This window comes from Quercus lobata, chromosome 11, assembly GCF_001633185.2.
Source record: "Quercus lobata isolate SW786 chromosome 11, ValleyOak3.0 Primary Assembly, whole genome shotgun sequence".
Classification (NCBI taxonomy): domain Eukaryota; kingdom Viridiplantae; phylum Streptophyta; class Magnoliopsida; order Fagales; family Fagaceae; genus Quercus; species Quercus lobata.
In genome coordinates this window covers 25,732,085-25,804,173 of record NC_044914.1, presented here as the reverse complement: position 1 = coordinate 25,804,173, position 72,089 = coordinate 25,732,085, and the positions used below count along the sequence as shown (strand labels likewise).

General features: G+C 32.5%; 4 protein-coding genes, 1 long non-coding RNA gene and 1 pseudogene across 5 annotated transcripts in view; 3 read left to right on the top strand and 3 right to left on the bottom strand.

Annotated features, from left to right (window-relative positions):
- Window positions 1–1,327, bottom strand: part of LOC115968792 — a 2,735-nt pseudogene extending 1,408 nt beyond the window's left edge.
- A 14,582-nt stretch (window positions 1,328–15,909) lies between these two features.
- LOC115966621 (probable stress-associated endoplasmic reticulum protein) lies at window positions 15,910–16,834 on the top strand (the record flags this gene model as incomplete). The annotated part of the gene is made up of 2 exons (XM_031085821.1): window positions 15,910–16,066; window positions 16,774–16,834. Coding segments are annotated over 2 exons (204 nt in total), but the record flags the coding sequence as incomplete, so codon positions are not given.
- Window positions 16,835–17,235: 401 nt separating this feature from the next.
- On the top strand, window positions 17,236–17,509 carry LOC115967810. Its single transcript, XR_004086555.1, has 2 exons — window positions 17,236–17,305; window positions 17,413–17,509. It is a non-coding gene; the product is annotated as an uncharacterized LOC115967810 (long non-coding RNA).
- Window positions 17,510–21,139: 3,630 nt separating this feature from the next.
- On the bottom strand, window positions 21,140–22,759 carry LOC115969491 (anthocyanidin 3-O-glucosyltransferase 7-like). Its single transcript, XM_031089151.1, has one exon. The coding sequence runs from the start codon at window positions 22,578–22,580 to the stop codon at window positions 21,219–21,221; it is 1,362 nt and encodes a 453-aa protein (XP_030945011.1). The 5' UTR covers window positions 22,581–22,759; the 3' UTR covers window positions 21,140–21,218.
- Window positions 22,760–45,575: 22,816 nt separating this feature from the next.
- On the bottom strand, window positions 45,576–46,943 carry LOC115966620 (anthocyanidin 3-O-glucosyltransferase 7-like). Its single transcript, XM_031085820.1, has one exon. The coding sequence runs from the start codon at window positions 46,941–46,943 to the stop codon at window positions 45,576–45,578; it is 1,368 nt and encodes a 455-aa protein (XP_030941680.1).
- A 22,619-nt stretch (window positions 46,944–69,562) lies between these two features.
- LOC115967436 (gamma-glutamyl peptidase 5-like) overlaps window positions 69,563–72,089 on the top strand; it is a 5,126-nt gene continuing 2,599 nt past the window's right edge. Inside the window, exon 1 of the mRNA XM_031086528.1 lies at window positions 69,563–70,108. Within this exon, the coding sequence (XP_030942388.1) occupies window positions 69,794–70,108 (315 nt within the window). The 5' untranslated portion in view covers window positions 69,563–69,793. The remainder of the gene's footprint in view (window positions 70,109–72,089) is intronic.

Genomic DNA, 72,089 nt, shown 5'->3' with positions numbered 1-72,089 from the left:
TTCTTCCCATTTTCAAGTCCCAAAATGAGTTCCAAGCTCTTGAGCAATCCACTCTTAGTGAGAATTCCACCCTCAACTTTGACACCAATTCCCCATACTTCCTCTACCATTCTTCCAGTCATGTGATGATCACCAAAGAACGGCCTGCAGATCAGTGGCACACCATATGCAACACTCTCCGACACAGAGTTGCTACCACAGTGAGTCATAAACACAGCTATTGAAGAATGAGCTAGAACTTTTACCTGCGGTGTCCATGGCACTATTTTCCCTTGCATTCCAGTTCTCTCAACAAACCCTTTGGGCAAGAGGCTCTTTATCTTGTCCTTGAGAGACCACAGAAATGGAATTCCACTCTCTTCCAGTGCCTCAGCCAATGCTATTAACTCATTTTGAGGTGGTGAAGCCACAGTTCCAAAGCTTACATACGCAACCGACCTTTCCTTCTGCTCATCTAACCAAGATATGCACCCTGTTAAATCCGAACCCGACTGTGATGGCAGCGATAGTGTGAAAAGACCCACATTAAGCACATTTCGAAACTTCGTTTTGAAATCACGATTGAGAAGAGGTGGGTTTAGTTCTTCATAAAAGTTCAGCACTACAGCACTAGCTCGTGGTAACACCAACCCAACTTGACTCAGCATGTGTGAGAAAGTTGACTTTTCCAACTTCTCCGATAGCACCTCCTCAGGTAAGTCCGAAACACGCATTTGAGACAATCATGGAATGAATTCCAAGGTTGCATCTTTAACTTTATTACTGGCAAAACGTTGGCGTATAAGGTCAGTATAAACATGAGCCGAAAGAGAGCAAGGGAAAGGCAACCAAATTGGGATCCATGGAACATGCAAATCCTCAGCAACCTCCAAAGCAAATGTCAAGAATGCATCGGAGATCAAGCAGGAGATTTTCTTACCAGTCTCTGCTACGGCCACTTCTAAGCCTCTTTTGAAGTTCTGTGGCGAGACCTTAATGAAAAGTTCCACAGCCTCAGTAGGGTTTGGGGAAAGAACATGACCGGCAGGAACTCCATCGGCCACATCATAGGCTTTTATGTTGGGCAAGATCTCGCCTGGTTTTGCTGTGGAGAAGATTGAATGGTTGGACTTTTGTGTGTTTAAGAATGAGAAGTGAACGTTTGGAGCAGCTTTTGCTAATTTGCGAACCAGAGTCAAGAGAGACAAGGCATGGCTGCCGAATGAGAATGCCAACACAGCCACATGTTTATGAGGAGAGCTTTTGGTCATCGACATGATGTTGGGTTAGACAGTTGAATCAAGAAGAGAGAGAGAGAAAGAGACAGAGAGAGAGATGTTACTATGTATGGGACAGGACGGGATATTTGCTCTATTCCTCAGTCTTATCTTTTATAGGAAATTAAAGAAGCTCAAAATTAGTAGTTGTTCTATACAAACATCAAGACCAACTAGTGTGATGTTACATGTTGTCAGATACTTAGATGTGAACGACAATCTAAAGTCGAATATACTTTGACAATCTAGGAAGAAATCCATAGTTAATCGAAAAGGAGACACGAATATTGGTGGTCATAGAAGCAACACGCTCATTGTACGAAAGTCATGAGTTGCATACCTACCCTTGGGAATTCAATTCATGTGAAATTCACCTACTCCTACCCTGTTATTAATTAGATTTTATCGATGCGTGTTTTAGGATATACAATAGTAAATAATTTTAGAAGATTTTTTTATGAAGAAAAATGAAAAAATTACTGACTTTTTAGATAATTTTTTTAACTTTTTATAAAATATTTTTCAAAATAAATGATTAATGTGTGTCTAAGAGCAATTGCATCAGTGGGTGTAAATTTTTTGTCTATTTTACAAAAAAAAAAATATATATATATATATATATATATTTTTTTTCTATTTTACACACCAACTCTTACAAAACACCGACATCAATCTATTTATCCTAAACATTTATTCAATAAAATATTCATTCTTTTATACTATTATCTCTTTCTCATGGACCTAACACAACCCACCCAGCCACCATCATCAACCCATCCAACCACCACCCAGCCACCATTATCAACACCCCCCCCCCCCCCCGCCGCCGCCGCCGCCAATATCAATGAAATCCAAATACCCCTTCAACCTAGCCATATGAAATCCCAAAATAATCCATCAATCAAACAAAGAATAAAAAAGGATCAAAACCCACTTATCAAGATTGACGCCTCTCATTGTGTAACGAGATTGACGCCTCCGACCTCCAACTGTCCGACCATGGAAGCTCTAATAAGCCAACAATATACGCACTTCAACATTGCAGCCCAGGTGCATCAAAGCCCACGATGCATAACCCCCACTGATCTATGGGTCTAGCCATGGAAGAGGAAGATTATGAGATGAGAGAAAGAGAGAGCTGAGAGGGTTGATGCGGAGAGGAAAAAAAAAGTGTGTGAGGTGAGAGTGAGAGGGACCAGAGAGAAGGAGAGAAGAAAAAAAAAACTAAAATATTAAATGCAAAGCTACAATAACCATACATATATGCACGGTTACTGTAGCACATGTGAATATATGCCAATTTGGAGTAAAATGTGTAAATTCAGATACTTTTTCTAAGGGCACACATTAATTTCACTTACTTTTGCTATTGTACTAGATATCCAAGATGCAAGCCCAACGTACGTATTACTCTAATCAAAATTCAAGTTTATTGCATGTTTTGTGCCACATGGCACATTCCCATTTACCAATCCAAGCCAACTCAAATACTATGCCATATTCTTTACGCAAAATAATAATAATAATAATAATAATAATAATAATAATAATAATAATAATAATAATAATATGCCATATCGGCATATCCTATATATCATTCATAAATAGGCGAAAAAAAAAAACAATATTATAGCCATTGTTTGCACAAAATGAGTTTTGTGTGAGAAATGCCCAAGTTGAAGTGCTTCACCAACAAGAAAACCGTTTTGGCTTAGGTTTAATGGGTAACAAATCTACAAAGCTCATTAGTATACTTGCAAGTATATGATTTGCCATTCATACTAGTAACTCCCCTGGACTTATGGTTAATGTCTGAAGGAATTTTTCTGAAACCTTACTATCATCAACGATCAATCTATATATACGGTTCCCACAAAATTTAGAAGCTTTAGATATGTATTTACAATAAACAAATGCATACAACATTAGTATTAGTGGTGCTAAAAAGTCATAGTGCTATTTTTTGCACTGTCAATACTAAAAAGCATGTAGCAATGGTGGAGGGAAAACCAAAAATTTTGGCTTATTAAAAATTATTTTATTTTATTGTGTTGGTGGTGGTAGTTGTTGTTTATTATAGTAGATATATTATTTTATTGTGTTGAAAGCTAAAATAAAACCACTGACGTTGGGTGTTTTGTAAACTGAAGTAGTAAAATAGATAAAATAACTTTTTATGATGTCAAATTACTAAATTTGTGACTCCACCAATGTGATGCCTTATAGGAGCAAGGCAATAAAGCAACCAAACAAAGACATATAATGGAGGGTAACAAAATTATCATTCAAGAAGCTTCACGAAAGCATGCTCAAAGAGTGAAATAAACAATAGAAAACCCAATAAGCGACGAACTTCCGAGTGTCTAAAATCGAGTTACTCCCAATAGCACAAATCGAAGCGCATCTATTAAGAATACAATCATCATCACCACCCCTTCCACCTATAATAATAATAATAATAATAATAATAACTAATAGCCAAAACGTTTGACTTTTCATTGACCACTCCTCATTCCGCCACATGGCTACATAAATTGTTGACACATTCACTTTAAAACACTAAACAATTGTATCTTTTTGGTGGTTTGCTTATTTAGTTTCAATGGGTAACTACTTATTATTGTTTATATAAGATGTTTACTTTTTGTTTTCTTCTTTCTGTTTTTTCATTTTCTATTTTTTTCCCCCTTTGCGAGAACAAACCCAGCAAAGGTTGTGGACAAAAAATAGAGCACCCTTGATGCTACTGCTATTGATAATTCTTTTCTTCACAATCATGCTATTGTTTTTTGTTTTTAATTTTTAATTTTTATAATAACAAACATTTATAACTAAGGTATTGAAATATTTTGTGCACACCATGTGTTTGAGAAAATTTTGCGCAGAGTAAACCAATTGCCGATAAAGTGTTTTGCCTTTGTCATATTTGTTGTGTTTGCTCTATGTCTGAGATATTTTTCAACCATTGTATAAAGTTGTTTTGATGCTGGACAGTAGTGTTGGGATTAATTAAATTATATTATATTAAGATATTTGTCTTCTTGAATCTTTGTTTGACTGAGCATTGGTCTATGTATTTGCTGGTCTGTGCGTATTGTGCCTGCGCTGCATTGTTTGGTTTTGAAATATAGTTGGCTTATATTATATTATATGATATTAAGCCTTTTTGTCTCTTACGGTTTATTGCTTGGCATGGGCATTATTTAGATTCTGTAGTGTGTTCGTACTATGCTGCTCTTTTTCTGCAATTCGGTGATGAAGTCAAAGCAAATGTTTTATTTGCATCTCTTGGTAAGTGGTGATTGGTCATTGTAGTACATACATGACAGCATATGGTAAGGCAATGAATAACTGCTTTAAGATTTTATGTTTCATTCCTTTTATGGATAGTTGAGGATATTTAACATTTAATTCTTCATTTTATTTTAAACTTAAGTTTGATTTCTATTTTTCATTAAGTAATATATTGTTTTATCTTTATTCAAAATAGTTTTCCTGTACATCACACGGGTTAGCGACTTATATATATATATAACAAAATGAGTGAAAGAAACAACACAAGTTAGAGAGAGATACAGGGGATACCCCAAAGAGAAGAGAGACCTACAAGTACGTGACAAGAAAAGAAGAAAGGATAAATGTGCGAAATTAAACAGAGAAAAGCAGAGAGTCAACTTCCCTTTAATCATAAATTAGAAAACAGTAATTCTGAAAGCTTGAGAGAAATAAGAGATAGCCCATGAAACCCATTTTAGTTTGAAAAAAAACAAGAGAAAAAAAAAAAAAAAAAGCAAAGATATACCATGCAAATAGGTCAAAGCATTTCAATGCAAATAAGAGATAGCCCGTGAAACCCCTCTCTAATTAAACTCCACTTTCTAGTGTGGTCTTTGATAGTTTTTAGACCCCTTAAAACAATTGATTTAACCTAGGTAATTAGCCAAGTTGTTACTTAGTCCAATTAAACAAGTCTAGGTTATCACAATAACAAATATCAAATCATGCAAAACAGCAGAAAATAAATAACACAAGATATGATCACCCAGGAAACCAAACCAGTAAAAACCTGGGGAGGATTTGACCTAATTATCCTCAAGGTAAACTTGAATCTACTATCTTGAAAGAATCGAAGTTCATACAATAAGACTTACAAGCCCCCACACTCGACTTCTTATTGCTACCAACCAGTAGAACTTACTGATACGACCACGTGCAAGCTCCGAATCCACGGACTCCTTCTTTCTTGGATTCATCACCAGATACAAGCACACCCGCTTGTGTTTTCTTTAAGCTTCAATGGCAGCAACTGAATTGATCATCAAGGTGTAGATAAATCTTCTCCTTGAAAACTTTAAGTTTGTGTAAAGGAAAACTCCTCTAAATCTCACAAGAGATTTACACAAACCGCAATTATAAGCAACACTAAAACGTGGCTAGGGTTTGCTTTTTATACTTAGGACAAATAAGAAACCCTAAAAACGTTTTAAAACAACTAGGGTTGAGCCTGTCTTTTGATCGATCGAGCCAGGCCGAAAGGCACAATGCTTTCCTGCTTTAACTCGATTCCAACTTTACATAAAAGCACAACTTTGAGCTAGACTAAAACACTTCTAAACACATTTTTTTGATCATGATTTGCCAACAATACAAAATAGAGTTCTAAATACATAAAATCCTAAGACTTTAGAACCTAATAGTCTTTCTCTTGAATCTCCAACTCCAAGCAAAAGATGATAGTAATTACGAAGGGATGGAGCCAGAAATTAGAATTAAGGGAAAGGAAGTATTAAAAAAATCATTAGGAAATTCTAAATAAAAATATATAATTATTTTAATGTTTTTAAAATTTAGTCTATAAAAATAAGAGTTGGCTCCCCCAAATATTTGAATTAGTCCAATGATCCTCTTAAAAAAAATAATTGGTCTAATAGTAATAAAGATATAACTTTATTTTTCGCAATTTTATTTTTTATTGTAAAATGTACTCTAATATCTGTTAAATATTTGATAAAGTTTGGCATCAAACATGTTTGAATCTATCTTTTTTAACCTGTTATGTGGCGATTAACAAGTCATTGACTCATTAAAAAAATCTTATCATTAAAATTATACATGAAATATGTCTTTAGTTGCTACATAATAGGTTAGAGCAAAATAGCTTTAAATATATTTGGAGACTAATTTATTCCTCCAAGTTTTGGATCATTCATATTTTTGAAAATTTCATTAGTTCAATTGAAATATTTTTTACTTACTTTAGTATAAAATTTGATAATTTCTATCTAAAATGAAATTTTCTAAGAATTTCACTATGAAAATGGAAAAAATGAATTTTATTTTATGAAAGATCACCATCAAACATAATTTTGATTGAAAATACTATACTATACTCTATTTTATTTTATTTTTGCTAGGTGTGTGTATATATATATATATAACTTATCAAATAAAAAAGTGTGTGTGTGTGTATATATATATATATATGTGGGGGGGGGGTTGTCTTGATAAATATATTAGTGCAGCAACTTGACCCTTCAAACAAAAATTCCTGCCTCCGCCCCTGATCTAAGTGTAATTTTATTAAACCAAATTGCTAAAGTTAATTCATAAATATATATACTATATTTAAAAAAAAAAAAAAAAAGATTGAGAGATGGCCCCAAGCCAAAAAATAGCTCCATCTATTTTTATTTTATTTTATTTAAATACTAAGTATTTTTACCACACACAAACAAGAAGATGGAGAGAAGGTTAATAGCTCCACCCATGATTATGATGATGATGCCATTCTTGCATCATAGTACGTCATAGTCATATACTCATATATCTGAGAAAGGAGAACCAATTATGACTTTTCCTATCATCAGGAGAAGACGCCATAAGTTGAAAATCTCTAAAAAAAACAAAAAATTATGACTTTTGCTACTCGCTCGTGTAGTCGAGTATGCCGTTTCAGAACAAATTAGGTTTGCATGAATGACACGTGTGCTGGATAAAGTAATTATAAAGCGGAGTATGAGAGAATTGTGATGCACATGCACAAGTGGTTAATGTGCTAATTAAAAGGGGTTTTGATTCTTTTCAACTCTCTATTATTGAATATGGAGCAACAAATTACGATTGAAAAGAAGTGTTTTTTTTTTTTTTTTTTTCCTTTTCTTTTCATGCAAACCTCTGTAACACTAACAAACCAAATAAAAAAGAGAAATAATACACGAAAAATATTTCTATCACACTTTTACAATAAATTATAAGTGACAGGTCGTTACGAATTGTTATTGGTAGATAAAAAAACAATTTCAAGGGCAAGTTTAAATTAAAACCAATAATATCTTACTACTTATGATTTTGTTGTGAAAATTTAATATTGTAAAAATGTTGCGGACGTAATACTTCTTAATAAAAAAAATAGAGGAAAAAAAGCCATCTATATTACCATCTGAACAAAAATAAATAAATAAATAAATAAAGAGATGGGAATTCTTCCCTGTACATAGAAACAAAGACTCAACATCATGAGCCAAAGCAGTACCAATTCAATATTGTCTTGCACAAAACCCAACAAATAGGTTAGGCATGACACAACAGTCACACGCTTCACCTTACAAGTGTGCAATGCCTTCTTACACACTAATAGATATTCTCAAAAAAAATTATATCAAATAAATCCAAAACTAAGCTTCAACCATTCAATTTCCAAAATATCCCCAAGTATAAATAGAAACAAAAATCAAATCCTCATGTGTGTAAAGTACTAGACAACAAAAATATACTAATTATTACAAGTCCAATCTTATCCCAAATTACTAAGCTCCTCTCAAGCGCACAATCTTAGTGAAAAGCCTAAAACTTGTTATCTTTATAATCTGAAATGTGAAAATATCTACCTCCTCTCTTTGGAATCTTTAGATGTCACTAACCTAGCGTATATGTATTACTAACTCAGCCAATATCAAAATTACTAATTAGGTTGCCCTTAAAAAATGTCACTCTTTTTTTGTGCCTTTCACTACAAAAAATCTGAGTTTAGGCGGCATTTGTAAAACATCGCAAAAAACCCAAAAAAGGTCATTGTAGACACAAATGGTCTATCATGGCTTCTTTTTTTGCGATGTTCAAAAACGTCGCTATAGCGCCATCACTATAGGTCTATTGCGATGTTTCTAAAAATGTTGTCATATATAACTCTTTAATGGCAAAAAGGCACTAAATAATATAATAAGTTACTAAATAATATAACATTTTCAAATATTATGTAGGAAAATGCATTTAGCGACATTTCTAAAGTGCCGCAAATAATCAATCCTATAGCTACGTTTTGGAAACATCACTAAAACCTACTCATTAGATTTTTTTTTTTTTTTTTTTTTTTTCATATTAAAAATTCTATACAAACCTACTTAAAATTCAACAATAAGTAACATAAGCTTGTAATAGATCAAATAGACCTATTGATCATCAATATTCCACAATAACAAATGTCCAAACTAACACATTAACCATAGATTCAAATAGACATATATATTTAATACCAATACATAACATATGTCTAAAGTATGATCATCTTGAATTTAACAAAACACTTGTCTACCTATACCCAAAAAAAAAAAAAAAAAACCACCCAAACTATGACAATATTATAAATAAAGTACAATACTTCCAAAATAAATGTGGTTGTTCAAAATAATTATGTAATAGTCCAGGGAGTCCTTAAAACACTGCGTTTACCATGATAAGCTAGTTTTTTTTTAATGGGATGAAGCCTGCAATGTATGAGGAGTTGGAGATTGTTGATCTAAACTGAAACCAAGTTGAATACAAATTAAGAGTATCTAATAAGTTCATAATGAAATCATTTTGAGTTACAAAATAATAGTAGCTATAGTTAAAAAATTTAAACACTAAATACATTCTTAAAACATTAAAAAAAAAAAAAAAGTAATCAACAAACATAACTGTATAATATCCATCAAAATTTACAAAATTTAATAAACACTCCTAATAGCAATTGAAACTACCTTATAACACCATGCAAGTCACCCGCTTGCTCCAACACAACAATCCACCCCAACACAATTATCATAAATACTGATATAAAATGTTTACAAGTATTGAAAAAAAAAAAAATCAACAAACATAACTAAAAAATATCTATCAAAATTTACAAAATTTAATAAACACTCTCAATATTAATTGAAACTACCTTATAACACTATGCAAGCCATCCGCTTGCTCTAACACAACAATCCTCCCCAACACAATTACATTAATCACAAGTACAAGGTTTAATAAGTATTTAAGCAAGTATTACTTACTATACTCAAGCCAAGCATGCACCTTTTAAAAAAAAAAATCAAAATTTATCATAATAAATGAGTGTTTAACCTGCAAAATAAGAGACTAATTAATAAGAACGTTATCAACGCACTTACTAACTATATCACTGTTAATAGCAAGAGCATATGCTAATCTATATTCTCTTTTAATACTCAATCAAAAAAAAAAATATTCAAAATATAAGAAATTAGTAAATAAAGTTTTTGATTTATAGAGATGATATACAAAGAAAACAAAAAGCCAAGAAATTAGCATCAAAAGGACATATCATCTAGGAAGTCCAAAATACAAAAATGAGATTACTGAGATGTCAATTCATATAAGGTATTGAGATATGCAACCAAGATATCCCTTAGAAGTACATAAGTTCCTTCCCTCCAAATACACCACATTAAACTCAAAAGGAACTACCATCCAAATTTTCCATTATTGAATTTGTCAACATTCCCTTTCCAGCATCAAAAGAATAAAGCCATAAATGGAAGTCATTACCCAACTACAAAAATGAGATTAACTGAGATGTCAATTCATATAAGGTATTGAGATATTAATGAAATAGAAGAAGATGATCCCTTAGAAGTACCCCATTCACCTATAGTACACCACATTAAACTCAAAAGGAACTACCATCCAAATTTTCCATTATTGAATTTGTCAACATTCCCTTTCCAGGAAGGGAATAAAGCCATAAATGCTTTTGGCATTACCCAACTAACCCCAAAATAACAGAGAACTAAAGCCCATAACTCCCAAGTAATATTAATGAAATAGAAGATGATCCAAAAACTCCCCATTTAATTCACATATAGTACTAATCCACAACTATTATCCCTCTTTTTCTCAAGTTATTTGGTGTCAAAACTTTCCCCAAACAACTATCCATGTGAAAAATGAACTCTAGGTGGAGCTCTTACTTTCATATGCTCCTCTTGGGGAAAATTTTAGCCCCCTTGAGCTCAGTTTTTTACACCCTATAGTAAAATGGTCTTAATGATTAAAAGAGGATATTCATAACACAACAATTAATCTTTGTATGGTTCAACCCTACAGAAGATTTTTTAACAAAAAACATAAATACACCATCACAAATCATGGTTATAATGATACTTAAGCCATAATGCAACCAATTCCCATTGAGCTCCATTTCCAGAAAGCAGCCAAATTATAAACTGATCATCTGAGTAGGTAAAGTTAGTAGGCAAACTAGAGAACCCTTAAAGGGCTGACAACTATTCACTTTTTTTTTTTTTTTTTGTCTAAATCACACCGTTTACCTCTAGCATCTACTAAAATAAACATTATCATAACTAAAATTTCAAAGTTATACACTGCCATCAATTGATAATTCTTATAGAGCTTATGTACGCACAGGTGTGTGATTGTCATGACATCACCTTTCTTCTTTTGTATCTAATGATAAAATCTAAACCTAGCTAACATCTATCATGATCCTTGGTCAAAGGAAAATGATGAAATCTTAACTTTCCATGCTATAACATTAAAAGTCTTGTTTTGTAAGAGTGCCAAAGGAATTTTATAATTACCTTTTTTTTTTTTTTTTTTATAAGTATTTCAGTGCTTTACAAATCAACAACCAAACATTAAAATTCACAATATGTGAAGAACTTCTTCAATGAAGTACTAATTTAGTGCAATAGAGTTTGTTGTTTTTTTCCACCAAAAACCCCCTTAATACAAAAAAAAAAAAAAAAAAAACACACACACACACACACACACACACAAATTAAAATATGCATCACCTAAGCAAGTGTTAGAATTAGAGAATCCATTGCAAACCACCCATCATCATCATCATCCAAACCTAACAAAACCAACTGTAAAGAACTTAAAATAATTAAATTGAAAAAATACCTTTAAATTCAAATAAAAACTCATTACAATTCACTAAATATGATAAACCCATGTTTAATAATGTCTTAAAACCCATATCACTTCACCAAATCCAAACCCAAATTTAACAAAAATCATAACCAAAAAAAATAAATAAACATTACATGTTACACCACAAAATCCAAACCAAAATTTCACAAAAATCAAAATTGAAAATTAAATAAATAACCTAAATGTTAAGTATCCAAATCCAAACCAAAATTTCACAATAATAAAAACAAAAAATCAAATAAAATACTTACCAAGCAAAAATAGGAATAGGTATGGGTATGGTGAGGAAAAATGAGTGGGTATGGGAATGGGTATGGTGGTAGAGAGTGGTAGTGAGGGGAGAAAGGGAGAGAGAGTTTTGTGAGAGGGTGAGGGAGAGAAAAAGTGAGAGGGAGAAAGAGGGTTGACGATGGCGGTGGCAGTGGCGGTGCTGGCAATAGGTGGAGGCAGAAGCTTTCTAGAGAGAGAGAGAGAGAGAGAGCTAAAATTTGGGGGAAAATCCCTAAAAAAGTGAGAGGGAAGCTGAAAATTTTGAGAGGGAAGGGAAAAAAATTTAGAGCAAGGGTGAATCGAGGGAAATTTTGGGAGAAAATGAATTGGAGAGTGAAAGGGACATGAATGGGAAAGTTGGGGGAAAAAAAGTTAGTATGGGAAGGACAAAAAAAAAATTGGGGAAAATTTGACTTACTAATGGCATTGACACTCTTTCAAAAAAATATATATATAACGACGTTTTAAAAATGTTGCTATAATGTTTTGTTTAATAACTATAGCGACGGGTTATAAAAATGTTGCTATAGTCCAGGAAAATATTTTTGAAAATACAATAGTTGCGACGTTTTAAGAAAATGCTGCTATTGTGTTGCTATAAACCCACTCTTTAGTGACGCTAGGAAAAAATGTCTCAATATGCATCTTTTAGCGGCAGATTTGAAAACGTCGCAAAAACAAACACCCCCTAAACCTAAATTTTTTGTAGTGTTAATTTTGTGATTATTTTTATTTGTTTTGGAACTAGGTATTACAATTTGCAAATATATTTTAAGGTCTTAGGAAATTAATTTGAGAGGGTATTTTTTTAATATTTGTATATCTATTAAATATTTTATAATATACTTTCTATATTATATTTGTTTTGGTTTAAAACACTACAAACAACATAAGCTTTTTCAACTTGTTTTTATCTACAGTTACTAAAAACTGTTGATAGAAACCTTAATTTTCTACAGTTATATGCAACTGTGGAGTAAAAGCAAGACAATTAGCATATTTATTTCCACGGTTGACATAATTGTTGAAATAAGAGTTAGAAAATAAATAAATAAAAATTCAGCTTTTTCTTCAGGCTTCAGCACCGTGGAAAAGAAGGGGTCAAAAAAATTATATAGATAAAAAGTTTTTATCCATAGTCATTTACCACTGTTGAAAATAAGTAACAACATATTATATAGAAGCTACAGTATCTCACAAGCCAAAATACGATACATGCTATCTTTCTCACTCTCGCTCTCACTTTAGCTCTCGTTCTTGCTGTACCTCACGTCAGAAACCCAATCGGCTTGGTGGTCGCATTCTCTCTCTCTCTCTCTCTCTCCCTCTCTCCATTCCTTATTCAGTTGCTACTGAGAAAACTTTCTATTTCTCTATTATTTTCTTAGCAACCAAACAAAGTTCTTGGTTTCAGTTAATTTCTCTTTCCTTTGCATCACCATGCTAGTACTATTAGGTCTAGATCTTCTATATATTCACACTTTCCCCAATCCAATCCCTCCGATTAGGTATCTTCTATATGTTCATTGATTAATCCAATTGCTTAGTCTCCATAAAAACCTAACCTTCAATCTTTGTATTTTTTTTTTCAATTCTTAAATTCAATTTTATACAGCTTGTATAATTAAACTGCAAATCTAGAATTATTGTTTAATTACTCTTAATTATCACAAAAATGGCTGAATTGCTTTTTACCCCCATTGAAGTTTACTTTTTTTTGATAGGTAATAACAGCTTTATTGATAATAAAAGCACAATGAATTTACGATAGTAAACTCACTTCATTGAAAAGAAAACAAACCAATCAAAAAGAAAGACTAACAAAATTAAGAAGTCAAACAAATAATGACAATGCGTAAACCCCCAAATCCGGGACCACTCAAACATAGTCCTAAGTAGCAAAGACTTCACACAGTCTACAAGTCTCTCAGTTAACTCAAAAGTACGGGCATTGCGCTCCTTCCAAATTAACCACATAAGACACGCTGGAACCATATTCCACACTTTTGAAGTGTGACTCCCCAACCAATTCCACCCTGCAGTAAGAAGAGAAACAACATTCTTCAACATCACCCATTGAACCCCAAACAAACGAAGGACTTCACTCCACAAGGTATAAGCATACTTACAATGGATCAATAAATGATCCACAGTTTCCTCTTCACATCGACAAAGGTAGCAGCAATTCACAAGAGGTAACTTCTTAACAAGGTTGTCCAGAGTAAGAAGCCAACCCCTAGCAGCTGCCCAAAGCCACCCTTTTAGATACCTTGACACACCAAATGCTCAATCTTCCAAGGAAAAGACACCAACGGGGCTGCTAGCAATGAAGTATGAAAAGAGCGCACATCAAAAACACCACTACGATTCAATTGCCATATCATGGTATCATCCCCCCCCCCCCCCCAGGTAACTTGGAGGAGATATACGCAAAGAAATTATAAAAGATCTCTGTCTCCCAGTCTTGAAATGCATGACGGAAACGTAAGTTCCAACTTCTACCACCCCCATCCGGAGCATAATCAACAATTTCAGAAATCATAGCTTCCTTATTCACAGTAATAGCAAATAGTGCCAAATATAAAACTTTCAAGGTAGAAGGGCTACTCCAAGGGTCATGCCAGAATCTGATACAAAAACCCTCACTTGCTGCATACAACACATGACGAAAGAAACTCTCAGCCCTCTTCCTAATGTTCTTCCACATACCACATCCATGTGTCCCTCTAACAACTCTAGTACACCATCCCCCATTGTCCTCCCCATATTTGGAAGCTATAACTTGCCTCCATAAACGTGTGACCTCATTCTCAAATCTCCAGTTAAAATTGAAGTTTACTTTCTTGACCAATGATAATGAAAATGCTAGTTAAAATTGAAATTGAGTCTTGATCATTAGGTAATGCTTGATTTTGCTTTGTTAGTACCTTGATTTGGGAACAAGACTTGAACAAAGATATAGAAGTTATTCGTTTATTGTTTTTGCTGTCAATGTAATTTGGAAATTTAGAATTTGATGGAATAAAAAAAAAAATTATATAAAAATCATGATGCCAATCCATTTTGCAGTTTAGAATTTGAATCTTTCATCGTTTATGTAAATTTTTTTTTAAATTTTAAATCAAATTCTCCTTGGTTCCATTCAGTCTGTAAAGGTTTTTTATTTTTTATTTTTTTTATTTTTTGCCAATTTCTCAAAATTTATGTTCTATTTTTTTCCCTTCTTGCTTTTCTGGTTTGTGATTTTAGTATATTACTACTGACCTTAATTTTAAAGAAAAATCACAGTTGCATGTTAATTTTGTTTTTTCTTTTCTATTTTTTTTTTTAAATTTCTAGGATGAATAAGCTTAAAAGGAAATAGCTTTGCATACAAATTTTATTTTTGGGATGAACATGCTTAAATTAAAGTCTCCTTTGCATGTTAATTTTGCTACTTCTGCTCAATTGTCTCTTATTATTGCTTTTTTTTTTAACCCCATTTGAGCTCTAGTGCTCAAATTTTATGGCAAAAAGCTCAGCTATAGGTATAAATTTGGGTTTGTAAAGCTTTTACATTTTCTGGGTAAAGTAGAAATCACTATCAAATGCTTTGTAATTTGATTAAAATAAAGTGTGTTTATGTGATTTTTTAATGTTAGTTTGGTCCTGGATGGATGGATGGATAGGATTAGTGAAAGAAACAAGTTAGCCCCTTTCTATTTGAATGCTTGAACTTAAATATATGATTGAATCCTAGTACTATCTAAGTTGTTGTAGAGTGTGGTTTGGTCTTTGGTGTTGAGAAAGTCCTCTTTTTAATTAAAGTTGAAGATTATGAAATTTATTTTATGTTCTTAGGAACAACAGTTGGTGCTTTCAATGATTTTTCATATATGGGTTGATGCCAAATAGAATACTGTGACTAGCCCTGATTAGTTTGCAGAGGATTCAGTGCTGACCTCAAATTTTTGGTAGTAAGGTTTGGCTGTTTGGTTGAATGCCAAATGATTGTTTCTTTGTTTAATGTTATTTGCTTTTCATTTTTGGAGGTAATTTTCATTTTGGTATAAGCAGAAAATTAACAGGAGTTTAGATGTTTGTTAATTTCAGTGGTTCATAGTTTTTATGGAAACGTGTGTTGGTTGTTTTATGGATTTGACAAACTACTTCAAAGCGCCCTTCTAAGAGGAAAGTGGAAAAGTTTCAGAAGAACATCACAAAGACGGGATTAGTGCCTGAAACCACTTCAAAGAAAGGATATGACTACCTAGTTGGGCCTATCGTTCTTGGTTTCTTTGTCTTTGTAGTCATTGGATCATGTATGGCCTTTCTAACTTCTTATTGTTGACATACTATTAATGCTCTTTAATAGCCTTTTGGGGGGATTAGGGGTGAAGGGGCTTTTATTCAATTTTCCACATGTTTTATATTTGCTATACGTTGGCAGACTCTTTTACTCTTTTTTAAGTCTACTGTGACATAAAGTTGTTGCATGAACTTGCTAAAAAGATGAAAATATGTGTCCAATAAACATGCTATTGGGTAACATTGTGGACTTCATCTAGTGGTTACTTCTTTTCTCTTGTAATTCTGAATCTAGTGGTTACTGCTTTTCTCTTGTAATTTTGACAGGGATGTGGGCTATAGAACTAATTTATGTTGTGTGGGTTTGAGAAACTTTAATGTAGCTCTAGGAGCATGCTAAAAATATGTGCATTTTAATGTTTTATCATTCACATTAATATTATTTGCTTGTTGCAACTTTACAGGTCAAGAACATAATATTTGGTAGCATATAGGGGTGTCAGTTTCTAATTTTGCTTATTCTAAATTCCTTGATGCATGCCGGTGGGATAAGACTACAAAATTGATTGGGGGGTATTTATTTTTGGACCTGTAGTTGCTGAACTGGTGAATAGTATCATTGTTAATATACATAGACATTAGGTTTTCTTAGGTGATTAAGTTGCCTTTTTTTTTAACATGCTATTGATCACTTGATTTCCCTTGATCTTTTTGTTGGCAGCCCTCTTTCAAATAATAAGGACAGCTACAAGCGGTGGGATGGCCTGAGCAAGAGCAGAAGGAAGTTTCAATGTACCATGTAGTGAAGTTAGAACATCTTTGCTTCCTACTTTGCAATAATAAAGTAGTATAGTTGTCCAGTTCATTTTATATTGTTTCCATTCCAGGGGTTTTTTTTTTTTTTTTTTTTTTTTTTTTTTAATTTTGATAAAGGATGATAAACAGAACAAGAAGCAGCAAACACCCAATCTTCTCTATCCTCACCATCAATTTGCACTTCACAAAGTTTATATTGATTTGTTCAAAGCTTTCTGACTTGTCAGTAGACCACATCCAAAGACCATTAACTATAAACTTAGACAAACTGTCAATGCAGCAACTTGTGTCATGCATCACCCTATTACCATATATATATATATATATATATATATATATATTTTATATTTTAATTTCATCATTTGTGGTTGAGAGAGGCAGCATTGGAAGCACAAGCATGTCCAGGGATGACTTAAACAAGCTTCCTTGCAAAACATGTGGGTATTCCTATAATTTTTTTACGTATATTAATTTTCGTTGTTGTCTGTGAAACTTACAAGAAATTTGTAGTTGTTGAAATGTCTGTGAATGTGACTTGGTGCAGGTGGCAACCACAATCTCGATCTGAATTAGGGGATGTCTCCTCCTTCACTTGGTAATGGTTCCAAGGAGAATGAGGGATGCCTTCAGTTCCACTTTGACTCATACAATGTGCAAAATGGAAGGGGTTCTAAGGTAAATTTTTTAGCTTAGCTTATTTTTTTTTTAATTTGCTTGTTTTTTGTAGCATGTGAGAAAGCCAAATTTTGTGATGTACTTAATGATTTCAAGTCAGCTTAAATACTAAATTCGGTTATCCTAGTTGAAGGACTTAACAGTCACCCTTAGGCCTTTGCTCGTTGTAGCAAATATAGCTGGCCAGTTTTAATCTTCACCACATATGCTAAATAACATACATTGCATCAGCATTAAAGTTTTAAAACTACCAACAATTTATCATTTATGTTCACTATGCTCTGCTTTGCAGATGGGGAACCATGCACATGCAGCATTATCTAATTCACCTTTCAAAGGACTAGTAATGACGTCAGAGCGCCCCCCTTATGGAATGGTGTCTATCCTAATTTCATTCCCAATGAGGTGAATTGTTTTATTTTGTTTCTTAACTTCATAATTTGAAACCAATTACACATTAGACTAAGTACCTGAATTTCACATATAGAGTTCAATCTCAATTGTTGGACTCTGTCCTAGGGCAGATCAAAGATATGTTTATTTGAAGAGACTGCCAAATAGGGAAAGATTATTCCACTGATGGAGTTATATACAATCTATGATTTTGGGTTGCTTGGGTGGGACCTTAGGGCGATCAAACATTATTCTTTGGAGACTAGCTTCTATCTATTAGTGTTCTCTTTAAATAGATCACATTGGGAAGGGGGAGGGGGTTCAGACTCTTTAAACCATCCATGTTTCTGTGACCAAGTGAACCCAATTCTTGGTGCAAAACTAAAAGGATGGAAATACTATAGTGAACTATTTCTCTTTTTCATGGAATCAAAAGTAATAACTTATGCTCTAAGATAGCTAAGATCAGCCAAAGAAAAGTGGAAAATAATTTTTCCAATATTAATTTTATGGCCATCGAACTAAACAAAAGGTATTGACTTTCAAAACAATTTTGCTTCCAAATTTTTCTTATTAGAACTTAAAAAAAAAAAAAAAAAAAAAAAATCAATGGCTATGTCCTTGTCATTTCATGCTATAGGTCAATCTATGTTCTCTTTTTCGTGTACCTTTTTCTTGAATATTTAGTAATTCCACTGCTTATTATCTCTATTTGATGCTTAATGTTATAAAAGTGCCCAAACTGGTTCTATGCTATTTCCCTTTTGATACCTATTAAAAATAAAGCAACTTTGATGTTGATCCATGTTGTATACCAATGCAATAATTTGCTTCTATGGGTACTTAATTTGGCCCCAATTTTGTCCACTATTACCTCATATTGCTAATCTAATAGGTGCAGAGGATCTTACCCATCTACTTTTGACTTCTAGCCATCTATTATTTAGTGTTACCTGTTCTATATAAAATAGCAAGAGAAGTTACTAAGTGGTAATGCACTTTGTATGACTGTTTTCATACAGCTTTAAATGAAGCACTGAAGAAGGAAGATGAGAGGCTCAAGATTGCAACCGGAGAAGTAATGACACGTGCTGGGGAAAAGCTCTAAAAAAGTGCGAAAAAAGGCCAGGGCTTCTGCGTGTAAATTTTGCTGTAAAGGAGAGGAGAGAATTTCTTATCAAATACAATGGATAAGGTAATTAAATGAATGTACATGTGGCTGGTGTGCGGTGCCCCAGCTCTTGTTCTACTAGTTTGGTTGGGGAGTAATTTTGGCTTTAGGCCTAGGATCTATTGGGAGTAGTTTGTACAGTTTGCTTCATTGTGTTATAAATGTAGTTGATAGGCTGTTGAAATTCAATTTGGAATTGCACAATTGTGTTTGCATTTATATTTTAAATCAGGTTATTAAATTTTGATTAAAGTGAAAGAGTGCATCCATTTTTTTTTTAAAAAAGAAAATACTTATTTCGATGTTTATTGACTGTTAATAAATGTGTAATACTTTTTTCAACGGTTGTACAGGCTATAGAAAAATGTTCTCGACACAGTTTTTAATAACGGTTCTCTTCGGTCATTTTAACCGTTCAAAATACTTTTTTCAATGGGTTTTAGTACTTTTTTCGACGATTTCAACCGTTGAAAATAGTTAAATTTCTTGTAGTGAAAATAATTCTTCTAATTTTTTAAAATGCCAAATTGCTAATTAGATTTTTGTATTTAAGTTTTATTAACATCTCTTTTATAAGTTGTTAGGAAAAGTGATTGTTAGTGATTATTCAGCATACTCATAAAAATTTATTTTTTGGTGAAACAATTTACGATTTCAATTAGGTTGGATTTATATTAGTTCAATGTTATGGGGGTCTTTTTGAAGGCAACAAAAACAAATGTAAGACCCACGTTATTATTTTCTATTAAAAAAATTCAATTACATCATTACAATTTTGGGACTGTTTTATACAATTTTGGGGGGGTTTTTTGTTTACATAATGGGGGACTTGGGACTAGAATGGGGGACTTTGCACACAGTATGTTTTACACACTCTGGTAAAATACACTAAAAATATAACTTAAAGTCAAGTTTTTAGTGTATTGTTACATGTGTAAATCACATTGTGTGAATAGATTTTTCTCTATAACATTATGTGATTCAATTTTACTAGCTGTACACGTACTTGCATGTGACTCAAGATTCAACCCATAACGGACAGCTTGTAGTAACTTGGTTGTCCATGTGTTCCTAGCTTGATATTAATTCTGCCTTTTAAAGTTTCTTAAAAAAGTCGCGATATATGATACATCGCGTGTGGACTGGATATATACTTCCCTTTTAGTTCAAATGAAATTTCTTAATGTTTAAAATTGAAACATCCAGATTTTAATCCCCTTTTCACTTAAAATATATTTTTTAAATTGACAAAGATAAAAACAAAACACAAGTCAGGGGAAGAAAAAAAAAAAAGTCATTTTCGTGGAGTCTTATTATTGTTGAAAGGGAGATATGAAAATTTGGGGGTCATAGAGGCAAACACATTGTACGAAAGTCGTGAGTTGCACACCTACTGGCTACTCGTGGTCCTGATTTTTAATTTCACAGGAAAGAGAATCATTGATAGCATGGGAAGTGTCATAGATATTTAATAAACTAATTAAACTTGATGATAAAGATTGGTATTTTTTTTATAAAAAAAAGAAAAAAAAATTATAGTCTGAAAGCTTCACAATAGTATAGTGTGCGCTACACAATTAAAATTTCTCCTAACCTATCTAAACTTAGGCATGATAAAAATACTTACTAATTAAGTTTATAATATTACAAATAATAGTATAGATTGAGATTGTCAACACAAGCTTTAGCAACTTAAACACAAATTTAAACCAAACTTGAATAACTTAATTTTTGACTTATAATTAGCTCAACTCTACTCATTGCAATCTTACTCATATAATTACTAAATTATTAAATTGCATACTTTTATTATTCCAATGCATAAGTGCCTCATAGTCTTGATCGGCAGGAATACAAATTCTCAATTTTGCTTTTTGTATCCTACTTTATGTTTCATTAATCATAACTTGATATGTATTAAAATAAAAAAAAATAAATAAAATAAACCCTGGTTTTTTTTTTCTAAGGAAAGATAAATGAATAAATTACAAGTTATTATAAGTTGTGATTGATGAACATAAATTAAAATACAAAAAGTGAAATGAGGAATTTGCATTAGATCAACAAAACCAATCACCATACAAGTTGTAGGTGTCAGCCAGTGCTAAAGTTTAAGATATTAGCTCCACCAAATGACTGAAATCTTTTGCAGCAGTACCATTTGGGCTAGCAGCCACTTGTACAGTACGTTTGAGAGCTTGGGCCTTATCTCTCATCTCCTTCCCTTTTTCATGCCCCAAAATGAGTTCCAAGCTCTTAAGCAATCCACTCTTAGTGAGAATTCCACCCTCGACTTTCACACCAACCCCCCATACTTCCTCTACCATTCTTCCAGTCATGTGATGATCACCAAAGAACGGCCTACAGATCAGTGGCACACCATATGCAACACTCTCGGACACAGAATTGTTACCACAGTGAGTTATAAACACAGCTATTGAAGAATTAGCTAGAACTTTTACCTGCGGTGTCCATGGCACTATTTTCCCTTGCAATCTAGTTCTCTCAACAAACCCTTTGGGCAAGAGGCTTTTTATGTTGTCCTTGAGAGACCACAGAAATGGAATTCCACTCTCTTCCAGTGCCTCAGCCAATGCTATTAACTCATTTTGAGGTGGTGAAGCCACAGTTCCAAAGCTTACATACGCAACCGACCTTTCCTTCTGTTCATCTAACCAAGATATGCACCCAGTTAAATCCGAACCCGACTGTGATGGCGGCGATAGTGTGAAAAAACCCACATTAAGCACATTTCGAAACTTTGTTTTGAAATCATGATTGATAAGAGGTGGGTTTAGTTCTTCATAAGAGGTCAACACCACAGCACTAGCTCGCGGTAATACCAACCCAACTTGACTCAGCATGTGTGAGAAAGTTGTCTCTTCCAACTTCTCCGATATCACCTCTTCAGATAAGTCCGAAACACGCATTTGAGACAATCCTGGAATGAATTCCAAGGTTGCATCTTTAACTTTATTACTGGCAAAACGTTGGCGTATAAGGTCAGTATAAACATGAGCTGAAAGAGAGCAAGGCAAAGAAAACCAAATTGGGATCCATGGAACATGCAAATCCTCGGCAACCTCCACAGCAAATGTCAAGAATGCATCGGAGATCAAGCAAGAGAATTTCATACCAGTCTCTGCCACAGCCACTTCTAAGCCTCTTTTATAGTTCTGTGGCGAGACCTTAATGAAAAATTCCACAGCCTCAATAGGATTTGGGGAAAGAACATGGCCAACAGGAACTCCATCGGCCACATCATAGGGTTTTATGTTGGGCAAGGTCTCGTCTGGTTTTGCTGCGGAGAAGAGTGAATGGTTGCACTTTTGTGTGTTTAAGAATGAGAAGTGAACGTTTGGAGCAGCTTTTGCTAATCTGCGAACCAGAGTCAAGAGAGACAAGGCATGGCTGCCGAATGGGAATGGCAACACAGCCACATGTTTCTGAGGAGAGCTTTTGGTCACTGACATGTTGATGGGTTAGACTGTTGAATCAAGTGAAGAGAGAGTGAGAGTGAGTGATGTTCCAATGAATGGCACCGGGATACTTGCTCTACTTCTCAGTCTTATGTTTTATAGGTAAGAAGCTCATAATTATTAGTTGTCCTATATATACAAGTATCATGAGTGGAGTGATGTTACAATGAAGGAAAAAAACGAGTGGAATGAGAATATTGCTTTGTCGGAAGAAGTTTATAGTTAATCCAGAAGGAGACACGAAAAATTGGTGGTCATAGAAGCAACGCGTTCATTGTATCAAAGTCTTGAGTTGCATACCTACCCTTGGGAATTCAATTAATGTGACACGCCTACTCCACCAGATTTTTAATTTCACCACCGCTATTGTCCTAGATATCTTTCGGCGTTTCACCCAAAAAAAAAAAATTTGATATCTGTCGTCGGTGTTCTATGCAACGTACTGATACAGTATCTTACCAAACTATACATTCAAAATTCAAGCTTTCAATTTTTAGTTTGAGTGGCGGTGATGGACATATATTATGATTCAAGTAGTCCAAATTAATTGTAAGATTATATATTTATAAGTAAACATATTAATTTTGTGTGAGTTTATGATTAGTCTAGATTTAGTCAAATATTCTTTAGTACTTAAACTTTACATTGGGTTTATTATAACGCAAGTGCTTAATATAATGTGTGCATTTGGTTCCATTTTAAGGAGCCAAAACACACTATTTGAAGCTGGAAATTTAAAAATTGCATTTGGTAAGGTATTGAAAAAGTGCATTGAAGGAAAAGCAGCGGTTTGAAATACGGGAAATTATTGTGTACTCCCGGAGTACTATAAATGCGTACTCCCTCCTCTCACATAAATGGTAGGTTCCACTAATTAAATTCATGGTGGAACCCACCATTTATGTGAGATGAGGGAGTATGTATTTATGGTACTCCGAAAGTACGTAATAATTTTCCTTAAAATACACAAGGGCTGGCTTTAACATGTTTACAGCTGGGTCTGGCTTTTGCAACAGCCACAACCACTTTCATTAATATTATCGTTGGATATGCGAGTTAATTACCAAATTGCCCACATATTTTATTAAAAACCTAATTTTTATCACCATTTTACATTTTTATGTAGTACAATTTAAACTTGGATTATTAGTATGTATTTTATCATCTCTTTACGTTATCATTTTGTGATGAAAGTTTTTTAGATTTAATTAATATTGATAAGAAGTCATTAATAGTAATAACAAATAATTATGATGCTAAAAAAAAACTAAACACAAACATTATTATTATTATTATTATTATTAATAAGTAGTTTTTTTTAGCAAGTATTTTTAAGTAGTTGATTTAAGTATGAAAAAAACTCTCTTATATATAAATTGTCATTTTTGGTAATTTACAATTCAAACAGCCACTTTTATAAGTGTTAGTCAAACACAGTTTTTACAAAAAAACACTTTTTAACAGTTTTTACTAATCTCTCAATTTTTTTTAAAAAAAAATCTAGTTTCATACCACACTTTCTCAAAAAGCACATCTCCTTAAAGCTGAACCAAACTCACCCAATATATAGCTGTCAAAGACTTTATCATGTGGACATAGATCATTAGACCAAACCACATAAACCTTTTTGTGTGCTCTCTTTTTTATACTTCTGCTCATCATTTAATAATTACACGCAATCACACAACAACTTTCACAATGTCCAAGATGCAAGCTCAATGTACTAATAATCTAATCAAAATTCAAGTTTATTGCATGTATTGTTGTAAGGCCACATGGCACATTCCCATTTACCAATCTATGCCAACTCAAATACTATGATATATTCTATGACTCAAAATAATAATATGCCATATCGGCATATCCTATATATCGTTCATATTAGGGGGTCAAAGACTTTATCATGTGGACATAGATCATTAGACCAAACCACATAAACCTTTTTGTGTGCTCTCTTTTTTATACTTCTGCTCATCATTTAATAATTACACGCAATCACACAACAACTTTCACAATGTCCAAGATGCAAGCTCAATGTACTAATAATCTAATCAAAATTCAAGTTTATTGCATGTATTGTTGTAAGGCCACATGGCACATTCCCATTTACCAATCTATGCCAACTCAAATACTATGATATATTCTATGACTCAAAATAATAATATGCCATATCGGCATATCCTATATATCGTTCATATTAGGGGGAAAAACAATATTGTAGCCATTGTTTACATAAAATGAGTTTTGTGTGAGAAATGCTCAAAAGCTCAAGTGCTTCACCAACAAGAAAACCGTTTTGGCTTAGGTTTTTGCTGGCCAGTGGGTAACAAATCTACAATTAAAGCTCATTAGTATTCTTGCAAGTATATGATTTGCCATTCATGCTAGTGACTCCTGGACTATTGTTAATGTCATCAAAAGGAATTATCTTCTCTACTATATGACTTTTGACTTTAGTAATTTATATTTCTTTTCTTTTTTTCTAATAATAGGAAAAAAAAAGTTTTTCTTAATGAATAGTACTATAGTAGCCATCATTTTGATAATTAAGTTGCATTTTCAAAATTTGGAAAGTTGCATAGCTATCCTTAGAGCATTCAGTCTGTCTATTTTAGTATTAGAATTAGGGATGGCAATTTTTCCCCGCTTCGCCTAACCTGCCCCTCCCCGCTTTTCCCCGCGCAGGTTTTCCCCACCCCCCAAAGGTGGTGGGGCGGGGATAGAGCAAGATTTTAGCCCTGCACCACAGGGCGAGGCGAAGATGGGTTTAGACTTTTTAGACCCGTCCCACCCCGCGTTGCTAAGGATTATAATTATAAATTTTTATACTCTAAAACCTTACTATTTAAACAAACATATCAATATTAGCTTATTTTATTTTACCTAATGTGGTTCTCGGCTTTTATTTTGTTATGTGTTATACTATGAGATATTTTTTTATAATTGTCTTGTTAAACATTTGGATACAGTGGCGGAGCCACGTGAGGACCGAGGGGGGCCTTGGCCCTTCCAAAATTTTTCCGCTTAGCCCCCCTAAATTTTTTTTTTTTTTAAATATCTTAAATAATTTGAAGACTCTTAAATAATTTTCATTTTGGCCCCCCCATCCCTGATAATATACCTATATAAAGTCTAAAAATAAATACAATTTTCAGTACAATAAAATATAATCCACAAACACATGTAAACAAATTACAATAATTACATATTTAGCATCTTTAAAACGAATACAGATATATTAACAATTACCACAACATATTAGGCCAAAAAAACAATTATCTCAACAAATAAAAGTGAAAAAAAATTCTAATTTTCATCCCAATGTATCTAGGTCTTACTTGTACACAGCAAAAAAAATTGAAAAGTCTGAAACTTTGTCTCTCGCACACGCCGCCACACAGTTGCAGCAGTCTTGCAGTTGCAGAACAGAAAAAATCTTTCAACAGGTGACTCTCTCTCTCTCTCTCGCTCTCTCTGTCTCCGTTGAGGACTTGGGCTTTGCATTCTTCTTCTTTTTCTTCTTTCAGTTCTTTCTCTTTTCCTTCAGCGGTTCAGCCTCCTTTAGTCCTTCTCGCCACAGCCACTGCACTGTCTTTGCCCCCTTCTTCTTTCTTTTTTTAATCTTTTCAGATTTTAGATATTTCCTTCTCATCCCTTTGTTTAAAAGTAAAATTTTTGTCTCTTTGTTTAAAGGTAAAGGTTTTGTCTCTTTATTCTGCACTTTCTAGAATTGTAGTAGTTAAATATATATGTACTGTGTTCAATTTTTGTTGGGTAAACGTGATATGTGTTGAATTGAGGCCATAAAAAGTGACTAATTTTGTACCATTCTTATTACAATTGTCAGTAGGCTATAGCTGTGGGCCCCTCAATTTGTGACTCAATTTTGTAAAGCTTCTTGTGCTTGTGCTTGTGCTTGACAGCTTGTGTGCTGTGTCACCGTGCTCCAGGTTTTTTTTTTTTTTTTTTTTTTTTCATTGCTTTCTTTTTTAAATTTCTTATAATATATTATTTATTATAATAATAATAATCAATATATTATAGACAATATATATATATATATATATTTATATATTCATGTATTTAGTTGTTGTTAAAGCAAGACTGCGCAACAAAATGGAGGATGAGTTTCTCTCAGATAACTTAGTTGTCTACATTGAAAAGGAAATTGCTGAAAACTTCACTACTGACTCAATACTTGATGACTTTAGATCTCTTAAAGAGCGTAGGTTACAGTTTTGAACAAAGATGTTTAGCTTTTATGTTATTGTATGTTTTGCGACTTTGCCCATTTTATAGTTGATTAAAGATATTAAATCATTTTTTTAATTTTGTCTCATGATTGCTTAATTTTAATTAAATATACTTTGGTTTATACATACTCAGTTATGAAATATTGTATATTACTATTTGACATTTCATACACACAAAAAAAAAAAAAAAAAAAAAATTATACATGGCCCCCCCAAATATAAATTTCTGGCTCCGCCACTGTTTGGATATACTATTCAATTTTTTCTAAAAATTTATTTGATTCGATAGGATAAATTTAGTTGTAATTTCAAGTATATTTTTATCAATGAAACAGGTTTCATTAAAAAAATTGTACTAATTGTAGGGCAAATTAACAAAAAGTATAGTTTTATGGAGTGGGGCAGGGCTTCGCGGGGTCCTAAGAAGTGAGGATGTGGTGAGAAAGTTTTTCCTGTCATGTGGAGCGGGGCAGGAATGGGGCAAGACAAAAACATGCAGAGCGGGGACGAAGACCCCATTGCCATATCAGATTATCTATTTTTTTTATTTGATTACTTTTAAAATTACTCATATCAGAATATCTATTTAAATTTTTACACTACATTTCATTAAAATATTTTTTTTATCAATTTTTTTTCCTTATGAACAGTAATGTAGCTAGAATCCTATTTTGCATGAGCTTATGTGGGTTTTGTGGGGTTGGTTGGGCAAATTGTGGAACTTATGCTATTTTAGATTGACTGATATGAATGCTCAAGCTTTTCGTATGTTTCCTCGGTAAACCTTGGTAAAGTTGTTGAGTGATTGAAAGAAAACAGGAAAAAGTGGAAGCAAGATTTTAATATGGTTCGCAAGTTTGGCTAATGCCCTATACGTCTACATATATGGAAATAACGTGGATCGCAAGTTTGGCCTAATTGCCCTACACCTACATCTACATATAGAGAGCACTGCTGAAGTGAGGAATCATCAAGCGGTACATGATCATTAGCTTCATGTGAGGCCAGAATGGTAGCCTGATATGGACACAGAAAGTGTTACCCCCAAAACAAACACAAAATAAGGTAAATTATGTAAAAGATATGTTAATCAACTATATCTCTGGATGATGATGAAGCACATTGAAAATTTTGTTACATAATTCTACAATTCTTCATAAAAGAAGCCTACACCCATGACAAAGAAAGTGGAGGAAAAGAGAGAAAATAACCTACGGCCACATCCTGATAACTATAAGTCTATAAATGACTAAACTATCATGATTCTGAAAGTAGTTGTCAATTATTGATTATGAAAATCCAGAACAAATAACATGCCGTATTTAAATTCAATTTTCAATTTTCCATACCATTCACTACATTTTCATGGACTGAAAAGCTAGCTGATTTGGGAAATCTCTTAAGTAACCAAAGTTAAAACAACTTAGTAAAAAATGTGCAAGAGTGAATTTTTCTGAAAACTTACTCTCATCAACAATCAATTTATGGTTCCCACAAAATTTCAAAGATTTAGATACACAATAAGTCACCAAATTAACTACTAAGTTTTGTGAGTTATTGATCTAAATTGCCATAGAAATTTAGGCAAGCTGACATCCTACAAGACTTGCCGATTCCTGAATCCGGGCCAAGTCAACTTTACTACTGCACTTTACGTTGCATATGTTACACAAAAACAACAGAGAATGAGTGTCCTCTGTGAACAACTTTCTTTGAAATTTTTTGCAGGCCATGCACATACCTTTGTTTAAAATTAATTAAGTTTCTCTTTCAATCTATATTGATGGATGCACATTTCTTTTATGTCTCTAGACGTTCATGTTTCTTTTGGTGTTGAAGTAGGGAAACCCTTGTTTTTTGGCTCTGGTAAATTAGGTTTTAGCTCCTCATAATTAGCCTTGTGTTTCTTTCCTTGAAGGTGGGAACTAAAAGTTTTCTCACTTTGGGTTGTGACTTTTTTTTGGGTAAATCTTTGGGTGTTGCCATTTCTTCCATGTTTGTGACAGTCACTTGCTTTTCCGAGTCTGAACAAGCTAGGGTAGACTGTGTTACCACTGTGGCATGCATTCGGGTTAGGTCTGGCTGATGAGTTCATTTTGATGGGTTAGGCATTTGTTGGGTTTAGTAAGCGGGCTTGCCTGATGCGTACTGTAAATAATTCATCAAATATATATATATATATATATATATATATATATATACATTATAAAACCGAAACCTGTTAACTTCGTAAAATTTTGACACCTCACTTCAGAGGTTCCACAATTTTCCACATCAATTTAAAAAAAAAATTAATTAATTAAAAAAAAAAAACCCTAACGCAAGTTAGACTTCTAACCAAATACAATAACACTTTCACATTGTCTCTATACTCTCCTATTTAAGAACTGCTCTCCCCTTTTTCTTAGTCTCTTCAAATGCAGCATATCATCGCTCCAAAATGATCCTACCATCATTAACAAAAATACTGAGACCAAAGGCAGGATGTTTCATGCCATGTTGATTATTGAAGATCAAACTGTTTCTGTAGTATATCATGATAACATAACAAGCAATATATGTAGCAAAAAAATTGACCAAGTTAAATATTCCTAAGCTTTCAAAACTTGGGTTTATTTTGTCAAAAAGGTATGTAAGTTTTCTTATCAGATTTAATGTTAACATATATGGGAGACTATTTGGTTATTTAAAAAAAAAAATTGAGGAAAGATAAAAGGAAAAGAACTAAAGAATGTACAATCTAAAAAAAAAAAAAAAAAAAAAAAGACAATCAGGCAGAGGATTTTGAAGATTGTTGTTTTTGTTTGTTTTTGAATAAAAGTTAAAGTAAAAATTTTTGGAATTGTTTACATTCATGTGCATGTAAGTATTGGGTTTAATTGAATTGGAATTATCTTTGAAACTTTGGTTTTGATTAAATCAGACGAAATGTGTTCCAATATTTAGAGTTTTTTGTATATGTTTTATTGTAGCTTAAACTTGGTATTTGAAGTGTTAATTCACAATTTCATTGTTCATCTATTAATTATGAGTAATAGTATTATTATTTGTGATCAATATGAACTTTCAAACCTACTCACAAGTGAATCGATTCACTTATGAGAAGGTTTGAAAGTTCATATTGGCTTAGTAAATAACCTCAACCATCACCAGACAGCGTTTTAATGTCGTTTGTACAAATTGGGAGAATCGAAGTTGCCTTGAAAGTTCAAATTGTTGCTTTTATAGTTGTGCATAAAATTATAAAAAGAAATCGAGCCCCATTTTTTCCCTTAATTTTTTTATAGATGAAGTTTTCATAGACTAGAGCTCACCCTCACCACTTTGATAGAAATAATAATATTTAAGGACAGTCATGGATCGGGTATGCCGAACTCAACCCGAAAATTTTATCTATTGATATTTGGATTTCAATACCCTTTAAGTATAGTAACCATCTCCTACTTGAAACTTTATCTACCGATACTCATACTCGACCCGAGCCCTATTTTATTGGGTAATTTGGATTTTTTTTTTTATTTAAAAAAAAAAGTTAAAAATGTGATTATAGATGAAATTCAACACATCCTGGCCCAGCAATAGACAACCTTCCGTGATAGATCTATCTTTCTCTCTCTCTCTTTTTGTTTTTTTGCCAAGCAAGTAATTCAATATGAACATTAATTTCTTCTTCTTCTTTTTTCCTTTCTATGTTCAAATAAGACGAATGATGCTACGTTGATGTTTGTTTGGCCATTAATTTTGTCAATTATAAACACTTATGCAGTTAAGAAATACTATTTTTTTGAGCACATCTATTTACTCAAAAAAAAAAAAAAATCTTAGAGAGGAAAGATTCCTTATTATAGAAAGCAGTCTTACACAATAAAGAAATATTTAGAGAGGAAGAAATAGAATTTGGGTTGCTTACAAAAAGCAATAGATACTTAATAAGAAGAAGAGGAAGAATTAAAATAAAATAAAATAAAAAGATAAAATTTGGATTTGACCAAGGAAATCTTGACGTTTGGAAATTGGGATCCAACTTGAATTAGTTTATTGAAAATAGCTACAGCCATTTATAACCAACAAAACAAACGTTCAAATGTTAAATTTAAGGAACATACTGGGAGTGGGATGTTGGACACGAGACTCCAATCTTATATACCATAGAGCATCACCATCAAGTGTGCCAAATGTCAAACATTTGACATTTGGCACACCAAACACCAAAAATAGAGCATCATAAGGTGTGTTAAATATGTCAAAATTTTAAAACATGCTACAGTATCGTCTCAACTTTGGCACGGTACAGAACAAAATGGCATATGGTTTTATTATTTTTTTTTCTCTTTTCTCTCTCCTCTCTCACTACTTTATTCCTTTTTTTTTTCCTCTCCTCTCTCATTCTACCTCAGACATTCGGACTGGACCTATCAACCCATCTCTTCTTTCACTCTTTTTTCTTCTCATTGTTGTTGTTTTTCTCTCTTTTGTTCAGCCTCGTTGCGCCACCTGATGCCGATCAGTGTTGCTGTGGGTTTTTTTTTTTTTTTTTTTTTTTTTTTTTTTTTTTTGCAGTAATTTGATGGGTGGGTTTGGCAGTGGGTGTGTTCAGATGGTGATGGGCAAATCGATTGGGTTCTAGGTGCGAATTAGGTGGTGGGTGGGCTGGCCTGTGGATGGGTTGACAGTGGGTGGGTGCAAATTTGGTTGTGTTTGTTGTTTTTGTTTTTGTTTTTCTGTGGTGGTGGTTTTGATGTTCTGTTGTGGTGGTTCTGGTGTGAGATGGTGGTGGGGTGGGATGTGGGGTGTTGATGGGTGGGTGGGTTGGCGGCGGGTGGGTTAGCGGCGGCAGTGGGTGGGTTGGCCTTGCTGTGGAGTTCAGCTCTTTTCTCTCATTTCTCTTTGTATATTGCCAGCTAATGGATTTTTGTTGGTGGTGGCGGGTTGTACCTATGGGTGGTGTTGGCGGGCTATGCTTGGGTATGGTGGTGGTGGCGGGCTATGCTGTGTATGGTAGTGGGTTTGTCATTGGTTGTGTTTATGTATGTAGGGGGTTTTTATTTTGTATTTTTATATTTATGGTTTTTTTAATGTTATTTTAATAGTGGTATATGTTATTTTAATGAATAGAATTGAAGAATAGAAGATGTAATAAATGGTGTGTTAAAATAATAAAGTAGGTTTTTGGTGTGTCAAAATAGTTTTTTTTTTTTTTTTAAACAGCTGATGGTGATGCTCTTATAAGAGCATCCACATTGGTGGAGCTATTTTTTTAGCTGTTTGGCACAACAAAAAGTTACTTTATCTATTTTACCTACTCACTTTACAAAAAATCCAGCATCAGTGGATCTATTTTAGCTTTCAACACAATAAAATAATATAAATATCACAATAAAATAATATATCTACTACAACAAATAACAATTACTAAAAAAAAAATAAAAAAAAAACACCACACAAGCCAATCAATGACACAAGCAACAACCACTGCCAACTAGGAACAACCACCCACAACCACTACCAAAAATCCAAATTAGCCAAAACCACCACACAAATCACCACCAACACAGCCACACCACCACTGACCCACGAAACCCAGCCACAACGAAACTAAAAAAAAACCCACCAAACCCAGCCAAATCACCACCAAACCCACTCTTCTTCTTCAAGCCACCAAACTCACTACCCCAAATCAATTACCACCACCATCATGGCACCACCAAACCACAACCACCATCACGGCAGCCTCAAGCTCAACCAAAAAACCAACAACCAACAGGGGGGAAAAAAAAACCAGCAGAAAAAATCAACCCACGAATTGGAACAATGGTACAATTGAAACAATCTACAACCCAATCAACAACCCACCACCACCAACACCCACTGCCACCCACAAACCCCACCACCAACACAGCCACGCAGAGAATCCCACGTCAAGAAACCCATGCCGCCTTGTCGAGAAACCCACGCTGCTACACTGAGAAATCCACTCTAAGTTACCTAGCAACCCACGCCGGTATTGGGTAAGGGTAGGGGCTTGGGTCGGCAAGAGTGAGGAAGAGAGGAAAAAAAAAATGGAAATGGGAGAGGGTGAGACTGAATTGAAAGAGAGAGAGCAACGAAAAAAAAAAAAAAAAGGTTGTGCACTGAAGCTAAGAAGCTAAATTTTTTAGCTATACCTCCACTATTGCAGCCTCACTTTTGTGATTGATGGTGCTAAAAATAATAATATAGCATTTTAGCACCTTCAATGCTAGTGCTCTAATATAGTAATGAAGTTTTCCCTGCTAGCTGAACCAGCTGAAGGCCTGAAACTTTTTCTATTTCTTTGTTTTTGTTTTTAAGCACAGGTCGGATTCACGCAAAATCCAATCCAATTATCTTCTACCCATGATGAACAAGGTAATACCTAGAACTTTCAGGTTTGGTTGAATATCCATTACTTAATGGGTTTGAACAATATCTTCTGAAAGGAAAAAAGATTTCAAAGAACCTTTTCTTGGATCCAAAAGAGAGTATTTAGGCTCAACCCGAACAAAGGAATCTCTTAGATATGTATTATATTCTAAATGGGCTAAATAAAATAAATAATACCATTTTGGGGACTCACAAAAATACCTCGGACTCAAATGATATTACAATCTTTTTTACGTACAATGCCTTGTGGAGGTAGAAAGCCTACGGGTTGTGAACTTCTTTATATGCATTATTCATTTAGGGTCTTGTTAACTAGTGCTTTTAGGACATTTATTAATAGATAATTTAAGGAAAATTTTGATATCACTGTCATTGGAAATATACAAAACTATAAAAAATAAAAATAAAAATAAAAGTCGATTACCTTTTTTCTTTTTTCATAAAAAAATTTTTAAAATATTCTTTAAATTAATGACTTGAGAACATCCGTTAACTTTTCTTATCCTTTTTACCAAATAGAAATTTAGGGGTTGACATTCTTAATTCATATTTGTCATTGTGCAAACCAATCATTTTGCCTCATAAATTTAATATGTAAACTGATTTGTCAAATGAGTGAGTATTGCAACTTGTGGTTCTCTATGCGTAAACATCTTAAGATATCAATCCGTCCGTCTAGTATAGTTATGTGGTGGAGGTTAAAGTTCATAAGAGAGCTTGGGGATTAAGGGTAAAATACTACCAACTAAAGACAATCTTCAACAAAGCTTGGGGATAGGTAAAATCAGGGGCGGTGCCACCTTTAGGCCTCCAAAACGCTTGGGCCAGCCCTGTGTGCGTGAGATATTGCTCTGTACTCTTCTCTTACTACCAGTCCTATAGAAAGATCATGGCCAATTGGTGGAGTCATGTTACAATGAATGGCTCATAACTACCTGTCCTATACAAAGATTAAGGGACCATTTTACTGATTATTTTTTTGACTTTATTTAACTGAACTAACTTTATACTATATATTGGTGAAGGAGTAGGTATTACATGTGCACGTTGTGGAATCCACTTGTCAATGAGATAAAGGTTTTATGCGTTTGTGGAATCTACTTGTCAGTGAGATAAAGGTTTTATGCATTCGACGTATACAAGAGTTTTGCATGAATGAAGAGAGACAAAACATAAAAAGTGGCCAGGGACGGTGAATTATCATGTGAAAGCTCAAATCACAATTTACAGTTTTGTTTTTTTTTACCGCAGAAAAAAAAAAATTTGTTTATATATTTTATAACGTGTATGGTTATGAGCCATAAATTGTGGGCTCTCGATGAAAAAATAAAAATAAAAAGTTGAAAAAGTGGGGATGGTGATTAATTGGTAAATTGCTTATATATTTTATGACGTGTATGATTATGAACTGAAGACACTTGCCTTTTTTATTTAAATTTTAAATGTTACTTTGCCTACCCATATACTGATATATATATAGTTGCGTTTTAATTTGAACTTCTTTTATGATTAGTCCTTTTTTTTCCCATTAATTTATAATTGTTCATGTAAGGATAGCCTATAAGCTTTTGGGAGGAGAGTTTGATTAGATTTTTTTTTTTTTTTCCAACTAAATTATAGGATTTTCTATATATATATATATATATATATATATATAAAACTTAAAAGATTTCATCTTTAAATTTTTTTCATTTATTTGTGAAAAAATAAAGAACCTTTTAACTAAGATTTGATTGGCGTTACATATATATGTTTAAATTTAGAGATCTAGTGCAATCAGCATTTGTTGTGAGATGCAAAAGTTAAATACGGCAAAAAAGTAAGATATTAGTTTTTTTTTTTTTTTTTTTTTTTTTAACTTTTATAGCTTACAACTAAATGGTAATTGATGGTGCTTATTCAAAATATATGAATAAATAAATGGATGGGTTTACATACCTAGTCCTTGTTTAAAAAATAAACTTTATAACTTGCAAACAAGAGTTACCATACCTAAATGAGTAAATGACCAATATCAATTTTATTTAAAAACATTGACATGTTTAAAATTTTTATGAATTAGTAATTGAAACTTCTTGTTATAGTTTATTTTACAGGAATGTACATATCCTTTTTTTTTTTTTTTTAATTAAGTAGAAACAAGCTCAAAAAATTAGTTTTTTTAATTAACTAGAAACAAGCTCAAAAATTAGAAGTGTCTTGAATGTAAAAAGTTAACCGTCAAGGTTGATGGCTGAATGCATCAACAAATAATTCTAGTTATGTGGTGATCCTGGTAAAGGGAGATTGAGGACTCACAGATTAATAGTTGTTAAGCAGTAATGAAGCACGATATTGGCAGAGGAAGATTAACCCTCACCAGGCTCTGAAAAAACGAAACTTTGAGGATAATGAGTCTGTTTAGAAAACGTGCGTTAAAAGTAAGTGTATTTAAAAAAAAAAAAATAGCATTTTTAAAACGTGCGCTTTTAAAACACAAATTTTAAAACTACAAATAAGTATTTGATAAAAATATATAAAAAAAAGTGTGTTTTCTATTTTTAAAGTCACAATAAGTGTTTTGATAACGTTAATATAAAATATAGCTGTATTGGGTGTAAATTTCCAAAAATGACTTAACTATTCCTTCTCTGGTTATCATCTTTCAGTCTGTTCTTTTCAAGTCCCTGATGACGATGGCGCTACTCCATGTTGAAGTTTTGCTTCTTTCATTCCAATTTTTTACTGTGCCCACAACTTTTAGGTCATGAAAAAGGTGAGGATAGTGACAAGGAAACAACAAGCTAGAGAGGAGAGACGAAAACTAGAGAGAAGATAGACAACAACAAGGCATGGTGACAAGACAATTCAATTGTAAGAGAATATTTTAAGAATTTCACAGCTAAATGAAACTTTCATCTGGAAACGCAGTTTGGGTTTTACACCAGTGTTTTCTATGGAACTACTTGTTATTGCATTTTGAAACCGTGCCTTTTTGCCGTTTCAAAAACATGATTTTTAGTAAAACACAAAGCCAAACACATGGCTTCTAGTGTTTTCTTCCAATAACGCGCCTTTTAATTTAGAAAACAAGGGGCCAATTGAGAGTGAACAATTGCAAAAAAAAAAAAATCCAAAATCATGAGAGAAAAATGAGCTTTTATCTTTTTAAAATATGGGTAAACTTGTTTGACAAGCAAGTTAACCCTAAACCAAGCCACTTTTTAATGGTTGGATTATGACAAGTTAACATATTTGGGTCAATTTTTTCTAGTTGTACTAGTGATTCATTTACATTAATCCATAATGGATAGCCTTGTTGTAACTTGGTTGTCCAAGCTTTCTTTAACTTGCTATACCTTTGAAGTTTCCAAAAATTATCAGGATAATATGTCACATGTAGATGGTTTATCTCTTAGTTCGAACTATCCTTCTTAGTGTTTTTAATGGGGACGTCTTGTATTTGAATTCTCTCTCCACTTAAAACATATAAAAGGTCACTATGATGACATATAAAGATATCTTGAAATCTCCTGAAATATCTAAGCATTCAAATCCCTCTACTCTTAATTGTCATATTAATGTAAAATTTTTTTTAAATAATTATAAAAGAAAAACCGAAAAAGGGTCAAAGTTCTAGAAAAATTGGTGGCCACAAAGGCAAAACGCTCATTGAATGAAAGCCGTGAGTTGCACACCTACCCTTGGGAATTCATGGGACATTCACCTACTCGTGTGGTGCCCATCATATTTAATTTTATCTATGAAAAGCAAAGAAATTTTACCCTGAGACCCACTATTAATATCCTTTTTTTAATTTAAATAAAAGTTAAAATTATTACAAATTTTACTACATAAAAGGTTTATAAAATACAAATTGACATGACAATTAATGTAATTGGTAGATTTCAAAATATAATAAATGAACGTTTGAATTATTTTTTATGGTTAATGACACATTAATTGGTAATATTCCTAACATCATTGTATAAAGTACGGTTTTAAAAAAAAAAAAAAATTTATTTTAACTTAAAATATGAGAGATTTCTAATTTGTTATAGGGGCAAAAATTTTCTAATATAATAGAGCATTATGAGGTCCAACCAAAGTCTGTCTTTATAATCAAACGTAACACAGTACTTGTGTGTCTATATATATATATATATATATATATATTGAGAAATAATTACAACATGCTGCTAATCCTGCAGTTCGAACTTTTTCCCCACTAGACCCCCAAGCACTTTGTGCATGCGGAGGTTCCAATTCAGTTACAAGGCTCGGAGACACTACCCCACAAAGTGAGCCCTAACGAGGACGTTTGGGATTTAAGTGGGGGAAATTGTGATGCCCCAATTTGATTGATTGTGTGATGTGTGTGGGTGTGTGATGAGTTCCACATCGGGTATTTACTAGGTTGAACTGGGCTTTATTAAATACTGTAAGGAGCCTCAATTGTGACTAGTCCTTTTGAGGTATAGCGCAGATGTGACTAGCGCTTTTCCTTAGGTCGTTACATATGGCTCTGATACCATATGTAACGACCCAAGGAAAAGCGCTAGCCACATCTGCGCTATACCTCCAAAGTACTAGTCACAATTGAGGCTCCTTGCAGTATTTAATAAAACCCAATTCAACCCAGTAAATACTCGATGTGGGACTCATCACACATCCACACACATCATACAATCAATCAAATTGGGGCATCACAATACCAATCCCAAAAATCCCTTATTTTCAAATCTCCACACTTGGACCCAAATATAAAATCCCATTTTTTAATCTCCAAAGCCACAAATAAAATTTAAAAAAAAAAAGGAGGGACCTACCCAGTAAATACCCGATGTGGGACTCATCACACATCCACACACATCACACAATCAATCAAATTGGGGCATCACAATACCAATCCCAAAAATCCCTTATTTTCAAATCTCCACACTTGGACCCAAATATAAAATCCCATTTTTCAATCTACAAAGCCACAAATAAATAAATAAATAAATAAAAAAGGAGGGACCTTTGAGTAGAAAAAAAAGAGAGAAGAAAATAAGATAAGAAAAATAAAGAGAGACGAAGAGGTTGGAGCTTGTGTGGTAGCTTACTAGTGAAGACTAAGGGATGTGAAGACAGAAACCTAAGAAAAAATTTAGGAAGAAAATTACCTGAGAAAACACAAAATCCTTTCTCCACACGATCTGGAATTGAGGGAGAGACCGAATTCAATGTTTTCAATTTTGGGTAATTTTAGTCTTAGGGTTTTTTCGGACTAGCTCTGGGACTGAGGCTAGAAACTAATCTAGGACAGAGTAAGCGAGAGAAGGAAAGGAACAAAATATTATACATGAGGGGAGCAAGAAAGCTTCCAGCATAAGATGGTTTTGCTAGAAAAGGAAGATTTGGAGGTTTTCTGACGGTACAAAGGCCGGTCTCGTTGGAACTTGTAATGTTCGGCAGTGTTGTGCCGCCAAAGACACTGCAACTGTGAAGTGGCTATCAGGGTTTGGGGTTAAGAGAGAGCAGGGGCTATGGTGGCGTGGGGACTGGGAAGAGAGAGGGATTTGATTTTGAAAAGAAGAAAAGTAATTGGTTTTTGGTTTTGCAAAGAGAGTGAATGGTGGGTGTTTGAAATTTTTTTAGGGCCAATTTAGTCATTCTATTTTAAATACCTCAATACACTGTGTCTTTTTTAGGCTAGGTGTCAATTTCTTATTGGTCTTAGAAACACCACATGTGTGCTGAGTTAGAGTTTCTGAAACACTATATACTCTCTCTCTCTCTCTCTCTCTCTCTCTCCTCCTCCTCCATTCCTCCTCCACCATTGTTCCACCTCCACAGGTTGTCAGCAAAAAAAAAAAAAAATCTGTTTCTATTTTTGTGAGTACTCTGTTTAAAATTTAAAATTATTATTATGACCATATTAGTCTAATCTTGTATAGACGCCATTGTATTCATGTGCTCTTTTACCTAGTCTATTTGCAATCTTTGATTCTAACTTAGTCGGATTCATTTCTGACCTGAACTCTGTCTTCTCTTTTACCAATGTCTCTGTAGACTTGATTCTAACGTAGTATAGACGTCTAGAATTCATGTCTGACTTGAACTTGCCCTCTTTTATAAGGGTATTAGTAGTTTTTGTTTCTTGAGGGCTATAATTTCCTTCATGTTCATTCACCTGTTCTTGGCACTTGGTAACCAAAGAATCTGAATTTACTGAAATAATGAGTACTAGCCTGGAAAAATAATAATAATAATTAGAAGTAAGAAAATTTAGATTTATCCTTTTTTTCAACTGGTTTATTTTTTAGAAATAAAAAATAAAAAATAGAAGTTCTCCTCGATTTGGATGCATGATCCAAAGTTAACAAATATGGATCATTTTGTATGCATAGAAACAATGTTCAGCTTGGTTTTTTTTTTTTTTTTTTCCCTGCCGGCAACTTATGGAGGTGGAACAATGGTGGAGGGGCAATGGAGGAGGAGAGAGAGAGAGAGAGAGTCAGACGTCAAATTTATTGGGTTTAGAGATAGGTGTAGAATGTAATAAATGAGGGTAATTAATGAGATTCTAATAAAAATATTTGTAATAATAAGGGTCTTTATTTAACTGTTGGATCTACTTAAATCCAATAGTTTTAAAAAATGTGTAACTCTTTAGAGTTACACCAGGTATAACTCGAACTCATCTATATATATATATATATATATATGTGGGTTGGGTTCAAGTTATACTAGGTGTAACTTTAAGTAATGTTACACCACCCAATAACTTGTTATTGAATTCATATTTTGAAAATCCAACTGTTGAATTATACATTCTATATGTTCTTAACATGTGTACCAATTTACCATTTGATCCATAAACTTATATTTTATAGATTATTTTAAACTACAAAAACTTGAATTTAAACAATTGATTGATAAAACGGCTATTGATCTTTGATCATCTTTAAATTTTGTTAGCATTGAGAATATACGAAGAAAATGTAATCTAGTAGTGGATTTATCAAAATTCTCATCTAATTAAAAAAATATTAGGTGGTGTAACATTACTTAAAGTTACATTAGGTGTAACTTGAACCCAACTATATATATATATATATATATATATATCTAAAAGTTGAAGCGTAGCACTTATTGTTACTACGCTTTTATTGAGCAAAATCAGTGACCACGTCATTATTTCCATTAATAAAAAAATATTTTATTTTCATTATTTTTCTATTAGTGCTTTAAAAATTTCCACTTCCCATAACACACATGACTCTAAATCTCCACTGTTTTCAACTTCCCTTGTAACTTCTTTAATGTCTGAGACTCTCCATCTCCCCCTTTCTTGCCTCTTCCTCTCCTCATTGAACCCAACCAGTTTATACATGTTCAGTTGCCACTGTCCCTATAAAATTCCTCACAGATTAGTCTTGCAAGGAGCTCTGCAGTTAAAGCTCTTGAAAGGACAAAACTGCTATGCCTCAGGTAGTCCAAGATGGTCTAAATGATGGGCTTCACAAGTTCATGTCTTCACTGGAGAATCCAAAATTCAACCATTTCTTCTTCAAAAGAAATTTGCAAACAAATGCAATCAGTTACTCTTCCCATCTACATATGGATAGCAATGAATCACAACTGGTTGTAAGCAATTAGATTTGACCAACTCCTTTCTCATGAATATGTATCCTTCATTACTCATTACTTTAGGCTTCTATTGTTGTGGCAAGCTAGATGATATTGTCGGTGATCATGATAAAATTAGTTGGTGTTTGAAATTTCTATTAAGAAAAATAGGACTTATGAATTAATTAATGAATTAGCTTTTAATTTTTTTTTTTTTTTAAAAAGGATTATCTAGGTATAGTCTCTTTTCAAAATGTTGTTTGGCTTGGTTTATTTAAAAAGTCTCTTGTATTCTAAATGTCCTCAGAAAGTTACATTCTGACTTCAAATGTCAAATTGCTGCTGCTCGATTATCCCTAATTAGCCTGCCAATTTTTGTGTTGTTTTGTGAACCACTCATGTCGAATAGGACTGATTCTCCCTCTAGGCCATTTAGTCAGTTGCCTAATGCTCCAAGTGGATGGTCCCATGATTTTGCATTAGCTAGATAACTTCATGTCCAATCACATTACACCACCTAGCTAATAATATCCTACTTTCATTTCAATTTTACACCCTCTTATCTCTCGCTGAGGCTTAACTTTTATTTTATGGTGATCTATGGTTTTGAGGTTTTTAAGTTGTGACCTACAAAGGTAAACTTTTTCTTCTTGGTCTCTTTGGTGCTTTTTGGGTGGTTTTGTGAGGTTTTCTCATGTGGGTTTTTAGAATTAGGTTTATTTATAAGGTATGTGTATGTGGGTTTGTTTCAAAGTTGTGCTTTTTATTGTGATTTTGTGGCTGCGATCTCCTTTTGCACCATGTAATATTTGAAATTTTAAGGTTTTGTTATGTGGGTATTTGAACTTTGACCTCTACATGAGATATTTATAAATGGGTGCCCTTCAAAAACTTCAAGAGCTATTTTTTTTTTTATTCTAGATTGTTGGACTACTTTGGTTTTGAGGATTTTTTGTTCTCTAAAAAAGGAAATATCAAATGAATTGTTGTATATTGTAGTTGGTACATAACGAATGAATGGTTGTTCATTGTAAGATCATATGATTTCTGCCCAGTTCTTAAGAAGATATTAATTGTAGAGAAAATCAAATTTTCATGATATAATTTGAGAATTCAAACTTCTATTATACCTAAAAAATTTAAGTTGGTTAGACTCATTAGCGGAAGTCATCAAACATTTTTGTTTGATAAACCAAGAACTTATTGACCCCTTTATGATAAATTAGTCAATTGATTTAGCCAAGTTAATTAATTAATTCAATTAACATCCAAAACGCGTGGTAGCACGAACAAATCACCAACTATGTAAATATGCTATGGAAATTAAAGTTGACACGGTGATTTATATACGAACGGAGAAAACCAACACTGCAAAAACCCCCACGGGTGATTTTAAGGTCACAATTCCCTAGAATTAACTATTATCACAACAAGTAGTTACAAGTAAAAGAATCTCAGTACCTTATACCAACCTACAGTTGAACCCTTACCTCAATACTCAATTGGACTTGTTCTGTAGTGAAAATCTTTCCTTTTAATGCACTGCTTACAATACGTGACTAACCAATCAATGAGCGGATCCCAGTCAAGGAAGTCAATACCGTACCGATTTGGCCAGCGGTACAATATATTTCGGATACCAGTTAATACCGATGTACCGTTTCGGATTTATCACTATTTTATATATTTAATATATATATTATTTGTATATTTATAAATTTAATTATTTGGTAAAAGTTAATTTGTTAAGCAGTTAAACTATTTAAGCTTATAAGTTTATTAAAAAAAATTAAGACTAAAAAATAGAAAATCAACAAAAAGGTTTGGATGAGATAAATAGATAATAAGTGGGATGGGTTTGGTAGAATCAAATAAAATAATTAGAAAAATTTGTTGGTGATAAAGCCAAAGAAGTCAGTGATAAAGACAAAGCTAAATTTGTTGGTGATAAAGCTAACGTGAGTTTTTATACTTTTCAGTTTTCACATTTTCCAAGTATCTTTTGTCAGTTTTTTACTCCACCACACACGTTAACTTCTGATCACTTCACTTCAACTTCTCATTTCATTTCACGCAGTCTAAACCTCTAGGCCTCTCTCTAGTCTCATACAGTTTTTCACTTTTTACTCCACCACATGTGTCTGTTCCCATCAATCAACACACATTTTCAGATTTGATCTCTCTCCCTCTCTCGCAGATCAAGCATTCAACATGTTTTGCAGCCTCAATGAATCCTAGTGGTGCCGTTCATTGCCAGCCAGCTTCGTTGTCACCACTGTGAGGCCAAGATGAAGATAACGTTGTCACTGCTAGCTAGCTTCTAGACCTCTCTCTCTAGTCTCACACACGAGAACGTTGATCAACAGTGTTTTTGGGTCACTATGGGCGTTAAGATCAACAGCTTTTTGTTCGGTCGGTATCCATTTACCGGCCAAAACAGCCGGATTTTGCCGGTACGCGTCCAGTACGACCAGTATTTTTTCCGGTACAAAACAAAAGGGTACCTGTACCGGTGCACTGGCAAGTACGGTATATTCCGGCCATACCGGCCGGTACGGTACGGTATTAACATCCTTGATCCCAGTACGTGGCTTACTCACCAACTTGAGAAAGATGTTGACTGCAAAGTTCTTCAGTTCATCATACGATGAAGATCACAAAACTCCTTGGTTACAAAACCCTACAGTATACAAACACAATAGCTTCTTCAAGAGAAAAATGAACTAGGACAAATTCTGTCTCCAATCACAATTTGCATAAACAAAACTTTACTTCACACTCATGCAACCTTTTACAGCCCTTAAAATAATTTTTATATATATTTAGAGTTGTGAGAAAAGAAAGCCCAAATATATACACATGGATTGGATAAAAATCAGAGCTGAAAATATGTTTTTCATAAACCTCGATAGATAGCTTATCTATCAAGATAGCTGTTGAGCATCAGGCTTCAGCAGTTTTTAAACCTCGATAGATACTAACTGTCGAGATTTAAAATCTAGAACATCTTTACTTGTTTCTTAGACAGACTTGCATGGTTTTAACACTTTAACTTGAAACCTTATTTCTTGAAGTATTAAATACATCCTCGATCTACTCAAATATAAGTAAAGTGCGTTTTGTCAAAGAATTAACTAATTACATAAAATATTGACATAAGTTCCTAACATGATTCACATATGTCCTAACATTGTTGATACATTGTTTGCAGTACTTATGTAGGAGACTACTTATAAATAAGTACAATTGAAAGGAACTATGATGATGATGATCCTTGTTGTTGCGTGGTTCTACTCATTTGCTGTTTGGTTTTGTGTGGTAGCAGTTTTGAATATGTGGGTGACCATTTAGTTTCTTAGAACGTCTAAGGGAATAGGAAGAAATTCAGTATATTTCCTTTAGTTTTATTATAACTTAGAAGTGGAGAGGAGGAAAACAAATCAATTTGCATATTGGCTTTTTTGAAACTTGGGTTTTGGAAATCAATGCGTTATAGAAACTTAGGTTTAGAATATGTTTTGCCTTCGCTAAGTTCTCTCAAGTATCTTATGTGAAATAGGAAAAATGTCCTGTATAGAAAATATTGTTAATGTTCAATTCAATTTCTTCCCATTCTTGGTGCATTGTTTCCAACAATTCAGGTGTGTTCTTTTTGTAATTATCTGGGCTTACTACTCTTTTGCAAAATTTATAGTAGCATATTTATTTTCATTATCCACATCATATTTGAATAAAATATCTAAATATTTTTTACTCTAATGCTTTATAATAATAATAATAATAATAATCAAAGTCTTTTCTAAAATGGTTCATTGAATATAGAAGTCATCGAACATTATAAAAATGACTATTTGTTTGCCTGGTTAATAATACAAATGTATGACCATTGTACACCTTTGGTGTGATAGTCACTCCATAAATATAAGTGTTCGTAAGGTGTGAGGAGTAAGGGTCGGGATTCAAGTTTCCAGAAGGGAGATTCACATACATATACACTTAGATTATGCTAGAATAGAATTTCTATCTTGTATAAAAAATAAATAAATAAATAAATACAAATGTATGACTATATGAGTATATTCTTTATTGTTTTAATTAAATTAAATGACAATCAACTGCCCCCTCCATCATATCAGGAAAAAAAAAGGTTTTAGGTTTTAATTTTTTTATTAATTATTATCAATAAATCACAATAATCATTCATATAATAATTACATTCTTACTCATATATATATAGTCCACAAGTATGAGAGTAATATTCAACAGCACAAAAATTTACACCATGATTTGTCTTCTTTTCATTTTTCTACTTCTTTTTTTATCATTATTATTTTTATTATGTCAATTTGAATTTTTTTTAAATTTTTTGTAAAATCCATGTTTACTCTACCCTATATTTAATTATGAAGTTTCTAGGGTATACTATATATTTGATGGCTGATTCAAATGATTTCTTGATGAAATTCTGTTTGAATAATTTGATAAGTTCTATTATACTTCTTTGATTTTTTTTTTTTTTTTGGGTAATGTAAGTTTATTAACTTATGCGGTAAGAATTTTCTTTTGGCAATTCACAAAATGATCATTAATGAACTTTTATTATAAAATTTTTATTTTTAAATAAGTTTAACTACAAATAATCATTAATAATATTCTCACGCATAGCGTGGGTTAACGTCTAGTTAGCTTAATTGACAAAACCAAGCGACATTAAGTGGTAGGAACCAACAAGTGCTACAGTTTAAGACCCAGATAGTAGCTCCACCAAATGACTCAAATCTTTTGCAGCAGTGCCGTTTGGGCTAGCAGCACATTGTACAGTTTTTTTGAGGGCTTGGGCTTTATCTCTCATCTCCTTCCCTTTTCCATGTCCCAAAATGAAATCCAAACTCTTGAGCAATCCATTCTTGGTGAGTATTCCTCCCTCAACTTTGACACCAATCCCCCATACATCCTCTACCATTCTTCCAATCATGCGATGATCACCAAAGCATGGCCTTCCAATCATTGGCACACCATATGCAATACTCTCGACCACAGAGTTGCTACCACAGTGAGTCACAAACACAGCTATTGAAGCATGAGCAAGTACTTGGCTCTGGGGTGTCCATGGCACTATTTTCCCTTGCATTCTAGTCTTCTCAACAAATGCTTTGGGCAAGAGGTCCTTTATGTAATCCTTGAGAGACCAAAGAAATGGAAGTCCACTCTCTTCCAGTGCCTCTGCTAATGCTATTAACTCATTATGTGGTGGCGAAGACACAGTTCCAAAGCTTACATAAACTACTGACCTTTCCTTTTGCTTATCTAACCAAGATATGCAACCTGATACATCCGAACCCAACTGTGATGGATTCAATAGTGTGTGAAAACCCACGTTAAGAACACTACGAAAGTTTGTTTTGAGATCATCATTGAGAAGAGGAGGGTTTAGTTCTTCATAAGAGTTCAACACCACAGCACTAGCTCGTGGCAACACCGATCCAACTTCACTCAGCATGCGTGAGAAAAGTGACCCTTCTATGTCTCCTAAGATCCCTTCCATAGGTAAGTCCGAAACACGCATTTGAGACAATCCTGGAATGCATTCCAAGGTTGTATCTTCAACTTCATTGTTGACAAAACGTTGGCGGATAAGGTCAATATAAACGTGAGCTGAGAGAGAGTATGGAAAAGGAGACCAAACTGGGATCCATGGAACATGCAAATCCTCAGCAACCTCCACAGAAAATGTCAAGAATGCATCGGTGAGCAAGCAAGAGATTTTCATACCAATCTCTGCCTCTGCCATTTCTAAGCCTCTTCTGAAGTTTTCTGGCGAGACCTTAATGAAAAGTTCTACACCCTCAATTGGATTTGGGGAAGGAACATGGCCCTTCGGCACTCCATCTGCCACATCATAGGCTTTTATGTTGGGCAAAATCTCGTCAGGCTTTGCTGTGGAGAAGAGTGAATGGTTGGACTTTGGTGTGTTTAAGAATGAGAACTCAACGTTTGGGGCATCTTGTGCTAATTTGCGAACCAGAGCCAAGAGGGACAAAGGGTGGCTGCCGAATGGGAATGCAAACACAGCCACATGTTTCTTAGGAGAGCTTTTGGTCTCCGCCATGATGATGGGTTAGACTGTTTTATCAAGTATATTTAAGGGAGAGAGATGAAGCAAATAAGTAATACAGTAAATATCTAATTAATGGAAGCTCCTCCTTTGTGTACTTCTGTACTGCTTGTTGAATCAATAAAGCTTTTCTTTTCAACAAAAAATAAAATAAATGGTTGAGATAAGAGTGAATAATGCTTAGATTACAATAGGTTTTTTGGATTTTTGTGTAAGTAGTTATAGTATCGTATAAGTAGTCATAATTTTTACCACGACTATCTTACATATTGACTAGTTATCTGTCACTTTTATATAAATTTACTACTTTTTCTCCACCATTCATAATTTATCATGTGAATAGTTGTGGCACAGATTGTACCATTTTATTTGGTCTTAGAATTTTCCTTTTTATGTAGTTATCATATTTTTAAGAGAGCTTGGCTAGGTTATTTAAAGACTACCAAAATTAAGAAAGCTAAAATAGGTTATTTAAAAACCCACCAAAATTCTTAAAGTTTAATTATGTTCCTATAAATTAGGATATGAACATTAAACAATCCCAACCTTCATTTTATTCCTACAAATTAAGACATGAACCTTAAAAATACTTCAACATTCTCTTATCCACCTCACCGTTCCATTTCATAACTTTAATTATATTTTTGAGAGATCTCAATTGCATGTTTAACCAAGTCAAATCCCACACAGCCAATCATGGCCAAACATGAAATCCCTATTATTCATTCTTACATCAACTTTATAGGAAGAATGTCCATGATTAACGTATGAAGCCAATTAACGCCCACGTTGTTGCTTCCAAAAAAACACCCATCCTAGATATAAGAACTTTTTTTTTTTTTTTTTGGGAACTAGTTAGAAATATTACTACAATTTGACTCAACTCACCTGGCCTAGATACAAAGACCTTGACCATTGGAGTGATTGTTATAAATGGCATTGTGAAGGAGATATTATTTCTGTCTAAAGTAAGATCATGGTGTGATTGCAAATAAAAAGGAGTATGCTTCTTAGAAAAGAATGAGATGTGTTTAGGGGATTGAGATTCCGTGCATCCTGCAATTATAAATTTAGGGTTGAGAATGAATGTTAAATTTTTCATTATTAATCTCAATCCTTTGAGATATATATAAATATATATATATATATAAAGCTTTTTACCTTTTTATTTTTCTTAAATTCTCTCTCACATTAAAAGGCAGTTACACCGAATCCAACTCTGTGTAGTTTATTAATAATATAAACAATCTATTAGTAGTAAATATTGTATACCATTTTTAATGTGAGGTTGGTGAATCAAATGTTTATAAGTTTATAACTAAAAATCAATGTATCAAATTAACTAAAATAATATAATTTCAACTATAAATTAGTTAATATTAATTATTAGCATAATTATGAAAGGTTAACAAATTTTAGTTATGGTTTTTCTATATATGAAAAAAAAATTAATCAACTATTTGTAAACAAGTTTGAGCTTATTTGACAAGAAAATTAACCAAATTTAAATATGTAATCTTATTTAATAATGAATTTGACCTCGATTCATATTTGAAATAAAATTAAATAAACAATATTCAACTTGTCTCAGCACGTTTACTTACTTACGCATTTTTATAATAGATTGTGATATCTCTAAACGGTAAATATGTAAGCATATGGGTTTTTTACTTTCAACAATATTGACATAATTATCCACTTTCAACGATATTGAATTGTTTTAGTAATAGGATAGGAAAATAAAAAGAGTGCCTACGAATTAAGGCTCAACACAAATAGATTTTTCAAAAATTATGATTAGTATATATGTATTCCCAAAAAAATTCAAACGTACCCCCAAAATATATACTTTTGGCCACCCTCCTCCAGAAATATTTACAAATTGACCCAATAGACCCAAAAATAAATAGTATTTGCTGGTTCATCCCTTTGCCCAATTGCCCCATGAATAATAAAAAAAATCCTCTAATAAAAACAAACCCAATTATCCCAAAATTAATAAGAATAACCTCTAGATAAACCAAAATCAAAAACAAAATAGAACATAAATCTATTTTCTTTTGAATTTATATTTGAATCAATTCAGGAAACTATATTTGAATCTAGCTAGATGCAAAGTAAATTCCTATAAACCCCTATAATTAATATTACTTTTAATTTAACAGGAAACTAAAATATTTTCTTTTGATTTTTTTTTAAAAACAAATCATTCAAAAGCCAATATTGATGATGTAATGTTGCCAATATCTAGTGTTGATGTCCCAAAATTTGAAAATCCTTAAACAAATTTTCAAAAATTCATCACTGATGGAATTGGTATTAGTTTATTGCAACATGATTTTTAATTGCATCGGCAAATATTACATTGTAATGTTAATTAAGGTGATAAAATTTGAAAATTCCTCAAACTTTTTTTGGTCTATTCTTCGGCCCCTCCTAAACTCGAATCCTGGTTCCGCCCCTAGACACAAACGTTTCAAAACATGCATATACTACTAAGCTACTATCTAATTTACCACTACTAATATATATCAGTCGGTTTTGGTTTGGTTTAGTTGAATATTTATAGGAACAGAGACTGAACTGTAGAATTTTCAATTTATAAAACCGGTCTAAATTGAACTAAGAAAAAAAGTAGACAAATTAGTACAATTCATGGGACATTCACCTACTCGTGCGGTGCCCCTGATTTTTAATTTCACCCGTACAGTAATTTCAATGTACATGCTACTCTAATCAAAATTCAAGTTTATAGTTTCTCAAAAAAAAAAAAAAAAAAAAAAAAAAAGTTTATTGCACGTTTTGCTGTATGGTCACATGGCACATTCCCATTTACCAATCCATGCCAACTCAAATACTATGACATATTCTATGACTCAAAAAAAAAATATATATATATATATATATATATATGATTCTAAAAGGTATATGTCATTGAATATAGGTGTTGGACCCACCTTATCCAAAGCTCAAAATTTACTCATTTAAAAGTATTTGACCACACTTCTCTCCCCAAAAAAAAAAAAAAAAGTATTTGATAACACGGTTGCCCAAACTCTCAACAGTGTAATGGGTCTATTGTAGAGCCCAACTAGAGCAATTCATGGATTGGGCCTCTAACCCATGGATTTTTCTTAATGATGTGGGCTTTATAACCCATTAACTTCATTTCACAATATGAGGCTTTGCAACATTTTTTTTTTTTTTGATAATTTGCAACATGAAAAAATCTTTCTTACTATCATGGATTGGATTAATCATTAATGGCTTGCGTCTTCTCTTGCTTCATAAATTAGGCTTATGAGTGGGTCCCGCTTTTACACATGATTTGGGCTCACAACTCACAACTCATAATGTTCAATTTAGACAGATTTAGCCCCACTCTAGAAGCCATTGTTTTCAAAAAATGAATTTGTTTAAGAAATGCCCAAAACTTCAAGTGCTTCACAACAAGAAAACCATTTGGGCTTACTCTTACTGGGCAACAAATCTACGGAGCTCATTAGTATTCTTGCAAGTATATGATTTTCCATTCATACTAGTAGTAACTCCTGGAGTTACGGTTTATGTCTTCAAAAAGGGATTGTTTTCCCTACTATATGACTTTCGACATTAGTAATTTATATTTCTTTCCCTTTTCTTTTTTCTTTTTTCTTTTTTTTCAAATTTTCTAATATACAATAGTAGCCATCATTTTAATAAGCTACAGTTCTTCAAAATTTGAAAAAAGGGAAAGGGAAAAATGTATGCCACCTTGTTGGAGTTGTTGAGTGATTGAAAGAGAACAGGAAAAAAGTGGAAGTAAGATTTTAACGTGGTTTACGGCTACATGTTGTCTATTAAGCACTTGAGTTACAAACTTACAATGAAAACAACATAAGTTTTTTTTTTTTTTTTTTCCTTTCCTGAGGAACCAATATAAAGTTTATATAATATATACTAACTCAACGTTAGTTTACTTGTTCTACAAGTATATGAACTTACAATTGGTTTGGACCAGCTTAGTCAAATGGGTTACGAGATTTATTACTACTACTATTATTATTTTATAAGTATCGAAAGCATTCTTGGGAAAATGAAATAACAAATTGTACATTAAAGGTACCTAAAATTTTCTTAAATATCATAAAAGCTTTTGCTCTAATACTTCCTCGGAGCACTTGTCTATTATAATTTGGTTTTAGACATGAAGCAAACTCTCATTACTCATGGATCATGGTGGCTTCCTATACATGTAAATTATGTATGGTGGCTTATCCTAAAATGCCATATAATAATTCAAACAAAACAAAGAAACAAATAGGCCCTCGAGTCAAGCCCATCCCTGTGGGACTTTCCACAGATTGATAGATATAGTTTTAGCTACAAGATACCATTAATCATATCTATAGTTAGATTATTTGAGTAGACAGCTGACCATACTCTAATAATGAGTAATGACAATCATGCAAAAATAAATAAATAAATAATAATAATGAGTAATGACAAATGACTTAAGGAATGGTAGGAAAATGAAATCTCTCAGTGCCCTTCAATTCTGAATACCTTGTTTTCTTTACTATACATGACCATGGTTGGTTCTCCCACACCTCGATTTGCTTTTTCTTTTACCAAATTTGTGATATGGATAAGCACCTAGCTTTTTTTTGTGTTTGTTTGTTCTCCAACTACACAACTTATTTTTTGGTGACAAGATTTGTGTCACACAACAAGCACCTTTTTTAAGCTATTGGAGCACAACCTGCATTGCTATGAGCTTCTTCCAATTTGATCTACAAAAAAGTAAAAACCATTTATTTGCTGTATCACTACGTTTTATTCTCTTCCTTACTTTGACCGCATAGGCCAATAATTCATTGGTGATTTTAGTTACCTAATTTTTTGCACAATTTTGTCATAACTTTAATGTAACAAACCGTAAATAGTTATTTATCATTTTCACATGAACCCATCATTTTATTTCCACCACTCACAACCTACCACATCACAATTTTGGTAAAAAAAAAGTTTGTGGTCATAAATTTTCTCATAATTCATTACAGGCAGTGATCTTAATTTACTGACCATTTAAAAAAACTACAATTCCATCCTTTTTATTTTTAAATTGTCAGTAAATTAAGATCATTGACACAAAAGAACGGAGGAACGTTCCCAATTCATTCTACAATATCAATCGATCATTCAGGGGCTTGGATTGGAATTGGATGTATGACTCCAAGTGCATCTCCTTCAATTAATATCTTTGTCAAGTCCAACTCCCCAAGAAACTCCTTGGAGTGCTGCCTTTGCTTCAGCTATTATCAATTTTGTGCTTTAGCCTCATTTATCAATTTTGTGCACACACAGATTACTCAATCTCTATGGTTTCGGCAAATTGCAGATGGACAAGCTTCACTTGGTCTCCAAGCAAAGTCAAAGTTAATTTTCACAAAGGATAAAATTGCCTGATGATATTCTATAATTTTTCAGTCCTGGTTGGATTAGAGGATTGAAAGAGTTCATTGAAATAACTTACAAAGAAACTGCCAATATCATCCCCACCTGAGACCCAATCCCCATTATCCTTTTTGAGAAATAATAGAGTTTCTTTTTCCTCTCAATATGATTGTACTTTGGAAGAAAACCTTTTTTAGAGAAATAATAGGGCAGTGCTGCATGGCTTGGTCTTGGATAAGTAGAGTGTGTGGTTGAAGATTTAATATTATTGATTGAGTTTTGTCTTTTAGTTTAGAATATCTTTTTTCAAAGACAAAGATAAAAATGAAGAGTCCAGAAACAAAGAGAGTTTTATCTTTTAGTTTAAAATATTTTTATGAAAGATATAGATAAAGAGTTAAGAGACAAAAACAATGATAAAGAGTAAAGAAACGCAGAGTTTTGTCTTTTAGTTTAAAATATTTTTATTAAAGACATAGATAAAAAGTTAAGAGACAAAAATAGAGATAAAAAGTCAATAAACAAAGACAAAGACAATTACAATTACAATTGCATGATAAAATAAGAATGTCACTCAAACTTAACATAATAAAATTATCACGCCTGCCTAAGTTCCTAACTCATAGTGCTATAACTAAGTGGACACTTATTTGGATGTTCATAATTATTTTTTTTATTTTTAATACTTTGACTTCTCCTCACTCAAAATTCTAACTATATACATCCCTGGATATAAGCCTATTGCTAGCAAGTGCTTTACATAAGCTTAATATGAGAATAGAACTCTTTGATATTGTGACTTCCTACCCTTTTTTCAATCCTGTAAAGACAATTTTTTTTTTTTTTGAGAAAGAATCCTGTAAAGACAATGATTTGCTGCAAAAAGAAAACAAAAAACATAGATCAATTAAATTGGACTCATTCATGACTATTAGTACCCATAGCAAATAAAGAAGATAGGAAAAACATATGACATTTATTGTTGGATTTGAACCAATCCAATGTAAAATTTTTTTTTTTTTTTTTTTTTTCTTAGCTCAATCACAGGTGATCATTACTAACCAAAAAATTATAATATCACAAAGATTCCGATAGCAATGGCATACGTGTATGGCACCCATTTGCTAAGTGGAACACATGACTGTGACCAAAAGTGATAGAAAAAATCACGTGATAAATTCCATTTGCTTGCCCTGAAATGAATACAGTCAGAGTCAGACTACTGCAGAATGGAGGATGACACAGAGTTCAGACTAAAAAAGCAAAAAAAAAAAAAAAAATTCATAAAATTTGGGAGAAATCTTTGGCATAGAATTATGCATGTTTTGTGACTTTTTGTCTATTCACAATTACATAAGCACCCTCAACACCTTAATATAATTGTTTTCTAGGCTCTTAATCATAATTTGAAACCTTAATCTGGCCTTATTGACCATTTAATTTAACCCATCATGCAAATTTTTTTTTTTTTTTTTTATAAAGAATTTTCTGGAAAGCCTATAGTGGTATACCAGTTTTCTTCTTTTGTTTAATGGGATAACTTTTTGGAAAGAGCAACCCCATAAACTTCCATGAACACTTTTGACAACTTCCATAACAACTTTTTCTTCATGGTGCTTATCTACGACTTTGAAATTATTAGAACAGTGATACATGTGTGTCAGATAATATATATAATTATGATGGTTGAATAAGAAATTTGGGGTTCAGTAAGCGTTTGGGGTGGGTGTCTGCACTTCTGCATTTCATCAATTTGCGTTTTCAGATTTTTTTTTTTCCCCTGCACGTGAACAGTAATATCACATGGGTTCACTGTTCAGGGGACAAAAATCACTGTTCACACACTATTCATCACTGTAGCAGTACTGTTCATGCATTAAAAAATATTAAAAATTGGTCCCACGGCACTATTCACACATTTAAAAATTATTTTACTACAGTGTTTTCAGTTTCAGTTTTCAATTTCAGCAACAATAAATTCAATCCAAACGGACCCTCAATCTCCACCTACACCAAAAATTGATTGATGTCTTAATCTAATAATAAAGAGCATCATCAAGAGTGGACCTCATAGGTTGAAATTCATTCAAAAAAAAAATTTATGGGAAAAGTTAGAAGATGACCTAAAAGTATTGGTTTAGAAATATTTTTTAAAAAAAATTCTAAGAAAAAAAAATTGATTTATTTAACAACTTTTTATATTTTTCATAAAAGTGGTATAAAAACTTTCTACAAATACTTCATTAACAAATGTCTTAAGTATTAATTGGATCTTATAATTATATACATACTATGAGCCTATGACTATAATTTTATAGTTAAAATAAATTTTTAGTGTCTAAAATATAGGTTAGGTTGATTCATGGCCCATACAGAACCTATTAACCTTAAGAAAAAGGCAAATCCACTTAAAAAGAATGCCCATATGGTGACAATCGAACGATCATACTCCTTAAAGAGGTGTTGTTTTAATCTGACATCCCTTTATCGAAATTTAGGCACCAACCCTTCTGATAAAATTGTATAAACACCTCATAACCAAGGTTTTGAAATCTGGACCGGACCAGCCGGTCGGACCACGGTAACCAGGAATCGGTCATCAATCTGGTTCTTAAGAAGTATAAAATTGGAAAATTTTAATTTGCAGCGAACCGTTTGGACCGCGGTCAAACCTCCCGGTTTGCAAGACCAAACACGGTTTTATCGGTTGGATAACAAATACTTTGAAAAAAAAATCTACGGTGGTCTATCTTATTTTTCTTCACCGGAGGCCAGAGCTTGACATCTTGTTTAACCAAAATGCTTCACAATCACTGGATCTTTCTCTATTATCACTGGTTCTTATCGTTTAGTTTCTACCGGAAGGAGGATAAATTTGTGTTTGTAAAGAGAGACTATGGGGATAGAGAGAATCTTGGGGAGTGAAAGAGAAAAGAAGACAAAAGGGGAAGAGGTGAAAGTGGTGAGTGGGGGCAGGTTCAGGGGCGGAGTTAGAATTTTTTGTTTGGGGGGGCCAAATTTTGGTATTAATATATTAGTTTTGAATCAAGATAAATCATCGTACACATGAGTAAACATACATACACAAATATAAACATTAATATTTTGATACTAGAGTAGGTCATAATTTATAAATATATTATATATAAAATTAACAACTTTCAAATATATATATATATATATATATTCGCAAAATAAATTTTTAGGGAAACTTATTATCTTTTAAAGTCCAATGAGTATATAAAAACTGTCTAGTTTGATATTAAACATGTATAAAAAACGAATTAGAGAAAACAAAAACTATCTTGTCTCTATAACTACTAGATCAATTGACAAATTATATTGATTTTTAAGAGCATTATTGGACTAACTCAAACATTTGGGGGGGACAACTTCTATTTTTGTAGTTAAATATTTAAAGTTTTAATACTTATATATAATATAAAATATTTTTAAAAAATTTTGGGGGGGGGGGCATGGCCCCCTCAAGCCATGCTATAGTTTTGCCCCTGGCAGGTTGGCTATGATGTTGTATTGAAGATAGAGTGATATGACATATGAGTGGGTTGCTTTGGAAATAGTAATTTGTTTTTAATTAAATAAGATGAAGTACATAAGTGGTTGTAGATTTTTTTTGTTTGTTTCTTGTTTTTGTTTGAAGTTTAAAATTTGAATTTGAAGGGGTTATAAAAAGTAACGGCATTAGTTCCCTGGGGTAAAGTGTTTTTTTCTTTATAATAATAATAATAATAATAATAATAATAATAATAACAATAATGAGACATGACATCTGTTGGCGCATGGCATTGTGGCAATAGGATTTCTTTTTTTATTCGGTTTGTTACATTTTTTTGGCCTAAAAGTATTAAAATATAAAAGTTGTAAAAATATATTTGAAAGAGATTACTATTCTATATTTTTTAGAACAAATATTCTATATTTTCAGATCAATATTGTTTATTTTTATAAATTTGTTACATTTTTTATTTTATTTAATTATTAAATTAATTATGACGTTATCACGGTTCGACTCTGGTTTGATCTTGGTCCAACCTCAAAAACCTTAAATCTCTCTCTTTTACGGTTCATTGAACGGTTCGAGTTTCAAAACCTTACTCATATCATCCCACAGGCAGGTATGAATTTTTCCTTTAAAAAAAAAAAACAAAAAAACAAAAAACAAAAACAAAACAAAACAAAAAAAACAATCATCATTGTTATTGCTTAATCTAGATATCTAAAACACTTAACTTTACCATTGGAGGTTTCTCCCTCAATGCTTCTTCTATGGCAACAACAATCGCTACCCCATGACGATACACCAGAAGCTCCCTCGAAGCCATGTACCACCTCAATTTAATGGTAATCTAAGAATTTGTTACTTTTGTAGATTTGGGTTTACAAAATTTAGGATGGGTTTTGCATTTGTACTTGTTACTGACTTTATTTTTTTGTGTTTGATTGGTTCTTGAAGACTTTTAGTATTTTGAAGGAATTATAAAATGTGGGGAAAATTGGAAATTATAAAAGGGGAGATCAATTTATGATTTGTCCTTTAATATATTACTTTTATCTTTGTATTGATTGATTTTTTTTTTTGGATAATTTGATTGTTATAAAGGAAGAGGGTTGTTTTGAATTTTCGTTGAAAATTCCAAAAGATGCTAATTGAATGACAAGACTCCTAGCATATTGATTGATTTATGTGATTATGCACAAATGTTAAATATTATATGTTATACAATGCCTTTTTATTATTTATTGCTCTTGAAATGTGTTATTGATTTTGGCCTCAAATTCTAATTTTGAAACATACCATGAGTCTCATAGCTCAATTGCCACATTTTGATATTTTTAACAGAAACGTTTAAAATTTAAATTTTTATCCCTAACTATCAAATTATTGAAAAAAAAAAAAATCCCAGCTTGAAACATAAGAATATTCCATGATTTGTGTCAGTCCAAGACTTAGAGGAATAAATTGTGAGAAGAGATTTTTTTATAAATAAAACATAAAAAAGCTTAAATTTTAAATAAATAAATAAATAACAGGCCTAGCAATTTTCTTACTATTGAAAACTGAAAGGTAAAAAGAAAATGTTATTTTAGGAATTGACATTAGCTTTTTGAAATGATAGAGAACTAAATGATGACATTAAAAATGTCTGCAAAGTTAAGGACGAGAGAAATTCCACACATATACACTTAGATTAAGTTAAAATAGAATTTCTATCACAGATGATAATGATAATAATAATAATAAAACCTATAAATATCAAAATGACAATTACCTCAAATTGAAATGATGTAATTTGAACTCTAACCTAACTAAAATTATTATATGTTGAACTCATAAGAAGTAAAATGCTTAAAATTGATAGAGACCTCTATTTATTCCATGTTGATTAGTATTTAAATTAATTTTTATTGTTTAATTATAAAAAGAAAGTAGAAAGTAAAACAAAAATATTTTGGTGTATTTCTTCCTAACAATTGATTGTCTTACACTTCATTTTCTTTATTATCCTTCTTTATGAACCAAACATGGAGAAAGGGAAATTTATTTAAAGTTTTATTCTTTTCTTTTGTATTGGGTCCAACCAAAGATAATGATATCAAGAGTTAGTTGAGATTAAAAGAATATATTAGTATATTCCACTAAGGAGAGATTGGCTATATGGATTTCCTTTTTGCATGTTTTTTTCTTACCATCTTCAATGTCAATATCATTCTCAAAAAAAATCTTCAATGTCAATATAATAATTCATTTTATTGTTAGTGTATCATAGACAATCGAAAATCATAATTGTGAGACATGCTTCTTCTTCTTTTTTTTGGTTATTTTATTCTTGGTTGAATAGTTCCTAAAAATCAGTTGTAATAGTAATGAATATTAATATGAACCCCAAGATTCACAGAACAAAAGAAATGGGTTTGCCTCCCTTCTTGTGAATTTTGATCCCTCAAGATTTAGTTTTTTTTTTTTTTTTAATTCCCACCGCAAAGTTTAATTTAGTCTATTCTAATTACCCAAAAAGAAGAAGGTACTCTATGATCCCTCTTCTTTGCAGGAGTCCCTATTTGATTATCAACATTTTGGCTTCAAAATTATATGGAATTCATTCCATCATGATGTCATAAATAGGACAATACAAGAACAAAATATCATTACAAGATATTGGCCTATCTCTCTCCTCCATAATTGGATTGAGACTATCATGGAAGTATATAGATAATAGATCCTTAGTGGTTTTCCTAGTTATCAAAACTTTAGTTGATAAGATTCTCAAAAAAAAAAAAAAAAAAAAGCAGGAACCACATTGGGCAAATGGGAATAGTCACAATGAAACTTCACCAATCAAAGTCAGAGCACCTTATAATTATATGCTTTTAAAGTGGTTGGAAAACTTGGAACGTTATATGCCAATGAAAAGGAAAAGATTATGACTAGGAGTAACTAATATGGATGATAAGTAATGATATTATTATTAATACATTTCTCTTCCAGAAGGGTCGGGGAGGGAAGAGGTTACAACTTACAAGGAACAAAATTGTGCTTATTATTTTTTACAGCTTAGCTGAACGGATAATTCACAGCTTAGCTGAACGGACTTAGATGAGTTGTGATTGTATTCAACAATTTCAATCACCTAAACTTTTTGAGGAAAACATATTTTTGAAGAGATATTTGACAAAAACAATAAAATATCTTTTATCTTTTTCATATATCATAAATTTTTTACTAAGGTACAATTTTTACCCTTAAAATTTGGGATTGTTTTCATTTGTCACATTTTAAAATTTTTCACTTTGACCTTTCAAGTTTAATTTTGTTTTCATATTAACCATGTCATCCATTTCTGCTAGTAATATGATCATTAAATGTGCCTTGTGTTTTACTATTTTCCCACATTTTCTAGAGATCCAAACACTACAATTACAAAAATCCTTCAATCTTTCATCTAAAAAAAAAAAAGGAAACATGTCCAATCTATAACTGGTAACCTTTGCTGAAGAGCAAGAACAATCAAATCTCAAATTAGATTTTTGTTGCCATATGGGAGTTTTAATCTAGTTGTTTCTAAAGTTCTAATGTGAGAGAGAGAGAGAGAGAGAGAGAGAGGCTAGTACATGTGTTGAAGAAAGTCAAATTTGCAATTGTAAAATGAGATAAGATTTTGCTACATGTCAATCAATGGGTTTTTTATTATTTTATTTTTTTATTTTTTTTGGCTGAATGAAAAGGGGGGGTGGGGGCGACCATGTGTGACTCACCCCCTTAGACGTGACCATAGGTGCACCCTCCATTAGGAAATGTTGGATTGAGTCATAACTACTGTGACTGGAGTGCCACAGACCTCACCCTAGCACCCCAAGAGAGCTAGCAATAAGGCGCAACGCATGAGTGTTCCCACCTCCCATCCCCAGTAGTCAGTACTCAACAGGGTTCGAACGAGAGATTATTGCGGATGCATGCAGGCTCCTTACCGCTAGGCCACCCCTCTTGGGGCCAATCAATGTTGCTTGGTCTTAATTGGAAACTTGAGTAAAGAGTAGATATTTTCTTTTCAATCAATGGGGTTATGAAAAGAAAATATCTACTCTTTACTGCCACCCCTTTCTTTTCAATCAATGGGGTTATGAAAAGAAAATATCTACTCTTTACTCGAGTTTCCAATGAAGACCAAGCAACATTTCATTAATTCATCATCTTTTTTTCTTTTTGTATATTTTGATTTTATTTTATACAATTTTTATTCAATTAGATATTACAACGTAAAATATATGAATTGTAAAATTCCTTTTTTTTTTTTTTATTAGAAACAAACACACACACGCACAAGGGAGAGGGAAATGAGTTCTAACACAAAGGCACACCACAACTCCACTCAAAAGTCATAATAACTTTTAAAGGAGGGTGAGACAAGTTATACTACACATAACACACTATCTAAAATTCTTGAATAGTCTACATCCCTTCAAATGAGAATTCCCCTTAATTAAATTCAATTCAATTAAAGTGAAGAAGCAATTTGGAATTCATAAGAGGTTTACTTGCCTATGTATCATTCCATTTGATCTTTTAGGTCTCTACTTTATCTCAAATGGTTATGCCACAATGTCCTAAAAGCCTCTATCATGAGATCAATACGTTGCATCCACGACATGACATAGTTTGTTTATTTAAAAATCTAAAGGTCCGATTAGAATTGAACACTTATTATACATGCTTTTTAAAAGAATTTGGGCAAGTCGGTTTCAACAGGTTTTATCCATGGAAACCTAACATCTGACTCGTCTCAAACGGGTCTATTAGTCTGCTAGTTTTCAATCCATTTCCGACTAATTTTGCTTTCAAATCCAACCACTTCAAGTTGAATAGAGCTGGGTCGGACAGTTTTCTTCAGTTCACAGTTTGCTTGGACAAGCCTGTATGTCATAAATTATCATCGATTTCAAAATTTTCCTTCGCGTACATGTTGATTGAGTTCTTCTCATATGGATTTTTAGGGAAAAGTTATATTATCTTACTCTAATACCATAGGTCCAAAACGCATGTAAGTGAAAAAAAAAAAATAATAATAAAATAATCATTTGTATTATACTCTTAACAACATATATATGACCATAGCAGAGCGTGTACTAAACTACTAATCATTTTGTAGTCAACAGAACTAAATAATAAATGTTTGCTGAGCCCTACCTGAGCCTCTCAAATGTTAATCGAAATATTGATGCAATGATGCCTTCCTGTTCCGGCCAAAAATGCACAATTGTACCAATTGTCATTGATAAACATGGCAAGATGTAACAAGAAGAGAGGATGAGTGAAGTATATATGGCCTAATGTAACTAAGACAATAACATAATGTCATAAACACAAGGATTTTAAAATTTTAAAAAAGTTTGATAATCAAATGGACACATGGTTGACCATTGAGGACATGTGGCACAATAATAAAAATTTGGGTAATATAACAACTCATTTTCGAAAGGGTACTCAGCAGTGGATTGATGGGTGCCAAATGTAAGCCATTGGGACTAGTTATAGTATTTCAAGAATTATTTAAACTAGTCGCAAACCTATACGATGCGTGGAAATAGATCGTTATTTTATAATTTTTATATAAAATAAAATTTGTTTTCTAAATTTTGTTCTCCATAAAAATTAAACAATTTCCAAAATTATTTCATCTTTCTAACTCTACCAATATATCATTCTATTATTTTGGGTTGCGTTTGATTGATATTTGTAAGGACACGATTCTTTGGCGGCCCAATAAGGATGTTGGGCTCGCGCATGAAAGATCTCTCACAATATGATTTGTAGAGAGTGGACTTGAAAAACTGGCCGTTGGTCACGGGGCGATGCTCCGGTCTTGATTTTAGAGGAATTCATATAGCAAGAGGAGTTGGGTTTGAATATTTAAGCTCTGCAGGGTCGCATCTTATGGGGTTGGACTCCTCGGACTTGATCTGAGGGTCATTAAGGTCTTACCCCGGTTACCCGACAGTGGGTTTTTCTGTGATGTGCAGGTGTTCTCCTGATGTTTTCCCCCATGGAGTCTTTGTTTTTGGAGGTGGAATGGGGCCTCCCCTTAGATTTACTTACTTTCTTCTTTTATACTCGTCTGCGTTAACTGTCCTTCGTCCACGTGTAGGGTCAACCTTTACAAGACTGATATTTGTCCCATCAGTCTAATCCCAGAATTGTTGGGGATGATTGATAAGGCTGAAGAATACGGCTCTGCTAGGTGCAGAGTCTTATCTGGGAAGGGTCATAAGGGTAACTTTCCCAAGATATTTTAGGTCTCCTTTCAAGTTTAGTCCTATACCAGTTTTACCCCTTTATTCCGATGGGATTTTGGATCTGCCGAGGACTGAACTGTCCTCGGCTGTATTCCAAAATAGTCTTGTGCTCTATGTTATCGGGCTTGGGCCATAACTCTCCTCGGCTTGGGCCATAACTCTCCTCGGCTTGGGCCTTCGGACTCTCCACGAGCAAATGGGCCTGGCCCATAGATTATTGGGCCCCACAATATTATTTCTTTACGAGGTGGTCCATATTATTCGAAATTATGTTATATTACACTATGTTTTTCTAATTTTTTTTTTCTTGTGCAATTAAATTTTTTAAGTTTTGAATAAATCATTCAAATTCCTCATTCTCTTAAAGAAGATTATTATGATAATAAAAAATCATAACATAATTGCACTTAATGTTACTCAAATAATTGATAGACTCAAATGCATAGCCAAGACTTTTTATATTCTTATATAAATTCAAATTCTCACTTACAAAATAACTAAGTAACTCAAAAAAAAAATCAAACCAAAACTATAATAGGGAGAGAGATTACTTGTGATGGAAAACTCGAAAATACAACACTAAAACGTATTAACCCAAAAAAAAAGTTATAAAAAATACAATGATTCGTCAACCTAAAGTAGAGTTGCAAGAAAGAATAAAAAAAAATAGAGAGAGAGAGAGAGAGAGAGAGAGAGAGAGAGAGAGAGAGAGAGAGATTTATAATGTAATAAGATGACATCTATTAAATTAAAGAAAAAAAATACCACCATTAAAATACAAAACTAAATCACATCAATCTAAAGTAAAGTTCCAAAAAACATAAAAATTCATCAACTTAAAGTAAGCTTTGAAAACAGCTTACGTTGATAATATGAGACTGAAATAATTCAATAACATACAACAAAACGTTAATTATTTAATAACTGAAAATATACTTGCATTTTTTTATAGTGTAATATGAGGCTAGCCATACCACATCAACCACATTATAGGATGTAAGAAATTAAAAATATATATAAAAAAGATGGAAAATAATTATGAAACTTTTCAATTTACAATTATCTAATAATACTTTGGAAAGGAGCTCATAATCTCAACCAAAGATAAAAAAAATGAAAACTTAGAAATTCATATGATCTAGGCGTATTTGATAACTCAAAAGGATATGCATCTCAAAATTTGGCACGATCATGTTCAATTTAGGCCAAGTATATAGGTTCATTACTTCAGTTCAACACATAACAATGATAACATAAACAACAATTGTAATTGACAATTAACAGTGGTATACTTATGGATTCTCCAAAGTTGCACTACATCTGATAGTAATTCAGAATGCTTCATGAAGATAGTAGCTTCTCAATCCTATTAGTTTTTCTTTTTCTTTTATCTTTAAATGAATGGTTATTGCATTCATTTTTATCTTTATCTTTTTTAAAAATAAAATAAAATAAAATACTTTGCATCATTAAAAGATATTTCACTAACAAATTTACGCGTCTACAATATGTTTGATTTATATTATTAGCATTGTCTTGTTAAAGATTTTTGGATTGAAAAGAATGAATAGTTACAACTAATCCTCTGTTTTTTGTAATGGCTTAAGTTTTGAATGTAATGATTTCTGACATGATAAATTAGTGTGATAAGGTTAATACAAAAGCTTAAAGCTAATTGACTAATTGAATTAAAAAGAGTGAATAATTTCAACTAATCCTCTGTTTATATACTCTAATACAAAGAGGTGGGGAAAATAACAAACTAACTAATCTAGCTAAGAAACTAACAGAAAGTCAATTACTAACTATCTTAGAATACACTTGTACAATAGTGATCATGTAGTTAGCTCGTGACTTGAAGACTTTAAAACCGTAGAGTTAACTGTACTTTGCAACCTAGTACGATAGGTGTGTTTCAGTGTTTGTTTCTCAAAACCACACCAAGGAATATTCTAAAACAAAATTAAAGCATTCATAGATCCAATATATTTTCATTATTCATAAAGGATGAGTCGTTGTTAGGTAAGGCTTGGTCAATTAATTAACATATGCAATCAAAGTGCCCTTTAGATCTAGAACTATGCCCTTGGCCAGGACATATTTCAACCATAACCAAACCCCAATCTCTCAAAGCTATTAGGAATATCTTGCACCCATATTGGGTTTCAGTACTTGTAAAAAACTTGCCACCATAGGTAATCCTATAGAAATTCCAATAGCATGGGTGATCTACTCTAGTAATTTAGATTGCTTCAAGAAGGTAGTAGCTTCTTTGCTATAGAAATTTGATACATAAACAGATTTCTCATCCCACAATCACAAAGGAAAGCTGCTACAGTATTGAAAACTCTAATCGAATTACCTTGGGTATACAGCACAAAAAGGCAGCAATAAAATGTAAAAAGGGAATAAAAAATATCAAGCAAAAGAATAGAGCACAAAACAAACTGGGATTTAGATATACCTCAATTGAATCATCCAGCTTCTATTAGTATTTATATATTGTGAGGAGAGGAGAAAGGAAGACAAAGAGACTGCTGTTAGAAGGTGGGGAAGGGGAAGAAACTAAATTTGCATGAGAAACAGAAGGTGGGGGGGTAGGGGAAGGAACAAAATTTGACATAGCAAATACAGAAAGTTGAGGTAACCGTGGTTTTCAACAAAATGGAAGGAAATACAAAAACCTGTAACCGTGATTTTCAAAGGGTTTTCTATTGAAAAGGCTTGGATTTGGGTTTTATGGTGGAATTAAATTTATAAAAAGTGGGCCAATGGAATTAAATTTCTACGAAGTGGGCTTTATGGTGGAGATAAGTTGGGATTTATTTTAATTTTATTAGCATTTTAAAATTAATAAAAACTATTTTAAAATTGTAGAAAAAATTTAGGAAATATGATGGGAATGACATGATTACTGATGTGGCTCAACGTGAGCGTAATAACATTAAATGATACGCTATGCTTCACCTTTTAGTATTATATATATATATATATATATATATATATATAGATGCAAAACCATTAAATATGTGTTCTCTAGTAGTTTCAAAGGGCTCTTTACACTTTAGTTCCATTTTTTCAAAATAATTTATTTGAATTCAAGAAAACAGAAAACAAAGTGAAAACACACTACAAAACATGTTTCATAAATTTTTCATTATCTTTTCACTATATTTAAAAGATCAAGTACAAGGATCAATTAACACATAATCTCTACAATTTGATCAATCACCTGAACATTTTAAATCCTACATATCTATTACTTGTAGTCAAGGAACAAAAGATTATCAAAGATGTTACAGTCTACTTGTCTTTCTTAATACTTAGAGGTGAGGGTTTACAATATAGTCCATCAAATTATGAGAGATTTTGGGCTCATTGAAACTCACCAACTCATTACACACCATACACCATATAAAAGAAAGGATTGTCTATAATAAGGAGCTTTCATACCAAAAAAAAAAAAAAATTTATTAGTGTTCTTATCTAAAGGTCAAGAGCAACTATTATAGAGCAAACCCGATAGATTTTAAATCATCTTGTCGTGTGTGTATGTACATATATATATATATATATATATACTTTTTTTATAAAGAAACTTTGATTCAATTTTTGTTTTTTTGTACGGTTTTCACTCAAGCGACAAGAATAGGATGACAAACTCAGTAGTCCACCTCATATTCGCATATCGGTGTGTTGTGAAAGACATAGAACCAAACAAACACAGTGACAAGGTTGAGTCAAAAGCACTATCAAAGAGCTGACTTTCCATTAACAAATCAATTGGCCATGCAAATTGAGTTAAAAACTCTTTCTTCTTTCTTCTTCTTGTTTTCTTTCCCCTCTTTCTTTCTCCCACTAACATAAGAAATCAATTTTCCACACGGTTAATTTGTGCAACTACTAAGCAATAAATTATTGGTAATGTACCAGAATTAATCTATCATACTACTACGTACGAAATTTGAAAGGAAAGCCAACGCCATCAAATTAAATTGGTGAGTCGTGTCATTTTTGCATGGTTGCTTCTTTAGATAGCAATATGCTGTAATTTACTAATCATACAACAAGCAAATAAGTCATGTTATTTTCCGTGTTGGACAGGGCGGGTTTGCAATAGGGATTTTATAATTTGTGCCAGCCTCTTCATTGTGTGCAAAATGATAGGGTGAATATATATATATATATATATATATATATATATATATATATTTTTTTTTTTCAAGATTTGAACAGTTCTAGTTTCAATCTGTACCGGAAAGTTAAAAAAAAAAATTATTATTTTCTTCCCTCTTTTATTTTTTTTATCTAAATTTAAAATTTAATAATTATGGTAATTATTAATGGGTATTTATTATGGTTATGTTTGTATATAGAATTATATAAGTAGAATATATCTACTATTTAAAGAAAATGTGGTTGGTAAGATTTTAATTAACTTTTTAATTATAAAATGGAATGTAAAATTAATTAAAAACATATAATAGAATTGATTTTTAAAAAAATGACTAAATATGTATGGGTATTTTGGGAGTTTTAATGAACATTCATCAAAGTTAATTTCATTCCATTCAATTCTTTCCAATTTTAGGAGGAATGAAAATTTTGAGCCTTGAGTTTTCAAGTGAAAATGAATGAATGAGTGTTCTCTCCTACTAATTCTATTTTCTCTCACTTAAAACAGGAGAATGATCTTTCCATTCACTCCATTAACCTCCCCCTATGGATGGCAATTTTGCCTTGCCCCGCTTGACCCACCCCTCCCCGCTCCGCCCCACACGAATTTTCCCCACCCCGCAAAAGTGATAGGCGGGGATGGAACGAGATTTTAGCCCCACACCATGGGGCGGGGTGGGGATGGGTTTAGACTTTTTAGACCCAACCCACCCCGCCCCGCCTCATTCCTGCCTGCCCCACATTGATAAGGGCTAAATTGTAAAATTTTCATATCTTAAAACCCTATGATTTAAACAAACATATCATAAGCTTATTTTATTCTACCCAACAAAGATTTCTACCCCTCTTTTTTTTCTCTAGCAAGGTTGGAAATAAGGTATCAATTTTAACATTTTCTTGTCTTTATTATAAACAAATTTATATATTATTGAATCATTGATTTTGTATTATGAGATCTTTGTTTTTGTTGAGATATTCTCTTGTTAAACACTTTAATAATATTATTCAATTTTTGCCAAAAACTAGTTTGATTTGATGGGATAAATTTATTGTTAATTTTAAGTATATTTTTATTAACGAAACAAGTTTTATTAAAAACAATTGCAATAGTTGTGGGCAAATTAACAAGAAGTAGAGTTTTACAGGGTGGAGCGGGGTTTTGCGGGGCCCCAAGGGGCGGGGATGGGGCAGGAAAATTTTCCCCATCATGCGGGGCGAGGCGGGGGGATGGGGTACAACGAAACCATGTGGGGCAGGGGCAAAGACCCCATCCTTTGGACTTGCCCCGGCCCATTGCCATCCCTACGCTCCCTCCCCCCCCCCCCCCCAAGCGAACAATAGAATAGAAAGAATATTTTGAAAGAATAATTTTATCTCTCCTCCCAATGGAGTGTTAGAAATAATTTACCTAATGAAGTCTGAAAAATTATTAAGTACTCCCGGAATATCATAAATGTGTATTCTCTCCTCTCATATGAATGGTGGGGTCCACCATGAATTTAATTAGTGAGACCTACCATTCATGTGAGAGGAGGGAGTACGCATTTATAGTACTCCGGGAGTATACAATAATTTCCCATAAAGTCTTCATCATGAACGTAAAAAGAAAACTAAACTAAACTTTCTTTTTATTTCAATGAAAAACCTGATGTAAAAATAGTTTTCTTCATTTTCTTGTGTTTGGTAGTACCCTAAAAAAGGAGTAAAAAGAAAACTATATCTTAATTTCCCTTATTTAGCTTGGCATGAGATGGAAACTAATTCATCAACTAATATATTTCCGAAAAGTCGAAAGCTAAGTGATAGGGGTTTTGTGAAATCTCTTCTAAATTATTAATGGGTAAAAGGATTGGAGTTGGTTGAATGTATTTACCAAAATAACCTAATCATTTTTTACTAAGAGCCGCATAGAAATATGCTACTAACGTGAGTAAAGCTAAAGCAACAGTAGTATTTATATCATTTGTAGGCGCAGCTAATTCCCCATGAGGTAATTGTATGATTTTCCAAGGTAAAAGAGCACCCGACCAATTCGAAACAAAAATAAATAGAAACAAAGTTCCAATAAAGGGAACCCATGGACCGTATTCTTCGCCAATCTGAGTTTTGCTCACATCTTGAATGAATTCAAGAACATATTCGAAGAAATTCTGACTGTCAATAGGAATTCTCTTCCGCTAAAAATTTCTAGAAAACAACTCTATCTCACTTGAAACTAAATAAGGAAAATAACTTTATCTCATATGAAACTAAACAAAAAAAGTTAAGAAATGGTTTTCTAACTCATTTTAAAATTGCTACCAAACATGGGAAATGAGATAGTATTTTAGATAATACTGTTTGAAAAATGATTTTTTTTTTTTTTTTTTTTTTTTTTTTTAATGTTAACATCGAAACAAACAGACTTCAAGGCAATGTAAAAACCAATATCCACTAAGGGGGTTCTCAAAAAAATAATTGGAATTTTATTACATGGAATAATTATACTATCCTTAATGTAATCATTCAGTGTATCAAATATATCCTAAATATGAAGAAAAAAAAATTATTATAAAAGATATGGAGCTAAAAATTAAAACCCGTTTTAAAAAATTAAAAATAAAATAAACTTACCACACATAAACCCATCATAACATGAAATTTAAATAAATTTGGTAATAGTATAAAATTATTGTGATTTTTTTTTTTTTGGGTGTCTTAATAACTATGAGGCCTAATTTCATTACGTTAGCGCTCTCCTCCACTCCTACGTTATTGGGTCTTTGCTTGCTAACTATAAGGGCTATTTTCATTACCTTAGCACTCTCCTCCACTCCTACGTTATTGGGTCTTTGCTTGCATAGCACACATTTTGGTTCCCTACTAAGAGTGTTGGAAACTATATGCGTAGTTGATTGAAAAGGCAGTCTTGTGTGGAACTTGACGTAGATTCATTTCAATTCTTAATCAGGTCACTAAACAGGTCAGATTCATATAGTGTTACTGTTTTTTTCTTTTGTTCTGTTGTTTTTCTTTTTTTTAATGGAGTTTACTTTACAATAACAGTTTTATTACTGTAGCCAACCAATGAAAATTAAAAATAGTGAACAGTTTTAAAAAGGGGGCAAATTTGGTATAACTATGGCAAATTTTGTAGCCAAACACTACCTCTAATTCTAAAACCCAACCACTTTATAAACAGCTGCATATGTTGTTTGTCTGAACCCATAGAAAAAAACATACACACACATCCCAAAAGGCCTAGAGAAGAAAGAACAGCCTCTCTCTCTCTCTCTCTCTCTCTTCCTCTCCCTCCCTCTCTCTCTCTCTCTCTATAAGTGTGTCTCTGTAAAACCCAATAGAGGGATTGAGAGATTTGAGACAGAGAGACTCACATTTTTTTTGGAGAGTGAGTGTTGCTTGTGTGAGAGAGAGAGAAAAATATGGCAATGGGTGGCAAAAGATTTGCTATTCTTCTATGTGCTGAGGACTCTGACTATGTGAAGAAAGTGTACGGAGGGTATTTTGGTGTGTTTGTGAGAATGCTGGCTGAGAAAGGTGAGATATGGGACGTGTATCGTGTTGCCTCTGGTGAGTTTCCTAAGGACGATGAGATCGGACTGTTTGATGGGTTTGTCATCACTGGAAGCTGCAATGATGCTCACGGCAATGACGTTTGGATCTGCAAGCTATTGAATCTCCTCAAGAAATTGGATTCCATGAAGAAAACTATTCTGGGTATTTGCTTTGGCCACCAGGTAAACTTTTCTCTCTCTTTTTTTTTACCAAACTCGTCACTTCTAGTAGTTTTTTACTTTCCGGTTAATATATGCATGTAATAATTATTTATTTTTAAAAAAAATTATAAAAAATTATCAAAAAAAGTTAGTATTTTTTTTTATTTTTTCATAAAAAAATTTCTAAAATAATTTAATAATGTATGCATTAGTAAAACACTTCTTCCCTTCTTTGTATGGAAAAATTGAATTTATTATATGGGTTTTTTTTTTTTAATATTTTGTGAAATTGCCTTCACAATTAGTTTAGCTGTCTTTATTCAAATAGTTGTATGGTGCTTATCTTCTCAATTTGGATTTTGGGAAAAATGTGAGTGATTGTTATAGATTTTTGAGATTTTAAGGAAAAAGATAGTTCCCATCGGTATTTGGTGTCCACGTTTAGAAACACTGGAGATTAGTGCGATCCACCTTCCACCATGTAAGTTGCACTAATAAGCGGTGAGATAGCCACATTACGCGTACCACACATTGTCGTTTTAGAAAAACCCTCACTCTTACAACACCATTGTCCTTCTCAAACTCAAGGAAGTTCTATCTCTTTATTTGGACAAAAATAAATAGTAAATATATACAAGAAAAAGAATATTTGCTTAAAAAGAATATCTTTCTCAAAAGGTCAAAAAAAATATAATAACATTATTATTATTATTATATTATTATTAATAGTTACTATTTGAGTTAGGTTTAAAATGTTTTTTAAAAGAAAAAAACCATTGGAGAAGGGAGAAGCTGTTTGTAGATTGCAGCTGGAAATATGAATAAATTACTCCCAACTTGTACATTTGACTTGGAAAAGGCATTATGGTAAAAGGTTGCTGATGATGTGGAGCAGTCAATTTGTCAAAAGTAAAATGAATGCAATCTTTTACTTTGACTCATGGAAATAAATAATACTAGGTTTTTCTGAGTTAGTGGATATATGGCAAACTATTAATAGTCACTTCTAAATGTCACGGGGAGAATATCTATTTCATATTATAAATTTAGTATTGAAATCCATGAGGAATTTATGGTTGAATATCTATCACCACATTTAGAATTCAATTTGGTTAATTATTATTTCTATTCATCTCCTCTTTACTGTGTAAGATTTTTTTTTTTTTTTTGGCATATATACAGTAAATCATTCCAATGAGCAATAACTTTCTTGGAATAACTTCTTGGTGATAGTTAACTCAAATTATAAAATTTCTTACCATTCAAATAATCAAAAAAAATCAATTAGCTTCTTGATCTAATAATTAAAAGATATTATCAAAAATAGACATAATAGATTATAACTATCTCTAAAAACAACTTTTTAAGAATATATATATATATGTATATTTTACAAAATGTTTTCACACTTTATGATGTGATATACTGTCATTAATAACAGAGGTAAAAGTCATGACAAATATCTCATAAAACAATCGTGATAAAAAATGACTTGACTATTATTATTCTTCAAATAAAGAAGTGAATGACTTGTGTCCAGTTACCCATGGTTACTGGACACATGGATTATCACATATTTAGGTTATTGAACACATTAAAATATGGATATATATTTAAAAATGGACACATATTTAGGTCGTAACGTATCCAATAACACTAACACCGGACACAGGCTTCCCAACAGAGAAAAGAAGAAAAAGTTTCTATCTGGGATCGTAGCTAGCTAGGCCGTCATGTTTGTTAGTTTTGTCCTTGCATGTTCCTGGAATGGCTACTTTATTATAAATGTCACTGACGCAATTAAGATTCTTTATTGCCTTTAGTGATTTACCACTTAAAATTAGTGAAAAATATTAAAAGATAAATTATTAATAATAAATAATAAAATGATATGAGAATTTATAAATACCCCTATTAAAAATTTTGTTAAAAAAAAAAAAACAGTTTCTCTGTAACATTAATAAATAAAAAAATTACTATAAATAATAAAAAAATTTAATAA

Coding starts and splice junctions, on each gene's coding strand:
- LOC115969491 (XM_031089151.1), bottom strand. CDS start 22,580: ATGTCAGTGACCAAAAGCTCTCCTCAGAAACATGTGGCTGTGTTGCCA.
- LOC115966620 (XM_031085820.1), bottom strand. CDS start 46,943: ATGGCGGAGACCAAAAGCTCTCCTAAGAAACATGTGGCTGTGTTTGCA.